The sequence below is a fragment of the Nicotiana sylvestris genome, chromosome 12, assembly GCF_000393655.2.
Source record: "Nicotiana sylvestris chromosome 12, ASM39365v2, whole genome shotgun sequence".
Lineage (NCBI taxonomy): Eukaryota > Viridiplantae > Streptophyta > Magnoliopsida > Solanales > Solanaceae > Nicotiana > Nicotiana sylvestris.
The window spans coordinates 134661983-134734071 of record NC_091068.1 but is presented as its reverse complement, the minus strand read 5'-3'; the positions used below and the strand labels follow the sequence as shown (position 1 = coordinate 134734071).

Sequence of the window (72089 nt, the reverse complement as noted above, 5' to 3'; positions counted from 1 at the left end):
ACATACATATATACGCGTATTTAACACCTTTTGAATACATACATATATATATGCGTATATAACGCCATTTGAATACATATATATATATATATATATCCCATATACATATATATATATATATATACACGCGTATATAACGCCGTTTGAATCATATTTCAGCCATTGTGGGCAACATCATCATCATATACCAGCTGATCAGGTGGTGGTGCGTATATAACGCCGTAACCTTTTCCCATATCCCATATACATATATATACATATATACACGTATATAACGCCGTCTGAGTCATGGGTCAATGCACATGAATGTAATGCATGAAAAGTATGTTAATAAAATCTTTCAGAATTGTCATAAGACCACTTTGCCTTTGAGTAATATCATAAAGTAACCTCTTTTCAACTTTCGTATTTTTCTGAGACCCATGAACATATGATAAAATATTATGACACATGGAAATTCAAGAATATAAATATCTATAATACTTCTATGACTAGAGTCATTTATGGAATTTGTGCATTTGCACGTTTCGTTTGTGTCGTATAGATCTTGCCAAAAGAAAGAAGGGATAGCCTTAACATACCTATTATTTGAATTATCCGAATGAAATGAAGCTTCTGCTTCTGAATCCTTGAGAGAAAATTGGCATTGGATTCCTTGAAATTTTGGACGGAATCGTTTCTGCTTCAAAACGTTTTTGTGTACTATGAGAATTGACTTATGATCTCTAAAATGTTTTCCTGCTTTTGTATACTTTGGGACGTTAGTTTCCTTTGTCCAAAATGAAGAAACTTAACTTTTTGATCTCTAATGTAGTTAGAATGAAATGCTGAAACGTTTCTTGCTTATTAATTCAATTAAGCTTAGGTAGCCACCTACTCCAACATGACCATGAGTCATTATTTGGAAAGTGGTTGGCTGCCACGTGTTTTTTTAGATAATTATTAATTTTTATCAATTTATTAGTTAACTGGGTAATGTTCCATTACCCGGTAATTAATCAATTACCCGCATAATTGAGAATTATTCCCACTTACTTAAAATATTACTCACTTTTCGCATACTTTATACACCTTACTATTATGGTCATGTGGTACCTTGTATGGTACTAGTCTATAAATACCGAGTATTTTAGTTTAAGCCGTATTTTATCCCAACATGCCAAACTTGGACGAAAATTTATTTTCTTTGACTTGCTTCCCCTTTCACCTTTACGAATTTACTTATTACTTGTTTGAAATAGTATATCCTTATAATCCCCAAATAATCTTTTCCTTGACTGATATCAATTTCCTTACGACAAATTCAACGTACAATACTACTGGGTGCAACATCGTCATAATATATTACGGCAGAGTATAACATTGTCTTAATATAATACAGTGGGACATAATATCGACGTAATATAACGGGACGTAACAGATGACCTTTTGGATCATCACTTGTTTTAAAACGAAACTTTCGTGTTCTAAGGCCTTGAAAACCTCATTTATAGTCAATTCGATTTACGTGCGCAGTCCGGGCACGTAACCGGAAAGCTTAAATATGAAATTTATTGGAAAAAAAGGATAAGTTTTGACTGTAAAAATAAATAAATTTGACTTCGGTCAACATTTTGGGTAAACGGACCCGGATCCGTGATTTGATGGTCCTAGAGGGTCCGTCAGAAAATATGGGACTTGGGCGTATGCTCGGAATCGAATTCGGAAGTCCCGCGCCTGAGAAATGAATTTTCAAAGAAAATTATTTTCTGAATTTTTTTTAAGGAAATTTGAAATGAAGTTTGATTAGAAAGAGATGGTATCGGGCCCGTATTATGGTTCCGGCGCCCAGTATAGGTCTTGTATATGGTTTAAGTCATTTCTGTAAAGTTTGGTTAAAAACGGGCGTCGTTTGACGTAATTCAGACCTAAATTGATAAATTTGATACTTGATGAAGTAGAGAAAAAAATTCTTGATTTTGAGGTTTGATTCATTATTATTGAGGTTATTTTGGCGATTTGATCGCACGGATAAGTACTTATGATGTTGTTGAGTTAGTACGTGTGTTTGGTTAGGAGCCCCGAAGGCTCGAGTGTGTTTCAGATGTGTTTTGGTAAGTTATGAACTTAGGAAAAAGTTGCAGATTCACAGAAGTTATAGGTCTCTGATGTCAAGTTTCGCGGTCTGCAGTGGAAACTTCGCGGCCGCGGTGGGGACTCCGCTACCGCGGTGGGGTTTGTGCGGTCCGCGGTGAGCAAAGCCAAGCCTCCGCTGTCGCGCTCGATTTCTTGCGGTCCGCGGTGGAGCTCCGCGGCCGTAGCCCTTTTATGCGGTCCGCGGTGGAGCTCCGCGACTGCAGTCCTTTTTATGCGGTCCGCGGAGAGGGTCTGAGAGGAGTATATTTAAACGGACATTTCAATTATTTTTCGCTTTTCAAAACCACAAAAACATAAGAGACGATTTTTCAAATAACCTTTCTTCTCCAAATCAATTGTAAGTCATTTCTAACTAGTTTTCTTCAATCATTAACATCTTTTAACATGATTTCAACTTCAAATAGATTATTTTCATGGGGGAAATTGGGTGTAGAACCCAGGTTTTTAAACAATTGGGGATTTGAACCTCGATTTCAGGTCCGATTTCAAAACAAATCATATATTTGGGTTCATGGGTAAATGGGTAATCGGGTTTTGGATCGAATTTCGGGTTTGGACCAAGCAAGCCTGGGGTCAATTTTTGACTTTTTAGGGAAATCTTTATAAAACCTATTTTCATGCATTAGAATTGATTCATTTTGCATTTATTGATATCGTTAAGTAAATTGTGGCTAGATACAAGCATGTTGGTGGTAGAAACAAGAGGTAAAGTGGTAGTTGAGGCTTGAACTGTGTTTGTTGCATCGAGGTAAGTGTTTGATCTAACCTTAGCTTTAGGGATTAGGAGTTGTGTCCTATTTGCTATCTGCTTCTTGTCGAGTACGACGTATAGACATGGTGACGAGTATCTATACGTTGGTGTCAAGCATGACCGTGGGTCTTATATGGTGATTTTCATGAATTCGTTGTATTATTCATGTCTTGGTGCAAATTTCTAATTATTGTATAAAGATTGTGGAAAGAATTGTGATCTATGAGCATTGAGGAGCGTTAGCTCAAATTGTATAGTGAAATTTTGAAAGTATAAGTGACAATTGATCCTTTAGAGCATTGGCTCGAGTTGTGAAATGAGTTGTGAATGTATAAGTGATAATCGAACCTCTAGAGCATTGGCTCGAGTTGTGAAGCGAATTGTGAAGTAAAATTGAGAAAAGAGAAGAGATCATTATGTTGTCACCCTTGCCGGGCACCTTGACGGAATTTAATTATTTAATTGTTGTTCCCTTGCCGTGATTTAATTGTTTAACTGATGTTCCCTTACCGGGATTAAATTTTTTAATTGTTGTTCCCTTGCCGTGATTTAATTGTTTAACTATCGTTCCCTTGCCGGGATTTCTGTTATTATTTTGTTTATTCCCTTGCCCCTCTGTTTATATTTGTTGTTTGGGTGAGGAAGAGTGTTAAAGCACGAAGGGTAATGTCGTGCATTGTTTGTTACTGTGAGGAAAGAGTGTAAAGCACGAAGGGTGATGTCGTGCCGCACGACGTACCATTCCGTGCCGATTCTATTGATTATATGGTGAGGAAAGAGAGTAAAAGCACGAAGGGTGATGCCGTGCACATTTTGATTATATGATTGTATTGGTAAGGACGAGAGTAAAAGCACGAAGGGTGATGCCGTGTATTTTATTATATAACTGCTTTGGTAAGGCTGAGAGTAAAAGCACGAAGGGTAATGCCATGCAATTGTTGATTTCTGCTTCCTTGTTGACATTCTAGTTATGTTGTTTTTTCCTTACTTGATGTCTTTCTATTCTGAACTATAATCTTCCCCACAATATGTTTCCCCCTCTCATACTTGACTGTATATGACTGTTTCTTTCTGTACTTCTTTTCTGCTGTATTTAGTTAAATTGCACATGTTTATGTGGTAGTCTGGTCCTAGCCTCGTCACTACTTCGCCGAGGTTAGGCTAGGCACTTACCAGCACATGGGATCGGTTGTGCTGATACTACACTCTACACTATGTGCAGATCCAGGAGCAGCTTTTGGACAGTAGCTGGAGTGCTTCCTTTAGTCCACCCGGAGACCCAAGGTAGACCTGCAGGCGTCCGCAGGCCCTAGCGTCTCCCTTTATCTCTTTTTCCTGTTTCATTTCCTTTTGTTCAGAAACAGTGTATTGTATTTCTTCGTACCTTGTATGTAGTAACTCTTAGACAGTGTATGACACTGTGACACCAGGTTTTGGGGTATTTGAAGTTTTAAAAGTTGTAATAGACGTAGCCTTAAGATATATAATTGTTGACTTCCGTTTATTTATTTAAAATTCCGCTTTTATCATATTATCGACTTGTGTTTGTTAAAATGAAGCAAAAAAAAAAAAGAAATGAAAGTGTAGCAATTAGTTAATGTTTGGCTTGCCTAGCTTCCATTAGTATGCTCCATCACGACTCCCGATGGTGGAAAATCCGGGTTGTGACACACAAGTTATTGGTGAACGTCTCTTTCACGTAAAGAGGTAGATTTAACACTAGGTTCACGATACACGAATTAGAAAAAAGCGGTCAGCACTTGAGAATTTATCGCAATGCGAAATTTAAGTATAGAATAACTGATAAACATAACGTATATGATACACGTGATTGAATTATTTTAAATTCTTATTATACTTAGGGATAACATTATCTTTTAGATGCAAAGGGGATATAGGATTTAAATCTTATGGTTCAATTTTAATGTGTTTAGCACTAAATCCCTTATATTTTTAAAGTTATAGGTTCATATCTATTATTTTTGTCATTTTAATAAATTTTTACACATAAATTTTTAATCTGCGTCGAAAGTTTTGAGTTCAGTTGAACCCGTAGTTATTACACTACATGTTTAGATGTACATATTATATATATATTGACGACCAATTTTGGCCCTCCTTTTTTCTAATTAATTTCTCTATGCTTCCTGATCCATAATAATGTCCTAAATATATTTGACCTATTTTTAATACTTATCCGAAATAATTGCTAACTTTTTTTTCTAATCTCAGAATTTTTTAAACAAAAATATAGTATTAGTCTTGATAAATTTTGCATAATTATATCACCATCATTTAGTTAAGTAATCACCATCATCTTGTTGTTTACTACTGATACATCTTAATTATTAACACAAGAATTATTTGCTAATTATAATTCATTTTTCTATATTCTATCCATATAAACGCAATGCATATACAATAATTACTAATTCTTATAACTATAAACTAATGAAAATATAGTTTACTATAAATTACTAGGATCATGGAAGCGTAACTAAATTAATTTGAAGTGAAAATAATTTTCAAATGCAAATTGAGCCATTTTGGTAAAGTCCAAAATTTATTCTCAATAAATCCAACCTTAAACCGGAAAATCAGATCAAATAGCCCACAAAAACAATAGCCCAAGTAGGAGGCCCATACCTGCCAGTATATATATATATATAAAGCAAGAAAGTTACCATATATAATTAACATTATGGTTAAGCCAAGTGGCAAGCTAATAAATGTCAATAGTATATGGTAAACAACAACAACAACAACAACAACGACCCAGTATAATCCCACAAGTGGGGTCTGGGGAGGGTAGTATGTACGCAGACCTTACCCCTACTCCGAAGGGTAGAGAGGCTGTTTCCAGGAGACCCTCGGCTCAAAAGAAGCAATAGGAGATGATACATTAGTTATGTAAAAATGCGTAATAAAACAGCAACAATATATAAGAGATATGAAATATGAAATACAGGATACGACAACGAAAATACGAAATAGATGGCTGGTATAGTACAACTAGAAGGTAAAGCCCTGCATCAATAGACGCCTAATGACATTCCTAGTCTAACTCCTAACTGGATAGTCTCCCTCTATTGTGCTGTAGAAATATTCACACTCTCCCCTAACCTACAACCCTAATGCTCGACCTCCATAAATCCCTATCAAGGGCCATGTCCTCAGTAATCCTAAGTCGTGCCATGTCATGTCTGATCACCTCTCCCCAATAATCCTTAGGTCTCCCTCTACCTCTCCGCGTGCCCACTACAGCCAGTCGCTCACACCTCCTCACCGGTGCATCAGTGCTCCTCCTCTGAATGTGCCCGAACCATCTGAGTCTCACTTCCCGCATCTTGTCCTCCATGGGGGCCACACCCACCTTCTCTCGAATATCTTCATTCCTAATCTTATCCATCCTTGTATGCCCGCACATCCACCTCAACATCCTCATCTCTGCTACTTTCATCTTCTGGGTGTGTGAGTTCTTTACCGGCCAACATTCAGTTCCATACAACATGGCAGGCCTAACCACTGCTCTATAAAACTTTCCTTTTAGTAACGGTGGCACTTTCTTGTCACACAAGACTCCCGACGCTAACCTCCACTTCATCCACCCCACCCCTATACGGTATGTGACATCCTCGTCAATCTCCCCGATCCCCTGAATAACCGATCCAAGGTACTTGAAACTACCTTTCTTGGGAATGACTTGAGAGTCAAGCCTCACTTCAACTCCCGCTTCCGTCGGCTCAACTCCAAATTTGCACTCGAGGTATTCCGTCTTCGTCCTACTCAACTTGAAACCTTTAGACTCAAGAGCATGTCTCCAAATCTCTAGCCTCTCGTTGACGCCGCCTCTTGTCTCGTCAATTAGAATAATGTCATCAGCAAATAGCATGCACCATGGAACCTCCCCTTGAATATGATGAGTCAGTGCATCCATCACCAGGGCAAATAGGAATGGGCTGAGCGCAGACCCTTGGTGCAACCCCGTAATAACTGGAAAGTGTTCAGAGTCGCCTCCTACTGTCCTAACCCGAGTCTTAGCTCCATCATACATGTCTTTAATCACCCTAATATAGTTACTCGGGACCCCTTTATCCTCTAAGCAGCTCCATAAGACCTTCCTAGGAACCTTATCGTACGCTTTCTCCAGATCAATAAACACCATGTGGAGATCCTTCTTCTTATCTCTGTACTGTTCCACCATCCTCCTAATAAGGTGGATAGCTTCTGTGGTAGATCGTCCCGGCATGAACCCGAACTGGTTGTCTGAAATAGACACCGTCCTTCGCACTCTCATTTCTACCACTCTCTCCCAAACTTTCATGGTATGACTTAGTAATTTGATGCCCCTATAGTTGTTACAGCTCTGGACATCACCTTTGTTCTTATACAACGGGACCATTGTACTCCACCTCCACTCTTCAGGCATTCTATTAGTCTTGAATATAACACTAAACAATGCAGTAAGCCATTCCAAGCCTGCTTGACCCACACACCTCCACAGTTCAACCGGAATCTCGTCTGGCCCGGTAGCTCTGCCCCTTCTCATCTTACGCATTGCCTCCATGACTTCATTGATCTCAATGTCCCTACAATTACTTACTTCATGGTGACTGTCGGCATTCCTCGATTCCCCAAGTATAATATCCTGATCCCCTTCTTCACTTAGAAGTTTATGAAAGTAGGTTTGCCACCTCCTCTTAATCTGGTCATCTCCCATCAAAACTTTGCCGTCATCATCTTTTATGCACCTCACTTGGTCCAGATCCCGAGTTGTCCTCTCTCTCGCCTTAGCGAGTCGGAATAACTTCTTCTCCCCACCTTTGTTCCTTAGTTCCTCATACAGACGAGCAAAAGCTGTCGTCTTAGCCTCCGTCACTGCCATCTTCGCCTCCTTCCTAGCTACCTTATACCTTTGACTGTTCTCTCTCTTCTCCTCCTCGTCAGTGCTCCCTACTAACCTTAGGTAAGCCGCCTTCTTTGCTTCCACTTTACCTTGGACAACTGCATTCCACCACCAATCTCCTTTGTGTCCACCATAGTGTCCCGTAGATATCCCTAACACCTCTCTCGCCGCCTTTCTTATACAGTCCGCCGTCGTAGACCACATTGTGTCCGCGTCCCCACTACTTCTCCAAGCTCCCATTGCCGATAACCTTCCTTCCAACTCTTTAGCTTTATCCTTAGTTAAGGCGCCCCACCTAATCCTGGGGCGTCCTTGTACTGACCTCTTCTTCCTCCTTATCCTAATACAAATGTCCATCACCAAAAGCCTATGCTGCGTTGAGAGGGTCTCACCTGGGATAACCTTGCAGTCCTCGCACAACCTTCTGTCGCATCTCCTGAGGAGTAGATAGTCAATCTGAGTCTTCGCCACCGAACTTTGGTAAGTAACCAAATGTTCATCCCGCTTCGTAAAACTCGAGTTTGCAATGACTAGATCGAAAGCCTTGGCAAAGTCCAACAGCGCAATGCCCCCTCCGTTCCGCTCTCCGAAACCAAATCCGCCATGCACCTCAGTGTACCCACCTGCAGATAACCCAATATGACCATTGAAATCTCCTCCTATGAATACCCTCTCAGAAGGCGGTATACTACGAACAATCTCATCCAACCCCTCCCAAAATTTCCTTTTAATATCCTCATCCAAGCCTGCTTGTGGTGCGTACGCGCTAATGACATTTAAAGTACCCTCACCCACCACCAACTTAATAGTCATTAGCCTATCATTCACCCGCCTGACCTCTACCACGGACTCCCTAAGATGGCTATCTACCAGGATACCCACTCCATTCTTACCCCTCAGGACACCAGAGTACCACAACTTATACCCATCCACGTTTTTCGCCCTCGATCCGACCCACCTAGTTTCCTGGACACACGCTATATTAATCTTCCTCTTCTGCAGGATTTTCGCCAACTCTATGGATTTACTCGTTAGTGAACCTATGTTCCATGACCCGATTCTCAACCTATAGGCTCCCTTTCCCCTTCTACCTCCCCTGTAACCCGACCCACCCCCTGAACCCCACCCTACACTCTGCCCCACCCGAGGACATGCCCTTATTCTATCATCTCAGACTGTAGCCACTACACCTACAACAATCTAGAGAAGACTCGCTAGTGCACAACGTACACAAATCAAACTAGAAGGAAACACGTGGTAACTAGTATCCTAGTTTAAAGGTTTAACTATTGCGAAGTAAAGTAACAGTAATTTAGCTAACACCAAAAGGGAAACAGTAAAACAGGAGGTACCAACTCCCGATAACAAAACCTGTGACTGATTTGCTGTGCTCGATGTATTTGTACGCTCCCGCCCACTTCCTACCACCCTTGCTGACACTCGCCCAGGTTGCTCTCCTTTGCCAGTGCTCGTGCGCCCAACTTGTCTCCAATACTCCGAGAATTCCTGAAAAATACAGAAAATACCACGACCCAAAAACCAGAAGGAGCTATCACCGCTACCACTGGTAAGCAAAGAAGCAGAGCACAACGATTGCTCTTTGGACAGAAAGCAGGAAATGAGCTTTCCGTTTGCAATGCCTTTATAAATCTCAAAACAAATCAAGATTCTTACTTCCCCAAACCCAAGATCTGATCTTTCCACCCTTTTAACAAGAAAATGAGCTTCAAAAACTCGCAAGGAAGAAAAAACCCAAAATTTATGATGAAAAATTTGGTAGAAAAGAGTTTTTTTTTTTTTTGTGACAAGATTAAATGGAATCAATCTGTCCAAGCTACTGATTAAATGGAAACCAACCAAGATTAAATGGATCAATGTAGATTCAAACTTATCAAAATAGAGTGTAAAGCTACTGATCAATAAAGAATGAAAATAGATGAACCTTTACTGCTGCATATTCCTCGACGACGGAGAAAATTTCCAGAGCAGCAAAACTAAAAGTGAGTTGTTAACCCAAACCTCGAACTGGATAAACTCTAACGGGATACCTCACCGACAAAACGGTTATCTCACGGACTTTGTTGCTGTAGAGAGCAACAGGTTGAAGATGACCGTTACCCGAGTATGCAATCAACCGGAGATGACGAGATGACCGTTACCCGAGAAAATCCCCAAATTTAAGAGAGAAACAGCCTCGATAGTATATGATAACTTTATTCTATATTTGGCTATGTTAGTTAAATATAAATATAATATAATATAATATAATAGAATATAATATTTATACTTAATTTGAATTAAAAGTTAATTTTGAATTTATAGATAAAGTTTTAAAATTCGAATTTAAATTAAAAATAAAATTTTATCTTTTTTTTACCATATTACCATAGTTAATTCAGTTAATGATCATATGTAATCATGTTAGGAACTTTTGTTAATTATTTAAATACTACTTCGCCTCTAGCAAAAAAAAAACTACTCCATATAACTATAAAACTCTTTCACATTTAAAACCATATAAGTATAGCTAATTGAAACACTGTAGCTAGATTTGAATAAAACCATTTTTTTAAAAATAAATGTAATATAGCGGGTGCACGCCTATGTTTATCCAAATAACAAAAAAGAGTTTACAAAACCAAATAAAAGTTTACTTACATATATAATGAAGTAAACATACATGCTGGAGAAAGAAACATCACAAAATCAGTCAATGTTAAAAAAAGTTATTCTTTTTCTTTTCTTTTTGAAGAATATTTGTTTGAAGAGTCAATTTGCATAAATAGACATCAAACAAATAACAAAACTTTGGCAATACCATTGCTATAATTAATTTTAATTTAGCACATTCTACGAATTGAAGGGTATAAGCTGAAATCCCTTCATGTAGCTGTAGTCAAGCCAATATTGCAAGGGTATAATATTTTTTTTGTTGAAGAATATTAGTTTTGAATCATTAGATTATGTGAAAGGTTTTTTTTTCGAACTCAATAAGAGATATATTGGTTTCTAGTTGATAGTTCCTATAGCGACTTTTAAGTGTAACAAAGAGTATATATAAAAACAATTAGTATGACATGATTTTTTTAAATGTAAACAAATTATTTTGAAAAAACTCTTTACTTTTTTTTACTTCAAAGAAAATAAAAAGATAATATTTTTTTGAATATTAATAGAGAGTTTTAAAATTCTTATAATAGAAGTTATATCATGGATAAACTCAAAATCCGAAATCTTGTGGAATATTTACATAATATCCGGCCATATTTATTGTTTACTTTTTATAGCTAATATAAATAGATGATATACCGACAATACATGATTATACACATATTATATATGGATTATATATATATTATATATGGATTATATATAAATTACACATTATTCAATTTTTTAATTTAAGTGGTCGGGTGAGCACCTATTTAAGCTTATTAGATAAAGCCAAAAGAAAAATATGAAATAATTTCAACCAATGACTAAAACTATAATTAAAGTTCATATGTAGACAATTTTTATTAAAACTCATCCTTTTATAGTGAAATAAATTAATTTTTTGTAACAAAATAAATAATGACATAAAAGTAAGATAAAAGAAAATAAATATTGAAAAAAAATGTTAGAAAGATCTAAAATAAAAAATAAAAGATGACAACGAATTTCTTCTCGTGTTTCATCTTTGTTGAGTATAAAAAACTTGAAAGTTAATCTTATCTACTTCAAATATTTTTGTTCAACTCAAATCTTTAGATTATAAGATAAGGATACAACAACAGCAACAACAACAACCCAGTATAATTCCACTTAGTGGGGTGTGGGGAGGATAGTGTGTACGCGGACCTTATCCCTACCCTAGGGTAGAGAGGCTGTTTCCAAATAGACCCCCGTCATCCTTCCCTCCAAGAACTTCCCATCTTGCTCTTGGGGAGACTCGAACTCACAACCTCTTGGTTGGAAGTGGAGGTTGCTTACCATCAGAGCAACCCCTCTTGTCAAATTATTATAAGTTAAGGATATCTTAGAATATTATTTTTTTAATTTACATTGTGTGTCTTTTTAAAAAATCACTATTACTAACAAACTGATATAATATTCAAATTTGAATTGGAATGCAATTTGAATAGTTTGCATTGAGGTTAAGCCAAGAATGGTGCCGAAAAATAAACTACTTGACAATTTTAAGACAATATATCCAATGTTTTATAATAATAATCAAATAACTTAACATTTAATGATTCAAAGAACAAATTTTTGTGTATATAGGGTATTAAAAATTCAAATTCTGGGGCTAGAGATATCGATAAACTTAAAGTGGAGTCGTACTGAAATAAATCCGATCAAAGAATCATTTAAATTTTTAGATAGCCGATTAAACTGAATTTTAAATTAAGGATAATATCTTCACTTGCATCATTATAAACATAATCATTATTAAAAAATATATAAAGTTTTAGAAACTGAAATTTCAAAATAGAAATATTTTTTGAAAGATAATATCATACCAAATAAGAGTTCAAGTCGTAGTATAAGAGTCACATCGAATTCAAAGAATCGTTTATATCGTGTCAACCTTTGTGTTTTGCCATAAATATGAGTTATTATTTCGCTTTGTGGTTATTTTTATGTTCCAATGACACCAATAAGAATAGTGTAAAAATAAAATTCTCACTACGAGAATTGAGAAAATATTAGTCTTTTTTCATATAATGTTTCTTAATTAATATCTAACGACTATCTATAATCATTTAGAAGGTTTAAATGTAAGGTTATTTACATATAATTCAAATAACTCAGATATTTAATATGTTTAATGTCAAATATCAAAGTGGAGTCATACTGGGAAAAATATTCACTAGCTAAAGAATTTTTTATATTTTTAGATAGCCAACTAGAATGAGTTTTGAATTAAGTATAATATTTTCAATTACATTTTATAAAAATAATTATTATTGAAAAATAAAGTTTTAGAAATTAAAATTTTAAGAAAGAAATATTTTTCAAGAGATATCAACACATCAAATAAGAGTTCAAGTAGTAGTAAAAGAGTTAAGTCTTATCCAAAGAGCCATTCATTGTCTCAACATTTGATTGTTTTGCCATAAATATGAGTTATTATTTTGCTTCCCGACTATTTTAAGGATCCAATAACACCCGCAAGAATGATATCAAAAAAGAAAAATAGAAGAAATAGTTAATTTTTTTCATGTAGTTAATATCCAATGATTATATATATTTACTAAGAAAGTGTAAATTTTAAGATTATTTACCTACAATCCAAATAGCTTAAATATTTGACATGATTAATGTTGCTAATACTAGTCTGTTAATATATCAACAAAGCTCTAAATATAGTATTCTAATACGGTATGACATGGAATCATAATCAAGGCCATTCAAATTATAATAAGACAAGTCAAAGAAAGACCATAACTTATTTAAAATCAAATCTTAGTTGCGAATTGCACAGAACATAAAGAAGGGTTCCATTTCCAGTTAGTGGGGAGGTATTTGAACCTATGAGCGTGATCTCTAAGTTAAAGGGATAAACTTAAAACTCATTTTTTTTAGCATTCAGAAACAGAAAATAGACATATTAAATATTTAATAGAGAACATTTTCTTCTTCATTTAACACATAAGTAAGACTGCGATTAGTCCTAAAATCATGTTTATTACTGTTAAAATCCAACCCAAAAGCCTCATATACACTACTTTAGCACAGAAAAAATATACATGATATATTGATTATAAAAGGCAAGAAAAGGTTCTAAACTTAAAACATGATGTACTCTTCCAAGTAGTTAAACCAAATGTCAGCTAGAATATCTAAACAAGAAAGTTCTTCTAGAGGACATGATGCCAAAATTTATTAACATATTTAAGCACAACTAAAGAAAAGGAAACCTAAAACGTGATTCATGGCCACTTGGAGGGTAAATATTGCACGGGACGCCTTATTTGGTTCCCTCCATTTAATTTATACCCATTTTTTTAAAACTTTTAATTTGTACTCACTTTTTAAACAACTTCAGCCTCCTTTCTCCTCCTCTTTCTCCCAGTGATCTCCATATCACTGGTTTTCATGAATTGAACCTCAGTGGTTTTCATTACTTGAGCATTTTATATAAACATTTGTTCATAATGAACGTACTTTGTTACTGAAAAATACTGTTATTATTAAATACAGAAGCTGTTCTTTTTTTATTTTTCCTTTTGTTGATGGTTTAATGACTGAATGATGTGATGCTAACAAGCATTCATCTTTTTTGGAATACCAAATAAATGGATTGTCAGATACGAAACAAAATAGAGCAAATTCAAGCAGAACCATAGTGCATCTCCATCGTCGAGATGCTATGGTCAAGCAGAACCATAGTGCGTTCCTCGACGTTTCGATCCAGAATAAATCAATGAAGTCATCTCCATACTTAGAATATGGAATTTGAAAGGTCAATCTTCCTCCCCCAAAAATAGAAACTTCAGCAGTACATACTTAAGGGTTTTAAAAACTTCAGTTCTAGAGCTGAAATTCGCCAGTTACAAACAATAACTTCAGCTCTAGAGCTGAAGTTCGACGGTTACAAAACAAAAACTTCAGCTCTAGAGCTGAAGTTTGCCAGTTACAAAACAAAAACTTCAGCTCTAGAGCTGAAGTTCGTCAGTTAAAAAACAAAAACTTCAGCTCTAGAGCTGAACTTCAGGCCCGACTACTAGAATGCTGAAGTTTTGCGTGATTGTCCTTGCTACTTCAGCCCCGTATGCTGAAGTTATGCGATAAAACGGGTACGCTTACAATTTTTTTTTGCAAAGGGGGTACAAGTTAAAACATGACACAAAAAGCGGGTATAGATGCAAATGCCCCACCAGAAGTAATGACTTAGAAAGAGGAAAATGGCCGCTCGGTTTTGGAGTTGGAGAGAGAACATAAGACTTAGTTTTGATTCTTGGGGTTGGGCTTAAGGATTAGTTGGGCGTTTGGGCTGTCTTCTTGGGTCATAATTTGGCATCAAATTAGCTATTAGATGGGAATTTTGGTGGGCTACAACGTAGCGATAGAGCATGAACACATGGACTTTGTATTGATCGGATTTGTTGATCTTTTTCAACCTTCAAATTAATTCTTTTGAATTTTATTGTATTAAAACTTAAATTTATATAATATATGTAAGATAAATAATATTGTCACGACCCAAAAACCACAAGTCGTGATGAAACCTAACTCAACCAGCTAGGTAAGCCAACTAATATGAAAAACACCATATGACTGAAATAATAAGAAAATAGAGAATAGCTAGCTGAACCTTTACAAGTTTACCAAGACCTAGTAGTACGAATCACAAGCTTCTAAGATTTGGAAATTCAAAACTGATACAGATAAATACACATTCTATTTGAAGGTTACATAAATAGATTAATAATAATCTAGACTACCAAGGACAAGGGGTAGCTATATCCAAACGCACGAACATCTTTTGAACCAGCATCCGACGTCACCAGCAGCTCCGTTCCAAAATCTGCACGGGACGTGCAGAAGTGCAGTATCAGTACAACCGACCTCATCTACTAGTAAGTACTTTGTCTAATCTCGTCGAAGTAGTGACGAGGTTTTGAGTTAAAAGATGGTTATTATTATAACATGTGCATTAGACTAACAGTAAAAGCAGTTCGGAGCATAACAGATAAAAGTATCATAAACAACCCGGCGAGACAGTCAATAACTACTAACAGGAACCACGGAAGAATATTTACGGTATTTCTTGGTATGAGATGTATGCCCAAAATGTCAAAATGTCAAATCACATGGCACGGTAATACCCTTCGTGCCTTTATCTCCTCCTCACCATGTATCAATAAATTTATGTAATAATTCAATTAGCATGGCAACATCCTTCCTGTGTTAACTCATCTTTCCATATAAATGTATAACAGAACCAACCATATAATTGGAACACAATAATAGGAATTACAAAATAGAGAATATTCAAGAAACAACAGAGGACAATGATACACATGTGGGTCACAGTAAAGGGCTAAGCGGAAAGCCCGTGAGTAAGATCAACAATCGAAAAACAAGGAATATCACATTCAATTAACTAGCATATTGGAGGCCTAAGAACAAATATAATAATTAAGAAGGAAAACATGGTCTTTACAAATTGACAAGTAAGGGAATGAATGGCTAACATGGTGGAAGGCTTAAACTAAAGTGCAACACAATAGATACAACTTGAGTATAATTGTAAAAGCAGGATAGGCACGGTATTCGCAAATTAAGCAAGTAAAATACATAGACAATGCAACAACCATTGAGACAAAGGTCAAGTACAGGATAATAACAACAAGTCACACAAAATATGTAAGTTCAACAATAATAGCTCAAAGTAAGGATACAAATGTATACATGAGAAACAGATATCACATTATAATGCATGTTCTTCGTCCTCACCTACACGGAAACACCCTTCGTGCCATCACCTCACAATAACATACAAGCATAGCAATATAAATAAAATGACACGGCATCAACCTTCGTGCTTTTACTCTCAAATGATATGTCACGACATTACCCTTTGTGCTTTTACTCTCAATAATATGGCACGACATCACCCGTCGTGCTTTTACTCTCAAATGATATGGCATGTCATCACTCTTTTGTGCTTTACACTCTCAATAATATGGCACGACATCACTCTTCGTGCTTTACACTCTCCCACACATGATAATGTATAAACAATGGCACGATATCACCCTTTGTGCTTTATACTCTTCCTTACCAAGCATATATATATAACAGTCACAAACAAGGCAGAAAGCATAACTGACATCAAGGAGAGCATTTTAAAGGATATTCCCGACAATCCCCAATCACAACTTTTCAAGTCAATAATAGTTCAACAACCCTTAAGAACCGTATTATTCAAATATTTTCACGAATCTCATAAATGATCCACAACACAAGTATAAAGTCTAACATCTCAAAAATATCGGTTATAGTAATGTAGTAATGATTTCGCATAGAGATGACCGGATTAGATACATCAATGCATTGTTACAATTTTCATCAAGTTTGATCAAGTTATAACAAACCAAGTCTTGATATCTATCATTTAATATTATGTCCTTAGTGTCTAAGAGTCGAGTAAGGCATACAACAGAATCTCACAAAATTCTACAAACACAAATATAACATAATCCACCCGCCGAGCATGATTAACCCTGGCACATACATATATGTTCATCATCTTATATATGTATCAGCCCCGCATGTAGCAAACAATGAAATATAAGAGGAAAAATTCCCTCAACAAAGTTAGGCAAAACACTTACCTCAATTCGGCTAATCCAACACCTCAATTTAGTCTTTTTCTCTAGAAATTTGCCTCTGCTCGACTCAATCTAGCCAATGACGATTTGAATACTCCACACAATGCAAGAGAAATTAATTCCTATTAATAAAGCTATAATTTTTATTCAATTTCTAAAAAGTCAACAAAAATCAAACCCCGGGCCCGCCCATTCAAAACCTGGGTCCAAGGGTAGATCTTGACTATCCATAGCATCACGAGTCCAAATATGTATTTTGTTTTCAAATCCGAGTCTTATTCGACTCTTAAATCTCAAATTTTTATTTTTCAAAACTTTGACAAAATCCCCAAACTTTTTCATAGATTCCTCATAAATTTGAAGTTAATTCTTGTATAAAATAATGAAATATAGTTGGAAATTGATTAAAGATACTTACCCAATATTTTGGTATGAAAATCCCCTTTCAAAATGGCCCCACCTCGAAGCTAGGGTTCAAAAATATAAAAAATGAAGCAAAAACTCAGAATTCTTAGTACTTAAGACGTTGCATATGTCGGATTTGCGACAGGTGGTTTGCATCTGCGAGCCCCACAATTACTAGTTTACAAGTAAGGGCATGAATGGCTAACATGGTGGAAAGCTTAAACTAAAGTGCAACAGAATAGATACAACATAAGTATAATTGTAAAAGCAGGAAATAAGCACGGTATTCGCAAATTAAGCAAGTAAAAGACATGGACAGTGCAACAACAATTGAGACAAAGGTCAAGTACAGGACAATAACAACAAGTCATACAAAATATGTAAGTACAACAATAACAACTCAAACTATGGGCACAAACGTATGCATGGGAAACTGCTATCATATCATAATGCATGTCCCTCATCCTCACCTATATGGAAACACCCTTCGTGCCATGACCTCACAATAACATATAAGCATAGCAATTTAAATGAAATGACATGACATCAACCTTCGTGATTTTACTCTCAAATGATATGATACGGCATCACCCTTCGTGCTTTTATTCTCAATAATATGGCACGACATCACCCTTCGTGCTTTTACTATCAAATGATATGGCACGAAATCACCCTTCGTGCTTTACATTCTCAATAATAGGGCACGACATCACCCTTCGTGCTTTACACTCTCCCTCACATGATAATGTATAAACAATGGCACGGCATCACCCTTCGTGCTTTACACTCTTCCTTACCAAGTATGCATATATATATATATATATATAAAGCTATATTATTTCAAGGAGGGAAGCATAACTGACATCAAGGAGAGCATTTTAACGGATATTCCAGACAATCCCCAATCACAACTTTCCAAGTCAACAATGGTTCAACAATCCTCAAGAACCGTATTATTCAAATATTTCCATGAATCTCATAAATGATCCAAAACACAAGTATAGAGTCTAACATCTCAAGAATATCAGTTATAGTAATGTAGTAATGATTTCGCATAGAGATGACCGGATTAAACACATCAATGTATTCTTACAATTTCCATCAATTATTGATCAAGTTATAACAAACTAAGTCATGATATCTATCATTTAACATTATGTCATTAGTGTCTAAGAGTTGAGTAAGGCATACAATAGAAGGTCAAAAAATTCTACAAACACAAATATAACATAATCCACCCCCCGAGCATAATTAACCCTGGCACATACATATACGCTTGTCACCTCATATATGTATCACCCCCTCATGTAGCAAACAATGACAGATATGAGGAAAAATTACCTCAGCAAAGCTAGGTAAAACACTTACCTCAATTCGGCCAATCCAACACTCAATTTAGTCTTTTCTTCTAGAAATTCGCCCTCGCTCGACTCAATCTAGCCAATGACGACTTGAATACTCCACACAATGAAAGAGAAAACAATTCCAATTAATAAAGATATGATTTTCATTCAATTTCTAAAAAATCTACAAAAGTAAAACCCAGGTCCCGCGCGGTCAAAACTTGGATCCAAGGGTAGGTCTTGAATACCCATAGCCTCACGAGTCCTAATATGTGTTTTGTTTTCAAATCTGAGTCTTATTTGACTCTTGAATCTCAACTTTTCATTTTTCAAAACTTTTACAAAATTCCCAAATTTTTTCATAGATTCCTCATGAATTTGAAGTTAATTCTTGTATAAAATCATGAAATATAGTTGAAAATTGATTAAAGATACTTACCCAATATTTTGGTATGAAAATCTCCTCTCAAAATCGCCCCACCTCGAAGCTAGGGTTCAAAAGTATGTCAAACGAAGCAAAAACTCGGAATTCTCATCACTTAACAGGTTGTAGATGTCGTATTTGTGACAGGGAGTTCGCAATTGCGAGCCCCGCAATTGAAAAAAATACCTCGCAATTGTGAACCTGAAGGATGCCTGCTGAGGTCGCAAATGCGAAGACCAGACTTCGCAAATGTGAAAACTGCCCCGTTGCTCGGGCTTCGCAAATGCAAGGTTCCTTTGCAAATTCGACGGCCGCATTTGCGATCCAAACCTCGCAAATGCGAAGATACCAGAACCAGAAATTAAAAACTGTGCAAGAACATTCCGAAACCAATCCGAAACTCACCCGAGTCCTCGGGGCTCCAAACCAAATATGCTCACAAGTCTAAAAACACAACATGAACTCACTCGCATGATCAAATAATCAAAATAACTTCTAAAACCATGAATCGGGCGCTAAAACGCATGAAAATCAAACTAAACTTCAACAACTTCTAAAATCACAACCGAGTGTCCGAGCCATATCAAATCAATTCCGAATGGTGCCAAATTTTACATACAAGTTCCATATGACAAGACGAACCTACTCGAAGCTTCAAATCACGCATGTCAACCTTGAAATGATGAATCACTCCTTAAGTCAAAATCAATGAACTTTGAAACTTCAACTTCCACAACCGATGCCGAAACCTACCAAATCACCTCCGATTGACCTCAAATTTCGCACACAAGTCACATTTGATATTACGGACCTATTCCAACTTCTGAAATTGAAATCCGACCTCGATATCAAAAATTCCACGCCCGGTCAAACTTCCCAAAAATCCAACTTTCACCAATTCGAGCCAAATTCAACTACGGACCTACAAATCACAATCCGGACGCGCTCCTAAGTCCAAAATGACCTACCGAAGCTAAGGGAACTGACAAAACTCCATTCCGAGATCAAATGCTAACAAGTCAAACTTGGTAAACTCTTCCAACTTAGAACTTAAATCTTGAAGTTCATTCTTCCAAATTGATTCCGGATAACTTGAAAACTAATACCGACGATTTATGCAAGTCATAATACATCATGCGGATATACACAGCCCTTAAATTACAGAGCAAAGTGCAGATACTCAAAGCGACCAGTCGGGTCGTTACATCCTCCACTACTTAAACACACATTTGTCCTCGAACATGCCAGGAGTTGTTCCAAGCCATCCAATCACGGTGTAACCTTACTAAACATAAACCCGGGGGTGATCCCACGTCACCCTGATCCATATAATCCTGCCAACACAACACTATTAGAGATCCTTGTTTCCAACCTTGGTCCTTAAACCTTAGAACCCAATCTCTACCATCCAGAATTCATTACAAGACACAAATCTCACAGCCACACACTGTATAAGTCTGAACAAGTTGTATCAAGTCACAACCATGATACAAGATGAAATCACATGATATACCCCATCACCTCGACACTCACAGTAGGAACTGCTGGCCGCCATTACTGCCCAAAAACAAATCCGATGCCGGTAGCAAACCTCATACTGATTAGAACTTCGTTCAAAACCTTCATACCCTACCTATGATGAAAGAAACACGCATAACCGCTTAACCACTTATCTGACCAATAAACCAAGAAACTCACTTACCCGACCAGGTCCATTGCCCAAATCCTCAACAAAATGTAGTGTTATTCCTCTAAACCTTCCTCATCCCAATATAATAGTGCAAGTCTCAGATCTAGAAACCTCATCTCAGCCAATATAAGCAGCCTTACTGACAAGTATCGACAATAAACATATAGAGCCATACACCACCTGATTCTGAATACTAACAACTAATAATTCAGGCAAAACAGATAGCAGTAATAAAACCAAATAAGAAAACTACTAAGCGAGTTAAACAGGCAGGGAAATTTTTAGCATTTTACTATGAACTATCCTCAATAAGGTGAAAGCAAAATACACGAAATAGAAATAATGAGTCACTTTTCATCACTGTACCGTTGTGGCTGCAACCCAATCCCATCATATCAATCCATATAGGGTACCCTTCGAGCCATAATACCCGGGCTCACTAATCACATGTGCATGAACATCAACCACAATAGAGTGCACAAAAATATAACTATGGGAAAAATCATTAGGAACAAACAATACTGAGAAGGACAAACACAACTATGGTGCAATAATCAATTCAACATCAAAAAGGCCACCTCGCCCATAGTGCCATGAAGTCTAAACTAAATCACAATATGCGTGCGAAGAATCATGTAACCCTCACAACTCGTCATAGCATAAGAGGGAAACATATAACATAACCAAGGCGTGAATGACATCCATTCCACCTGATGATATACACATCGCAACAACTGTGCAAAAAATAAATAGGTCCGATCTGATACAAAATACACACTCTTATTAGGCTTAAAATAATCCCCAATCTAAATTTCGATCTTCCTCGAACATGGAATAAACCTTCCAAAATTCTATAGCAACCTTTCCATAACACCTACCTTTAACCATTCAATCTTCTTCATTCCTTCACAACTGGCAATCAAGGAATAGTCCGCCAGTAAGAAAATTCAGTCTCTGAGCCTCATGAATACAAAAATTTTCATCCCCGATATCAACACCGCTACTCAAATAGCTGACACATAATTCATACTCCATCATCTCACGGAGACACACCCATAAGTCAAAACACAATGTACCTTCCAATAGGCGAACTCTACTTCGATGGGTACCCATAGTGCCAACAAGACCTCAAACACCCGAAATTGTTCGAGACATCAAGAACTCGTATCCTTCCCTCGAAAACTAAACCGCAACCCTGCACATGCAACTTTTTATCCCCACATGGTGCACTGTCTCTAACATGCTAACTCGTAATAGTACGAAAATCTTATAGCCAACTTTGAACCATAAGCAAATTGAACACCTCATCAAATGAAATCTTTCATTTAACCAAATCTAGGAAAACACCACCACACGCAATATAGCCTCTATACCTGTAGAAAACATCAACTTCGACCGTGGTCATAACCATGATAAATTCTTCAGAAGTCATTAACACATAATCGAGGAATAAGAACCAATCACCTCTAACTCAATTGAGTTACACAGACTGCCAACCTGAAAGTAACTTAATCCAATTCGCCCGCCCCGACGGAACCTCCTGGGAATCTGAAGCCATTTCTTGCATCACTCCAACATTGACATGTAGACCTTTCTTGACAAGGAAATATCGCGAATCCGATTACCATTCACTACTCCATAGACAAATTCAAAAGTCCTTAAATCCACTCATCTTATTCTGATCTCCAATACGCAGCTAATACGTGTTGAGCAACCCGTGCTCCACCAGTGTATGCCCATTCAAAGAAATAACCATGAAAGCTCTCGGTCCGAAAACTGATATGGCCTATGATCCTATAATCCGATCGTCATTAGCAGTCTCCACAACTTAGCTCGAAGCCATAGAACACCCCGAAGATTCTGCCAAACGCTTACCCATCATTGCAATAGTCAAACAACTTTCCCAAATGCTATGAAATGATAACATATGCACTCTACCGAATGGAAAACGCATATGAGACACACGATCCAAACACATCATGCAGGAGATGGCCTACTGATTATACGCAAATCGACACCTTGGCATGAACTCACCTTAATCACAATAGCCTGGTCACCAACCAATCTTTCTAAATCTGTACCTTCCAACCAGACATATAAACCCGCCTCATACCACGAACGAACGACTAGAAGATTTAACACTGCATCTGTTTTTTAGGCTAGACAGCATATTGTGATGACAATCAAGAATCCACAGCCCATAGTAATCTATCTTTAGCATCACCGATCGTCGGCACATAGCGAATTCTAAGCGCATAACGTCACATATGAGCGATCGGGAAGAGTCAAAGTCATATATTTCATGTTGAAGAAAAGCCGCACGATAAGAAAAGAAGAAAGAGAATTTTTTTCTAAATGCCCTGTAGCCTTCCGAAGATAGGTATGGACGTCATCATACCGATTCGCAAGACTCTACTAGACACTTGCTCATGACTCGTAGAACCTACAAACCTATTGCTCTGATACCAACTTGTCATGACGCAAAAACCACAAGTCGTGATGGCACCTAACTCAACCCGCTAGGTAAGCTGACTAATATGAAAAACACCATACGACTGAGATAATAAGAAAACAGAGAATAGCTAACTGAACCTTTACAAGTTTAGCAAGACCTGGTACTACAAATCATGAGCTTCTAAGATTTGGAAGTTCAAAACTTATACAGATAAATACACATTCTGTTTGAAGGTTAGATAAACAGATTAACAATAATCTATACTACCAAGGACAAGTGGCAGCTATATCCAAACGCACGAACAACTTCCGAACCAGCACCCAACATCACCAGCAGCTCTGCTCCAAAATCTACACGGGACGTGCAGAAGCGTATCAATACAACCGACCCCATGTACTGGTAAGTATTTTGTCTAACTTCGTCGAAGTAGTGACGAGGTTTTGAGTTAAAAGATGCTTATTATTATAACCTGTACATTAGACTAACAGTAAAAGCAGTTTGAAGCATAACAGATAAAAGTATCATAAACAACCCCGCGAAACAGTCAATAATTACTAACAGGAACTACAAAAGAATATTCACGGTATTTCCTAGTATGGGATGTATGCCCAAAATGCCCAAAATGTCAAATCACATGGAACGGTAACACCCTTCGTGCCTTTATCTCCTCCTCACCATGTATCAATAAATTTATGTAATAATTCAATTAGCACGGTAACCCCCTTCATGCATTCAACTCATCTTTCCAGTTAAACATATAACAGAATGAACCATATAACATGAACACAATAATAGGAATTACAAAATAGGGAATACGCAAGAAACAACAGAGGACAAGGATACACATGTGGGTCATAGTAAAGGGCTAAGCGGAAAGCCTGTGAGTGATATCACCAATCCGAAAACAAGGAATATCACATTCAATTAACTAGCATATTGGAGGCCTAAGTACAAATATAATAATTAAGAAGGAAACATATGATCTTTACAAGTTGACAAGTAAGGGCATGAATGGCTAACATGGTGGAAGGCTTATACTAAAGTGCAACAGAATAGATACAACATGAATATAATTGTAAAAGAAGGAAATAGGCACTTTATTCGCAATTTAAGCAAGTAAAAGACATGGACAATGGAACAACAATTGAGACAAAGGTCAAGTACAGGACAATAACAACAAGTCACACAAAATATGTAAGTACAACAATAACAACTCAAAGTAAGGGCACAAAGGTATACACGGGAAACATGTATCACATCATAATGCATGTCCCTCGTCCTCACCTGCACGAAAACACCCTTTGTGCCATGAACTCATAATAACATAAAAGCATAGCAATATAAATGAAATGGTACGTCATCATCCTTCATGCTTTTACTCTCAAATGATATGGCATGGCATCACCCTTCATACTTTTACTTTTAATAATATGGCACGGCTTCACCATTCGTGCTTTTACTATCAAATGATATGGTACGGCATCACCCTTCGTGCTTTACACTCTCAATAATATGGCATGGCATCACCCTTCGTGCTTTACACTCTTCCTTACCAAGCATATATATATATATATATATATATATATATATATATATATATATATATATATATATATATATATATATATATATATATATATATATACAGTCACAAACAAAGTAGGAAGCATAACTAACATCAAGGACAGCATTTTAACGGATATTCCAGACAATCCCCAATCACAACTTTCCAAGTCAACAATGATTCAACAACCCTCAAGAACCGTTTTATTCAAATATTTCCATGAATCTCATAAATGATCCAAAACACAAGTATAGAGTCTAACATCTCAAGAATATCGGTTATAGTAATGTAGTAATGATTTCGCATAGAGATGACCGGATTAAACACATCAATGTATTCTTACAATTTCCATCAATTATTGATCAAGTTATAACAAACTAAGTCATGATATCTATCATTTAATATTATGTCCTTAGTGTCTAAGAGTTGAGTAAGGCATACAATAGAATGTCAAAAAATTCTACAAACACAAATATAACATAATCCACCCCCCGAGCATAATTAACCATGGCACATACATATACGCTTGTCACCTCATATATGTATCACCCCCGCATATAGCAAACAATGACAGATATGAGGAAAAATTACCTCAGCAAAGCTAGGTAAAACACTTACCTCAATTCGGCCAATCCAACACACAATTTAGTTTTTTCCTCTACAAAGTCGCCTCCGCTCGACTTAATCTAGCCAATGATGACTTGAATATTCCACACAATGCAAGAGAAAACAATTCCAAGTAATAAAGCTATGATTTTCATTCAATTTCTAAAAAGTCAATAAAAGTCAAACCTCGGGCCCGCCCGGTCAAAACCCGGGTCCAAGGGTAGGTCTTGACTACCAGGGTTTTAAAAATTGAATAATAACTGAAGAGTCCCGTTTATATACTCCTCTCAGACCCTCACCGCGGACTGCATAAAAAGGACTGCGTCCGCGGAGCTCCACCATGGACCGCGAAATATTGAGCGCAGCTGCGAAGACTCAGCCTTGCTCATTGTGGTCGCGAAGACCCCACCGCGGACCGCGGAGCTTGGTTTCTGAGACCTGTAACTTTCTTTGAACATGCAACTGTCATGTTCTAAGTCTAAATGCACTCCGATGCCTATCCAAAACTCATCTGAGCCCTCGTGGATCCAAACTAATCATGCACACAAGTCTAAAAATACCATACGGTCTTGCTCGTGCGATCAAATAATCAAAATAATATCAACAAATACGGATTCAACCTCAATTTCATAAAATTACTCAAACACATTGAAATTTTCATTTTCTCTCAACTATAGGTTTGTTTCATACCAAACCACTTCCGATTCTTACCAAATTCCAAAGAAGCAACTTAATTATTATTTCAAATTTGTACCGGGCTCCGAAAGCAGGATACAGGCCCGATAACATCAAGAATTTTCATCAATTCAATTCTAAAACCTTTATATTTTCGAGAAAATAATTTTTCTTTAAAAAATTCACTTCTAGGGCTTGGGATCTCGGAATTCGACTCCGAGCATATGCTCATGTCCCAAATTTTACTACGGATCCTAAAAGACCGTCGGATCATGGGTCCGGGTCCGTTTACCAAGAATGTTGACCAAAGTCAACTTTATTCAATTTTAAAAGCCAATTTCCTTATTTCACTTAGTTTTTCACATAAAAGCTTTTCAGAAACGCGCCCAGACTGCGCATACAAATCGAGGTGAGACAAAAAGGAGGTTTTAAGGACTTGGGACATAGAATTTATTTCCAAAACAAGTGATGACCTTTTGGGTCATCACATTCTCCACCTCTAAAATAACTGTTCGTCCTCGAACGGACATAAGAAGGAAGTACCTGAGTCGGAGAAAAGATGGGGATATCGGCTCTGCATATTGGACTCTGACTCCCAAGTTGTTGCCTCAACAGGCTGACCCCTCCACTGAACACGAACAGAAGAGAAACTCTTTGATCTCAACCGATGAACCTGCCAGTCTAGAATAGCTATCGGCTCCTCCTCATAGGACAAGTCCTTGTCCAACTGGATAGTGCTAAAGTCTAACACGTGGGATGGATCGCCGTGATACTTTTGAAGCAAGGACACATGAAACACTGGATGCATGGCTGATAAGCTCGGCGACAACGCAAGTTTGTAAGCTACCTCTCCGACCCGATCAAGAATCTCAAACGAGCCAATGAACTTAGGTCTAAGCTTGCCCCTCTTCCTAAATCTCATCACGCCCTTCATAGGCGACACCCGAAGCAACACCTGCTCACCGGCCATGAATGCCACATCACGAACCTTACGGTCGAAATAACTCTTTTGCCTAGACTGAGCTGTACGAAGCCTATCCTGAATAATCCTGAACTTGTCCAAGGCATCCTGCACTAGATCCGTACCCAACAACCGAGCATCTCCTAGCTCAAACCATCCAACCGGTGACCGACACCCCCTACCATATAAAGTCTCATAAGGAGCCATCTGGATACTCGACCGGTAGTTGTTGTTGTCAAACTCCGCTAAAGGAAAGAACTGATCCCACCAGCCTCCAAAGTCAATGACACAAGCTCGAAGCATATCCTCCAAATATGGAATAGTACGCTCGGACTGCCCATCCGTCTGAGGATGAAATGCTGAACTGCTCTCTAGAAATGTTAGGTAAACTGCGTACCTTGGTCCGAAATGATAGACACGAGCACACCATGAAGACGAACAATCTCCCGGACATAGATCTCAGCTAATCTATCGGAAGAATAGGGGACTGTCACAGGAATTAAGTGTGCTGACTTGGTCAGCCTATCAACAATAACCCACATTGGATCGAACTTCCTCTAAGTCTCTGGCAGTCTAACAACGAAGTCCATAGTGATACGTTCCCACTTCCACTCAGGAATCTCAATCTTCTGGAACAAATCACCGGGTCTCTGATGCTCGTACTTTACTTGTTGACAATTCAAACACCGAGCCACGTATGCAACAATATCCTTCTTCATCCTCCTCCACCAATAATGCTGCCACAAATTCTGATACATCTTAGTGGCGCTCGGATGAATAGAGTACCGGGAACTATGGGCCTCCCCTAAAATCAACTCTTGAAGCCCATCCACATTAGGCACACAAGCTCGACCCTGCAGCCTCAAAACTCCATCCTCTCCTAATGTAACCTGCTTGGCACCACCTTGCTACACCGTATCCCTAAGGACACACAAATGAGGATCATCATACTGCGGATCTTGGATACGCTCCAATAAAGAAGAACGAGCGACTGTGCAAGCTAACACACGGCTGGGCTCAGAAACATCCAACCTCATGAATTGATTGGCCAAAACTTGAACATCCAAAGGAAGCGGTCTCTCACCGACCGGAATATATGCAAGACTGCCCATACTAGCTGACTTTCTACTCAAAGCATCAACCACCACATTGGCCTTTCCCGGATGATATAAGATGGTGATATCGTAGTCTTTCAATAGCTCCAACCACCTACTCTGCCTCAAATTTAGCTCCTTCTGCTTGAACAAATACTGCAGACTCTTATGATCCGTGAACACCTCACATGACACGCCATACAGATAATGCCTCCAAATCTTCAATGCATGAACAATGTCTACTAACTCCAAATCATTAACTGGATAATTCTTCTCATGAATCTTCAACTGACGCGAATCATAAGTAATGACCTTGCCATCCTGCATCAACACCGCACCAAGTCCAATACGAGAAGCATCACAATAAATTGTATATGGCCCTGAACCTGTGGGCAAAACCAACACCGTCGCTATAGTCAAAATTGTTTTGAGCTTCTGAAAGCTCACCTCACACTCATCCTACCACCTGAACTAGGCACCCTTATGGGTCAACCTAGTCATCGGGGCTGCAATAGATGAAAACCTCTCCACAAACCGACGCTAATAGCTTGCCAAACCCAAGAAACTCTGGATCTCTATAACTGACATGGGTCTAGGCCAGTTCTTGACTATCTCTATCTTCTTCGGATCTACCTGAATACCTTCTGCTAATACAACATGACCCAAGAATGCAATTGAACTCAACCAGAACTCACACTTCAAAAACTTAGCATACAACTGACTATCTCTCAAAGTTTGAAGAACCATTCTCAGATGCTGCTCATGATCCTCCCAGCTGCGGGAATAGATCAAAATATCATCAATGAAGACTATCATGAACGAATCCAAGTAAGGTTTGAACACTCGGTTCATCAAATACATAAAAGCTGTTGGGGTATTTGTCAAGCCAAATGACATCACCAAGAACTCATAATTCCCGTACCGAGTGCGAAAAGCTATCTTAGGGACATCGGATGCCCTAATCCTCAAATGATGATAGCTAGATCTCAAGTGTCAATCTTCGAAAATACCTTGGAACCCTGAAGCTGATCAAACAAATCCTCAATCCTTGGCAATGGATACTTATTGTTGATTGTAACCTTGTTCAACTGCCGGTAATCTATACACATCCTCATCGATCCATCTTTCTTCTTAACAAACAACATCTTCGCACCCCAAGGCAAGACACTAGGTCTAATAAAGACCTTATCAAGTATGTCTTGCAACTACTCCTTCAATTCTTTCAACTTACGTAGGGCCATAGGATACGACAGAATAAAAATGGGTTGAGTGCCCGGAGCCAAATCAATGCAGAAGTCAATATCCCGGTCGGGTGGCATACCCAACAGGTTTGAAGGAAATATATCAGGAAACACACGAACAACAGGCACATAATCCATAGAAGGAACCTCAGCACTAGAATCACAAACATATGCCAAATAGGCCAAACACCCCTCCTCGACTATTCGCCAAGCCTTCATATATGAGATTACACTACAGGTATAATGACCAGGAGTCCCTCTCCACTCTAAGCAAGGCAACCCCGGCAAGACTAAGATCACAGTCTTGGAATGACAGTCCAAGATAGTGTGGTAAGGTAATAACTAATCCATCCCCAATATGACATCAAAATCAACCATGTCCAAAAGTAATAAGTCTACTCGGGTCTTAAGACCCCCAATCACCACTATACAAGAACGATGAACACGATCTACCATAATAGAATCACTCAGCGGTTTAGACACATATACAGGAGTACTCAAAGAATCACTAGGCATGATCAAATACGATGCAAAATAAGAGGACACATAGGAGTATGTAGACCTTGGATCAAATAGTACTGAAGCATCCTTACTACAAACTAGAACAGTACCTGTGATAACTGCATCGGAAGCCTCAGCCTCAAGCCTGGCTGGAAGAGCATAACATCGGGGTTGGGCCCTACCATTCTGTACTACATCTCTAGGATGGCCTCCTACTGGCTGGCCTCCACCTCTAGCGGTCTGACCTCCACCTCTAATACCTCTACCTCCACCTCTAGCACCCCTACCTCTACCTCTAGCTGGCTGAGTGGGCGGTGGAACACTAGGTGCCTAAACCATGGCACGGGAACCCTAGTGCTGAGAACTGCTCGGTGCTGTAGGGCAAAATTTAGCAATATGCCTCGTGTCGCCACAAGTAAAACAAGCCCTCGGCTGCTGGGGCTGACGACCCTGAAAACTCTAAAGCGAAGGTGCACTAATAAGAGCTGGCGATGCACTATAGGACTGCTGATCAGAATAATGCATGTAATAACCATGGCCACCTAGGGCACCGTGAGAAGCCTGAAGTGCTGAATGAAACAGCCTAGGAGGATGGACCCTACTAAAAGAATCCCTGCCCCCTGACGAGGCACCACTGAACTTACCAGAATAATGAGGTCTCTTGTCAGACCCCTGAACCACCTCCCTGTGATAGAACCATCTCAACCCTCCTGGCCACATTGGCCGCATCTTGAAAAGAAATCTCGCTCCCCGTCTCCTTAGCCATCTGCAATCGAAGCGGCTGAACGAGTCCCTCAATGAACCTTCTCACTCTCTCTCTCTCTATCAGTGTGAAGTATAAGAAGAGCATGATAGGCCAAGTCAATAAATCTGATCACATACTGAGTAACAATTATAGAACCGTACTAGAGACGCTTAGTTGTCGCAATTGCAAAATATTTATGGGAAATGCGAAAAGCAGTCATGCGAATTACAAGTGGACCTTCGCAATTGTGAAGGAAGACCAATAAGGCAGTCTTCGCAAATGCAAAGTCAACCAGGGCAATCAACCTTCGCAAATGCAAAAGTCAACAGTATGGTCATAGTTCGCAATTTCAAACTTGTGTTCGCAAATGCGAACATCGTGCTTCAGTTCTAGGCAATTTTGTAATCTCACATTTTTTGGCCCCAAACCATTTAATACCCAACTTATCTCATTTGTAAAATATTTTTTGGCTTATTTTCAGTCTTAGGGATAGAGGGAACAAGTTTGGAAGGTAGGGTTTATGCACTTACACTTGGATTTTGAAGATTGTGGTTAAGAATTTCTTACTCCTTTTTACTCATTTCTTTATTTCCTTGATTTGTATTGATTATCTAAGTGTGTAGTATTTTATCTAACATTTGAATTTTGTTTATGGAAATAATCATATTTAAAGTGTGGATTTAAAAACTTTTTTGTGCTTATGTATTGAATGATTTTTATCCTTTTATGAAGTGAGTTATTGTTACTTTAATTATTCTTGTTCTTTAATGTTTCCAAAGGGATTAGCTAACTCTAGGACTCGCCCATTAAATCCGAATTAATTTTGGGAAAGATTATTTGGGGTTGGGAAAGATTAATTAACAAGAACTTGAGGCTTTAACCCTCATTTTATTGATTCTACCTAGGGATAGGATTGAACTACTTGTAGCCATAATCGGGTGTGCTTAATCTCTTAATTGTTTTAGGGATAATTCAATTAGAAAGTCTTGTTAGTATTTGGAAGAAGCTAATATAGAGTTATTACCAATGACTAATTAACATAAACACGCTCATATTTGTAAAATCATGAAATACATTGGATCGTTACTTGAGTGTAATTCCTGATGTATCCATACTTGTAGCCATTGATCATTTTACTCGCTTTCTAGGTTAGTTTACATTTCCACGTTTAGGTATAAATATGTTCTCAAATCAATTCTAAGTATTTGGCATTGCACAACAAGTGATAATTCTCTTACATTCCTAATCGCCTACATATTGTTCTCTGTGGGATTCGACCCTGACTCATAGTTGGGTATATTATATTGCATGTGACCGTGTCCATTTACTTTTTAGTAGTGGATTTGGACGTCATCAAAATTGGCACCGTTACCGAGGAATACGGTTTTGAAATTACTAATTAGTGTGTGCTTTACTTTACGTCTTATTCTATTCCATCACACTTTACTTGTTTTGCTTGGTGTTGATAGGACAACATGGCCGAATATAAGGAAGAAATGGAAGAAAATCCTTTTGCGGACATAGATGAGTACATCGAGGATACAAATGCTATTGTACCTCCGATAGTTGGCGCTGCAACTTTCAAGGTGGAACATAGTTTAATCCTAATGCTAAAAGCGGAGTGGGTTTTCAGGAATTCCACTGATGATGATCCGACACAACATCTTAGAAACTTCTTGGGTGTGTGCACGATGCATAAGCAGAACAATGTCTCTGATGATGCCCTAAGGTTGAGGGTGTTCAAGTACTCACCTGCTGGGGATGCAAGGAAATAGCTTCAAAATATGCCACCAAATTCCATTCATTCTTGGTCTGAAATTGACCGAGTATTCTTAGCTAAATGGTTCCCGCAAAGTAAGAAATCTGAGCTCCAGGATAAATTTTTCTTTTTCAAACAAGTACCAGGAGAACATCTACATGAGGCATGGGATCGATTCAAGTTATATTTGGTGAGGTCTCCCAATCATGATTTTTCGGATTCTATCTTGTTGGAGAAATTCTACATGGGTTTAGATGCTATGAACTAATCTATAGCCAATAATGCAGCTGATGGATTTTTTATGGATAAGACATTCGCAAGGATCACACAATTCCTTGACAAAATGGCAAAACATAATCAAGCTTGGCACTCAGAGGACACCACATGTGGAATTGCATATGGTTATCCCTCATTGACCAACATGATTAAGGAGAATCAAGAAAGAGATCAAGTAATTGCAGGGCTTGTTATCAATGTCAATGTGTTGACAAAAATGTTCATTGAAAGCCAAACGAAGAAGGTAAATATGGTGGAAGATGTTTAACCATCATAAAGTGAAGATTATGAGGTAGGCAACTATGTCAACAACTCTCAAGGAGGCTATCAAAGGCAACAATACCAAGGTCGGGGAAAACAAAATCAATGGAGGCCTAAACCGCAAGGGCAAGGCAACCAACAGTGGCGAAATGGCCAAGGTAGCTAAAATCAAGGAAATTGGAATAACAACAACAACTTCTCAAATCGGAGTTCAAACCCTTATGTTCTATCGAAGGGTCAATATTCAAACCAGGGTTCTTCAAGTGATTCCAATTTGGAAAGCATGCTTGAATAGGTATTGCAAAATCAAGAGAGGTCTGACACTTCAATACGGAATATGACCGAGCTTGTTGGTTCTCATACTGCATCCATTCAAAAATTGGAGATGCAAATTAGAGATCTTTCTAGGGAACAAAATCTGAAGCAAAAAGGGACACGTCCAAGTGACACAATTGTGAACCCAAAGGGTAGTGGGAATGGTCCAACTTCTCATTGCATGGCAATTACTACTCGGAGTGGGAAGGTACATCAAGGAGAGAACGAACAAGTGGTTGAAGTGGAAGAGTCCGAACAAGAGGTTGACGCACAAGTTGAAGAGTCAATTGTTGTTGAAGCTAAAAGGGTTCCAAAAGAGTTGAAAGTGCAAGAAGTAAACCGGGAAGAGGTAAAGGAAAAGGTAAAAGAGATATCAAAAACTCTACCACCTATTCCTAGACCTCTTCCTCCTTTTCCCTTAAAGACTTGCTATGAAGGTTGATGATAGCAAACTCGAAAAGTTCTATGACATTCTCAAGCAGTTATCGGTGAATATTCCATTTCTGGAAGCATTTCAAAAGATGCCAGGTTTTGCTAAGTATTTGAAAGACTTGATTACCAAGAAGATAACCACCAAGAATGAAGTGGTGAATGTGACTCACTGGGTTAGTTCCATCATTACAACAACCACCGTTCAAAAGAAAGAAGACCCGGGAGTTTTCATCATTCCATGCACTATTAGGGTGCGTGATTTTGCAGGAGCTCTTTGTGATAATGGGGCTAGCATAAACTTAATGCCTCTTGCTATTTATAATCAAGCGGGGTTAGGTATGCCAAGGCCTATAAGTATGAGGTTGCAAATGGCCGATCGTTACATAAAGAGAACGGTGGGAAATGTCGATGATGTGCTTGTGCAGGTGGGAGAGTTCCATCTACCCACCGATTTCGTAATACTTGATTGTGCAGTTGACAAAGAGATCCTTATCATCTCGGGGAGACCATTCCTTGCCACAAGAAGAGCACTAATGGATTCAGAACAGAATGAGATCAAATTCCGTGTGAATGATGAAGAGGTTACATTCCAAGCAAGAAAGGGTATGAAACTACCACATGAGTATGAAATCATCTCGGTGATTGATGTTGTTGATGAAGTGGAAGATGCGGTTGAAATAAAGATGGAAGAACAATGCCTCGGTGACGCGTTGGTGGCTATTTTGGTAAACTTCGATGGTGAAGATATAGATGGGTACATGGAATCAGTCAATGCATTGGAAGGGCTTGGGTCCTACACTTATGCTCTGAAGAATCTCTCCCTCGACTTGGAGAATAGAGCCACTTCTCCCGCAAAGCCTTCTATTATTGAGCCACCGCAACTAGAGTTCAAACCACTTCCACCACACTCGAGGTATAAATTTCTTGGCTCAAATCGGTAATTGTGTCTTCTTTGTTGAATGATGTGCAGGTAGAACAATTGTTGAATGTCTTGAAGGAGCATAGGCAAGTATTGTGTGGACAATTGCGGACATCTGAGGGATTCTCGTGGAATTTGCGAACACAAGATCCAATTAGAGAATGAGAGTAAACCAAGTGTGGAGCATCAACGAAGGTTGAACCCTTCCATGTAGGAAGTGGTAAAGAAAGAGATCATTAAGTGGTTGGATGCCAGGGTAGTCTACCCCATTGCCGATAGTTCTTACGTAAGTCCAGTACAATGTGTGCCGAAAAAGGGAGGCATGACCGTAATTGAAAATGATAAAAATGAGCTCATCCCAACAAGAACGGTGACTGTATGGAGGGTGTATATGGATTACCGGAAGCTAAACAGTGCTACATTCAAGGACCACTTCCCTATGCCTTTTTTTGATCAAATGCTTGATCGGCTAGCGGGAAGGTCATTCTACTGCTTATTGGATGGATACTCCGGCTACAACCAAATCAATATTGTATTGGAAGATCAGGAAAAGACAACATTCACTCGTCCATATGGGACGTTTGCATTTAGCCGGATGCCATTTGGGCTATGCAACACTCCAGCTACTTTCAAAGGTGTATGATGTCAATATTCTCCGTTATGGTGGATGATTTCTTAGAGGTATTCATGGACGATTTCTCAGTAGTAGATGATTCTTTTGAGCATTGTCTAGACAACCTTCGACAAGTGCTTAAGAGATGTGAAGAAACAAACCTTGTGCTAAACTAGCAGAAATGCCACTTCATGGTGAACGAGGGCATTGTTTTGGGCCACAAAATTTCCAAACAAGGCATAGAGGTTGACCGGGCAAAGATCAACATCATTTTCAAGCTTCCTCCACCTACTTCAGTTAAAGGTGTCTGAAGTTTTTTGGGGCATGCCGTCTTCTATAGGCGTTTCATCAAGGATTTTTCTAAAATTGCAAATCCCATGTGCAAACTCTTTGAGAAAGATGCAAAATTTGTATTTGACGAGAAGTGCCTCAAAGATTTTGAGGAATTGAAACAAAAGCTCACCATGGAACCTATTATTGCCACACCCGATTGGTCTATTCCCTTCGAACTCATGTGTGATGCCAATGGTGTAGCTATTGGGGCAGTGCTTGGCCAACATCATAACAAGGTTCTTCACCTTGTCTATTATGCAAGCAAGACACTCAATGGCGCGCAAATGAATTATAGGGTGACTGAGCAAGAACTTCTTGCCATTTTCTATGACTTTGAGAAATTCTGGGCTTATTTGTTGGGATCCAAGGTGATAGTGTACACAGACCATACTGCTCTTCGCTATCTTATGGCAAAGAAGGATGCAAAGGCTAGGTTGATTCGGTGGGTCCTGTTGTTGCAAGAGTTTGACTTCAAAGTCAAAGATCGAAAAGGGACGGAAAATCAAGTGGTGGACCACCTATCAAGGCTTGAAGAGGCAGGGAGACAAAAGAAAGATCTTGAAATCAACGATGCTTTCCCAGATGAACACATTTTGGCATTATCTAACACTTTTGCTCCTTGGTATGCCGACATCTCTAACTTCTTGGTTAATGAACTTGTTCCCGAAGTGTCACGCCCCAAAAACCGAGGAGCACGACCGGCGCTCAACTGAGTAAACCCGACTGAGCAAGCCTGTTAGGTTTTATTCTACCCAAACTAATTCATGAATAAATAGGAGATGGACTCCATTAATCATACTTTGTAAGTATTTCATTAACAACTTCCATTTTATTTCCATTAGCAGCTTAATTCATAATTCTCAAAATATTGCAAGTTTTATAAATCTTTGCCAAATATCAAGATTTCTAACTCAATTCACCATTATCAAATACCACCCACAACCTGTCTACAGAGCCTCTAAATACAACTGAAGAGTAATATGGAAATGCCGGTAACAAGGCTCCGGCTATACCTTAAAATACAAAGTACATGATAAAAAATTGATATAGGACCCCGAAATGAAGTGGGGCTCACCATATCACCTGAAAGGAAGATGCATCACTAGCTTTGACCACCACTGCCTGCTATGGAACCACCTATATGCATTTAAAGACGTAGCGCCCCCGACAAAAGGGACGTTAGTGCCATCAAATAGCACTAGTATGTATAACTAAGCACCATCTCATTAGAAAGAACAACCATACAAGAACAAAGAAATCATAAGGATTCAACAAAAGCTTTAAACAATCACCACATCATCAAATAAAAGGAATCATATAGCTTTCACATAATTTCCATAGCTTTAGTTTGGGGCATTTAATACCGTTCATCATTATTCACAATACCACTACTTTATTGAGCGGAGTCCGATCACGACCCGATCGGCTAGGTTGCCTCATTTGAGACATGTACCTCAATCACAATCTCATTCTCACTTTCTGGAATTTAATATCAGCACAATACCACCATGTGTGCGGCATGGCGTCCGATCACGACCTGATCGGGTAGGCCGCCTTACCAAGGCGTTCTTCACATATCCCCAATTTACCAAGAATAGAACATTGAACACATTGAGACACACCTTTCACATATATTCTTGCAACACCAAATCCTTTGAAATAACAAATACTACATAAATCAAATTCCGGACTTACAACATATGCGGGGACACCATGGGAGCTCAATTTCTAAGAAGAGGGGTTTTCAGCCATACATACCTTGTTTATGCTTTTCTTAAGTTTCTACAATCCACCAACACCTCTAGCAATAACAATCTATAAGGAGAAAGCGAAATCAATTAATAATTTAGAAGGATTTCCCATGGTATAACTCTCTTAGGAATTTCATCAAATAGCTAATCATGTGAAATAGATTACAAGGTTCTACAATGGAAATTCCTTCTTCCCTCATCCAATTTCATCAAGAACTACCTAAAATAGTTCATTAATCCCACATACTATAGCTTAGTGTCACATGAAGTGCCTATTTCTAACTCCACAATATATTTTTGAACTCATAATCTCATATATAAAATATTAGAAGTAGGACTTACCCAGAAGATAGTGAGATAGAGATTAGCATGCTTGATTCTTGAGGGTTTGTGCAAGATTGATGATTAGGAGGCTAGGTTCCCCCTTTCTCTCTCTAAAATGCTATCACATCTCTCTAGATTTAGTGAAAAATAGTCCCAAATGAAGCCCCAAAGCTTATTTATTGAAGTAGGTTCGGATATGAAAATTTCCAAAAATGACCCCCGAAGTCAAATAAGTGGTGCAATTATGATATAGCAAAATCGAAATGTGGGCAGCATTCTTGTAGCATAATCATTATGTGATAGCATACTCGATAGCATAACCAACATGCGACAACATAATATTTTGCCCGACACTGCGTCATTATGCGACACATATGCGGTCCGCATAGTCATTTTGCGATCGCAAAATTGGTCGCAAATCCAGCCTTTGGTAATTTGATCATAACTTTGTGTAGGAATGTTCAAATGATGAATGGTTTGAAGCGTTAGAAACGAGACTCAAAGACCTTTCATTGGATAGGTTGTTCACCACGTAAAACCTATATATATATATATATATATATATATATATATATATATATATATATATATATATATATATATATTTATATTTAGATATGCTCATCCAAAGTGTGGACTTGTGCGAACTCATTTAGAATTTTAGCATAGTATGAAATTTTCCAATTTGACTTAGACTTAGGCCTCCCATTAGACCCCACATGACATATTATAAGACTTATACACTTATTTACCAAATCCAATTGATTCCCATCATATTAATAGCACATAAAATATTATAATTAGCCTATATGGTACCACGAAATCCTAATTTACTTAGCGAAACTTTTCGGGGCCTTACATTCTCCCCCCTTAGGATCATTCATCCTCGAATGAGGAGTAGAGTCCTACCCAAACACTTAACATAATATATCTCTTTTCTAACCTACCTCAAGTCCCTAAATTTTGACTAACTCCCAACTTTTCAGAAATTTTTCCAGCATCTCTTTTGTAACTAGGCCTATCCACCTGCCATAGAACCACCAAAACACCCTAACAACTCATCCACAACTCGACAAAGCATCACAATGTATATTTTCATAACACTAATCTTACCATTACAAGCGCTACATTAACATAATTATACCTAAATATAGACTGCACATTTTTAAATCATAACACCTATAAAGTACTTTTCAAATCGAAACTAATTGTTACACAATCAAGCGAAAATGTTTTCTTTCCACGACACTTTCGGCCTTCAAGGTGTCCTCCTCGACTTACAGACTTTGCCAAAACACATTCACGGAAACACCCCAACATCCAAAATTATCTAACAAGGATGACAACTAGATACCTCACATAAGCTAACTATCCATTAACTTCACCTTCAATAATTTTTATTAGAATGATACATAAAGGATATCCAACTACCTTCTTAGGCATAAACATGTGAAAACACAATATATGGGGAACAACTATGGGGAACTTCATAGTCCTAGTTCGGCCTAATGTGAAATAAACTTATGCAACCTTTATTATCAACTCACATAACGTCTTCAAGGGAAAATATTGAGAATAAACTGCTCACCCTCCACAATTCTAAATCTCTATACGAACACCCACACTAAACCTTTGATGACCTTCAACAATTACTCTAAGATGTGCTATCATAAAGTGACCATAAAATTACCTATCGAATATATGTGATCACATGGGGATGCTTCCTTTTTGACATATTTGAACCTTCAATACCCACTAGATTTAATACAATGAGGAGCAACAGAATTTAAGATCAGGTTGGAATTATCCAGGAATCCATTAGTGTGCTAAGCAGAGTATTTCGTGAGGTTATATGCTAATAGACACGAAAAGTAGTACTAACAATACTGATATGGTTAATTATTTTGAACATTAATTATTAGACAAATGAGGCATATGGGTAACTAGTACATTGGCAATAGGAATCATTAAGGAGGAATATTCAAGTACGTGACCCAGTCGTCTCCTGGAGTGTAGGGAAAATCAGTTTATTAGGAAGGAGAATACTCTGGCACCTTGAATGCGATATGGGTTTCAAAGAACATGAAATTGAATTACACTCCTATCGTTAATTGACACAAGGAATCTATGCCATAAGCCTATGAGGATGAAAAGAAGTTGAACACTTATGAGATTATCATGTTTCAAACAGCTTAACCCTTCCTGATAATTGATACTATATGAGAGAACTAAAGATACAACAACTTGTATTCCAAATCAATATTCTTATGATATGTGCAAAAATCTGAAGGCATCTAATCTCAACCTTTCACGAGTGAAACCACATAGCTAGGACATCTTAATATTGGGACGAAATCATGTATTGGTTAGAGGGGTTCTAATGGGTAACATGATGATCCGAGGAGAAAGACAAATAACACTCCTATCCACCTAGGAAGGTGGAATACCAAGGGTAGCAAAAATCCCCGCACATGACAATGACATCGTCAATAATCCTAGAAGCCGAGTGAGCTGAAGGCCACATAACCCATACAATCCGACCCATTTAAGACTTTTGAAAAAGGTATGCACTTTAGTTTGAAATTATGGAAATATAAGCTTGAACATAAGGGAAATCATTACTTTTGGAACCCATGAGACAAGCCCATGTAGCCCTAGAAAATCGTTAACAATGGTGAGAAAGTACTTAAAACCATTACGAGTTGGTGTAGAATAAGGCCTTAATGTGTCCACATGAATAAGTTTGAAACAATGAGACATCTTAATGTATTTAACGGGGAAAATTAACCTGGGTTATCTACTCACAAGGACAAGCAGAGCATGTAAATGGTTGTTAGAATAACATCTACAAGGAATACGAGCAATATTTATTTATTCTAACAAAAGGAATATGTGCCCATCCTTGATACTATAAGACTTCCTCTTTGATGCCATAAAACATAAGTGAAATTTACAATGAGAGTTATTTGATTAAATAGATAGTAGGTCGGCAAAACTAATGAGCACCATTTGGAACCAACACGCTTAAACTGAGTTGAAGACATTAGAAGTCTATAGTAAAGGACAATTTACCCACTTCCAGTGTCTCTATTTTTTTGAAAAGGGGGCTTGTAGAGTACATAAAAGTGAGATGAATTGAATCGAATCATATAGTTGGATAGCTAGCCGAGAAAATGAGATAAGATCGTATTGAAAAATATGGAGAAACGACACATGATGCAAGGTAAATGAAAAGAAAGTGAGAGAGCCTATGGAAGTATTCTTTACATTGTAACCACTAAGAAGGGTGGTAATATAAGGGATTACGAGAAGCTGAATTTTTGAAAGAATATCTCTGTATGTAGTCACGTGATGTATAGCTCCAGAATACAAAAATCCAATTATGTTTAGAAACTATACTCCACAATGAAGCACTACAACACACTTCTACACAACCAGTTATTACCAGCCACAGTGGGAGATGCTATAAGACTGGATTGAGAGAAAGTCTTTGACATATGAATGTGTTACTAGATGTATTGCTCCTTGGTCAAACCAAAACCAAAAAGTGAGAGTCAGACTGATAAGCAGATCGTTGGACTAGAATATGTGTAGATAATCCATTATCGAAATGAGATCATTCAATCTCAACAATTATGGCATGTTATCAACCCTTGATGAACTTGAAATCAGGTGGGAACCCAATAAGATAGTATAAAATAATCATGTAAGGTTTACAGGTTTTCATAATGAGTTCTCCATGGATTTTGACTTGACAAATACCCAGATGCTAATGAAAGACAGAAAAACCTGAGAAACAAGCGTTGTGCTATGATCAAAGGTGCACTTGGTCTTGATGGAGAGCCTAGTAAGGGTCCTTATGAGAAAGAAAGTGTTACAATGACACATAGAAGGATATGTTCTCTCATGGTAATCGAACAAGTGTTGGGAAACTAGAACAATGAATTCACTAACTAAGGAGCACAATTAACACATGTTGTGGAGGTGTAAAGAGAAAATAAACATTTGTTATGAGCTGGACATGCTTCTGCTATATTAACTCCCAACTGCAATACACGACCACGCCACAGGCAACCACAATACTAGGAACAAAGCGAGCTACTTACTGCGGGATGTCCTAAGTTGACACGAAAGTTATACTAAGATGGCGACACACGATCTTCCTATGACGGAGATGTGAGGATCTCAATTTTCAGAGAGACTTTATGCACATGGTGGACATTTTGATTGACATGCACTCATGTGATAGGTGTTAAGGTATGCTCTTATGTTACTAGATAGTGAGAAACTTTCATGATGATACTCGCAAGAGAGTAGAGTGACTGTTCAAACCATATAAGCCATATACACAAGTGAGTAAAAGAGTGACTCGAGAAGGATCGCAACACTGGGATACTTTACATGGAACTTGACACCACATAGGTAAACTTTACGACGGTGCATGCATAGGCACAAATGAGCAGACTTGTCCATAAAACGATTTTGTAGCAAATTCATCGGATGTAGTCCCCTGTTGAGAATTTAAGAAAGAAAGTGGAATCCTAGAGTTATAACTCCATTCAAAGACGTATTTATAGAACTTAATTCCACAAGAGGATGTAAATAAGAGAATTTGTGATAGAGCGGATTCACGAACAATATGTCTCCTTCAAGGAGTAGGTACACACAAGTTTTTGTAACTCACATCTTATTAAAACCACATTTATTAGGACACTTCAATATGGATGTAGACATGCAATGAGTAAAGTTTTTGTGTTGTTCATAATGACGTACTACGGAGTGACTTACTTTGTGACTTTAGTGTAAGGCCCCGTGAAAATTTTTGCTCAAAACCCGAGATCTCGTAGTGCCAAGTTAGGAATATGTGTTAAAAATTCGTGAAATTCTTCGCGGCGAGCAAGCTGACCGCGGTTCGAACCCTTTGGATTGATCTGTGCATTAAAAAATTAAGGAAAATGTTTTTCAGAAGGGTGCATTTCTGCGACCGCATAACAGCAATGCGGGCCGCATATCTGCCGCATAGTGAGATAGTATGTTGGCTAATATTAAGGACAACTATGCGGCCAATTATGTGATCGCATAATCAATATGCGGGCCGTATAGTCAATGCATAATCTCCTTGAAATTTTGTGAGTGGCAGTTCTGCGGTGCATTATGCGACCGCAGAATAGGTATGCGGATTGCATTCTTGTCGCATGCCCGGACAGTTTGTTTATGTTTTGGGAGCCATTTCGCGGTCCCTTTTGAATGCCACATGTCAATTATGTGATCGCATATGCGATCACAGATCTGTTCCGCGGCTCCAAATTTCTAATTTTCTGACCCGACCCATGTCGATATATTATATGCTACCCTTAATTTTAGGCCTATTTCCTGATGCATTTAGAGAGAGAGAGAGGGTCCTAGAGGCAGAAGGGGTTCTTCATCAACATTTCTCCTAAGATCTTGCTTAAACCTTAAAGATTTGTCAAGAAAGGCACCTAGGTCTTCTTCCTAAAAGGTAAGGTTCTATAACCCAAGCTCTTAATTACTAGATATAACTAGGATAGACCACTAGAAGGGTAATCCATGAGGATTGGAGTGGATATCTTGCATGCATGAGTTCTTAAAGTATTTGGTGAGGTTTTGAGATAAGGACGGGATGAGGGATGGTAGGATCTTTCATAAATAGTTTTAAAAGCATAACTCCAACTTAGTGTTTGAAAATATGCTCAAATGAGCTAGAACTATGATCACCCCTCTAATTTGTGGTTCGATTTGTCATGTTCCTAAGAAATTGACGTTGCTAATTGTCTCGGAGTATAGTAGGACTTAAGGAAAGCTCAATCGAGGTATGTATGCTAAAATTTCTCTCTCGGAAGTGAATTCCATATTGTTTTTGTATGTTTAAGTGTGGTTTGCCTACAAAAATTATATAGCCTCGAGTCAAATTTTAAATGAAGGTTAGTATACTAATTGGGTGAGAAGAATTCAATCTATTTGATGTTCCTAGTTGCTCTTATATGTACTAAATGCCTTGATTAAATGTGCCTATTTGTTGATAAATAATAAGGATGTTTGGGAATGAATCGAATGAGAAAATGTGAAATGAATTGAGAAATAAGCCTCGACCCAACTGTTAGGGACTAACTTCAAAAATAGAATGGCCTAAAGGTCTTGTACCAGAACCATGCCCATAAGTGATTGTTGCTTATAATAGTTGTAGTTATACTACAACTGTGTGCAGTATTAAATTGAATCAAAAATGTTTTTTTGGGAGTATCATTAGCAAGACCGAGGAAGGGTGCGTCATAAGGCCCACACCTGAAACTACACGTGCCAGTGTAGGAGTGGAGTGTGATTTGGGATGAAAGTGAAATATTGGTAAAATTGTGACTATTCCCCCAAAGTGGGATGAAACTAATACCTGTGAATTGAAAAAAAAAGCCAACCCACACGGCATATGTGGGAAGGCGGCCTAGCTGATCGGGTGGAGATCAAACTCCATGTTGCACACATAGTAGTACTACTCTTGTGACAACTTTCTTTCGCATCATAATGTTAAACCACATTGTCCGTGGGGAGATTTCCTAGCCGATCGGGCATGATTGGAATCCGTTCTAACAAAGACGGTGGTAATATCGGTGCTAGTGATCTCCCAACCAAAAATATATATACTATTTTCTTACTTGAAAATCGTTATGTTTTAATTGGTTATTTGGATATTGTTGATTTTGACTTGCTATTTCTACGTGATGTCTCTGCTTATATGGACATTCTATTTTGAAAGGGGACTTTTAGCCTTACATACTAGTGCTATTCGACGGCGCTAACGTCCTTTTTGCCGGGGGTGCTGTATCATTTAATGATACAGGTGGTTCCACAGCGGGTGGCATCGGCCAGTGGTAGCGGTACTCTCTTCCCAGCAGTCTTGGTGAGCCCCACTCCATCCTGGGGTCATGTCATGTATCTTTTGTTCATTTTCTCATCACGTTTTTTAGGTATAGTCGGAGCCTTATTGCTGGCATTTCCCTATTACTCTTCTATTATATTTAGAGGCTCCGTAGACTATTTGTAGGTGGTGGTTGATGTTGGGCTTCAGGACTAGGAATGTTAGTATTAGACAAGCATGCTTTTCATTAAACTTGTAAACTTGTAATATTTTGAAAACTATGAATGAAGTCATTACGGAAAATGAAATGGAAGTTTCTAATGGAAGATTTCTTAGTGTTTTGATACAATGGGATAACATTCCCTCTTTATTCATGAACTAGGTTGGGTAGAATGAAATCTAACAGTCTTGCCCAGTCGGGTTTACTTGGTTGAGCGCCGGTCGCGTCCCACGGTTTTTGGGTCATGACAAACTTGGTATCAGAGCCTAAGATTTTAAAGTATCCTAGGATGTCTCGGAGTTGTGTCTAGTAGAGTCCTTCTTATCGGTGTGTTGTCGACCACATGTATAAGTTGGAGGCTATTTGGACATTTAGGAAATTCCACCCTTCTTTGATATTCCGGATCGTGCTATAGAGATCGGGATAGAGATCTAATTTCCTTGTTATGTCCCATTTTCCAGATGAGTAATCCATGAGTCCGAAGAAGCGAGGAAGGAATAACCCCGCCATTAAATTTGGGGGAGATTGCGCATGATTTCGTAGGGAGGATGCATCAAGCTGTGCAAGGATTGGAAGAACTTATTGCTAAGGGAAGTGTCCTTGTCCCTGCCAATGTCGCCGCACCACTAGAGCGTGTAGTGAGAACATCTAAGAAATGAAAGTGGGTTGTTGGTGCTAATAAGCTAAATTGTTTAGTTTGCAAGAAGCGTCACTTGGGGAGATGTTGGATGACCGTCGAGATATGTTATGGTTGTGGAAAGAGGGGGCACAAGAAGAATAAATGCCCTATGTTGGGTACACCTATCGCGGTCTACCCGGTATGTGGGAAGGAACATTTAACGAAGTGTTGTGAGTGTGCCCAGCAACGTGTTTAGGGTGGTAGATTAGGGCAATTCCAAGGTCCCGCACAGCAAACCAATACTGGAATTGGTACTCCCGCATTAGAAGCTTAGAGGAAGGATAAGATGGAAGTTTATAATGTACGCAAAAATGGTGAGTATCAGGTCGGTGGGGCGAGTCAGTTTAGTGGACCTTATCCACATTGTGTGAAATGTGGGAAATATCAGAGTATGTCGCTATGGTACTAATGTATGCTACATATGTGGTATGCCGGGTCATCTTCAAAGAGATTGTCACTCATCTCGCCAGATCATGGGCAGGGGTATGGCGCAGCCCACCAGTTCTACAACTACTTCATATGTAGCGCCTTCGGGACGTAGAGCAGTTGAGGGTGGTGTTCAGAGCTCGGGAGGGCCCAACGGGTTCTATGCTAGGAGGGGGCATCAAGGGTCGGAAGCTTTCTTAGGTATGGTTACAGGTATGCAGACTTTTCAATCTCATGATGAGTATCCCTTATTGACTCTGGCTTTGCTTTGTCATATATCAATCCTTGTATTGCTATGGAATTTGGGGTAGAGTCAGGGCGACCTTATGGTCCATTCTGTGTATCTACCCTTTGAGCGAGATGTATTATTCATGAAGCCTCTTTAGTACAATTATCTTACTTGCAACCTCGTAAGGAATTGAGTTCTATGATGATTTCCTAAACTGAGTCAGAATCTGAGGGTAACTATTTCCACTCACTTTCCTAGACCCTCACCAAGGAACTATATCTGATAAATTTCTTATATATCATTTTACTCAAATGGATAACATCTACTCACTTGTGCTTATGCATGAACGATCGTAAAATTTGCCTATGTTGTGACCCTTCTTGAGTCGCTCATTTCTCCCTAGTGTAGATGGCTTCGATGGTTCAAATAATCACTTCGCTTCTTCGTCAATATTATCATAAAGTATTTTCACTAACTAGTAACATGAGAGCCTATCTCAGCTCCTATCATATGTGTGCATATCAGTGGAAGTAGATCGTTTGTCTGTATAAGTTTCTAGAAATTTGAGGTTTTCACAAATTCGCCACAAGAAGATATTTTCCTTGCCCATTGTAGTATGACTTTCGTGCTTACTTAAATCGTTCCACAATAAGTAGCTCACTTTATTCTTAGTGTTGAAGTTGCCCGTGAAGTGGCCCAGTATCGCAGTCGGAGAACTATGATAACAGAATCGTGTCAATCTCATAGAAAAGAGTTTATTCCCTCTCCAGCCAACATATGACCCCCTCCATATTTTTAATAAGTCCTAGCAATGTGGATTCAATCGTGAAAGGCTCATATTAGATGTTTTGGATTTGGCACATATCATATTAATTTGAAAGGCAAGTTGTCGTATCTTTAATACTCTCGTATAGGATCAACTATCAGGAAGGGTTGAATGGGTTGAATTATAGTAATCTCACAAGTGTTCAACTGCTATTTCATTCTCATGTGCTTGTGGCGCAAATTCCTTGTGTCAATTAATATTAGGAATGTAATTCGACTTCATATTTTGAAACCCCTATCTCATTCAAGGTGCCAGAGTATTCTCATTCTTGATAAATTGATCTTCCCTACACTCCAGGAGTCGACTGGTGGCACGTACCTAAATAGTCCTCCGTGAATGATTCTATTGCCGATATGCTATCTAAACTCCATGCCTCATTGTTTCAAACCAATGATTTCATCGAAATGATTAATCGTGTCATCATAATCCGTAGTAAGTTTTGTGTTTCCTAAATAAAATACAACCTCATGAAATACCCCGCTCAACATATCTACATTGATGGATTCTTGAAATACTTCCAGTCCAATCTTGAACCTTATTGTTCCTATTCGTGGTAAACCTATTAAGGGTATGGGTTCAAGCATGTCAAAAGGTAGCGTCATTCCATGGTTAATCGTATTAGATAGGGACTCTATGGTCGTATTTATTCTAGCCCCTCACAGAATAATGGTTAAAAGTCGCCAAGTGTTCAACTCGGGTGTCCGACATAAATATTTAGAGTTAAAGGAAGTAAGCAGGTTGTTCTCAAGGTTCCCTCTAGGAAGATGCTATGGGAATTGTCCCTAAGGGTAAAGTAGGTGTAGTGCACTTTAGAAGTTATGGAACCTTGGAAAAGATGGGTCAAATTATGAGTATGATGCCCCCTCTATCGTATCGTTGCCCTCCATGGTTCCGATGTTCCATATAGCTATGTCTAAGAAGGTAATTACAAATCTTTGGTACATCATTCCAGTGAGAATTGTTGAAGGTGGAATTAATGGATAGTCGACTTATAGGGAGTAGCTAATCGCAATCCGGGATTAAACCAGGTTGAGAGTCATGGAAGGGAAAATATTTATTCGCTTAATTGTATATTATATGGTCATGATTCGAGAGGTGCTTTCTGTGTGTTATGCCTTAAATATGTGTAGCTTATGTGCAGGTATTGTCTTTGATAATGAGATGTTAGATGTGTGGAAAATTTGTGTTATTGGTATATTGTACTAGTTGCTTAGTTACGGATGTATTTTTAAAATGGGTTTCTGAGGTTCTCTGATAGGTAGATGGGCCCAGTTACAAAGGAAGCTCTGGCAAAATTTTCAGAAATTTAGGGAGTTAGTCAAATTTGGAATTTCTGGGGTGTGAATGAAGAGTCGAATCCAATATAAAGGGGCACTGCTAAGGTGGAGAGTCAATTGTTGTTGGTAGAATGAAGAATAGTGTTGAGGCAAGGATTGTAGTGTTGGTACACCAACTGAGTTGGTGGTAGCGGGTTATAAATCTGGTGTGGAAGAGAAAGAGGACGATAATGTATTAGGCTTTTCTCAGTAGATGGCTTCTACCCTTTGGCTTCTAGATTCACTTCTATTGTTGCCATTGATGATGTCTAGTGCTTATTCAGGTTCGAGGGTTTACTATGAACAAGTTAGTTCTCAATTCTCGGTAGGATACTATAAGTAGTTGAACGTATTGATTAGGGAATAGCAGGAGAATCACTTGATAAGTATACCGCTATCCATAATTGAGGGGCATGTGAAATTTGGGAGCTTGAGGTATGTAAGGAAGGAAGTAAGTCATGTTGGGTGTTTGGGGCGAGCCATGATCCTTATTCGAGGACGAATGATCTTAAGGGGGGACCGTGAAAATTTTTGCTCAAACCCCGAGATCTCGTAGTGCCAAGTTAGGAATATGTGTTATAAATTCGTAAAATTCTTCGCGACAAGCTTGATTGATCTGTGCATTAAAAAGTTAAGGAAAATATTTTTCGAAGGGTGTATTTCTGCGACCCATTATGTGACCACATAACAATAATGTGGGCTGCATATCTGCCGTAGAGTGAGACAGTATGTTGGCTAATTTTAAGTTCAACTATGCGGCCAATTATGCGATCACATAATCAATATGCGGGCCGCATAGTCATCACATAATCTCCTTGGAATTTTGTGAGTGGAAGTTTTGCGGTGCATTATGTGATCGCAGAATAGGTATGCGAACCGCATTCTTGTCGCATACCTTGGCAGTTTGTTTATGTTTTGGGAGCCATTTTGCGGTCCCTTTTGCGGGCCGCATGTCAATTATGCGATCGCAGATCTGTTCCGGGGATCCGAATTTCTAATTTTCTGACCCGACCCCATGTTGATATATTATATGCTACCCTTCATTTTAGGCCTATTTCCTGATGCATTTAAAGAGAGAGAGAGGGTCCTAGAGGGAAAAGGGGTTATTCAGCAACATTTCTCCTAAGATCTTGCTTAAACCTTGAAGATGTGTCAAGAAAGGCACCTAGGTCTTCTTCCTAAAAGATAAGGTTCTATAACCCAAGCTCTTAATTACTAGATATAACTAGGATAGATCATTAGAAGGGTAATCCATGAGGATGGGAGTGGATATCTTGCATGCATGAGTTCTTAAAGTATTTGGTGAGGTTTTGAGCTAAGGATGGGATGAGGGATGGTAGGATCTTTCATAAATAGTTTTAAAAGCATAACTCCCACTTAGTGTTTTAAAATATGCTCAAATTAGCTAAAACTATGATCACCCCTCTAATTTGTGGTTCGATTTGTCATGTTCATAAGAGATTGATGTTGCTAAGAGTCTCGGAGTATAGTAGGACTTAAGGAAAGCTCAATCGAGGTATGTAGGCTAAACTTTCTCTCTCGGAAGTGAATTCCATATTGTTTTTGTAAGTTTAAGTGTGGTTTGCCTACCAAAATTGTATAGCCTCGAGTCACATTTTAAATGAAGGTTAGTATACTAATTGAGTGAGAAGAATTCGATCTATTTGATGTTCTTAGTTGCTCTTATATGTACTAAATGCCTTGATTGAATGTGCCTATTTGTTGATAAACTATAAGGATGTTTGGAAATGAATCGAATGAGAAAATGTGAAACGAATTATGAAATAAGCCTCGACCCAACTGTTAGGGACTAACTTCAAAAATAGACTGGCCTAACGGTCTTGTACCCGAACCATGCCCATAAGTGATTGTTGCTTATAACTCCAATGTGTATCTAAATTGTTGGTTGGCATGTCCCTCTTTGGGAAGAACCCCTTATGTTTGATGATTCTATTTCTATTGAATTCGAAAATATATGATTCCCGGAATATTTGGTACATTGATATTGGTTGGTGATCCTTGAAAATAAAGGGATGAAAATGTGGAAAACAAAATGTGGCCTTCATGCCATGAAAAGGATAAACCTTGTGAAAGGCCCAAAGGGGCAAAGAGATATTGGTATCGAGAGAGATTAAGAGCATTAATCAAAACTATAAAGTGTGAAAGGTATTGAGGTAAGCAGTGTTGTATTTTTGCTATATTAGTATACATGTATTTATACTAGAATTGTGTGCAATATTAAATTGAATTAAAAATGTTTTTTTGGGAGTATCATTAGCAAGACCGAGGAAGGGTGGGTCATAAGCTCCACACCTGAAACTACACGTGCCAGGGTAGGAGTGGAGTGTGATTTGGGATGAAATTGAAATATTGGTGAAATTGTGACTATTCCCCCAAAGTGGGATGAAACTATACCTGTGAATTGGAAAAGAAAATGCCAACCCACACGACATATGTGGGAAGGCGGCCTAGCTGATCGGGTGGAGATCAAACTCCATGTTGAGCACATGGTGGTACTACTCTTGTGACAATTTTCTTTCGAATCATAATGTCAAACCACTTTGTCCATGGGGAGATAGCCTAGTCGATCGGGCGTGATTGGACTCTGTTCTAACAAAGACGGTGGTAATATCGGTGCTAGTGATCTCCCAACCAAATATATATATATACTATTTTCTTACATGAAAATCGTTATGTTTCAATTGGTTATTTGGATATTGTTGATTTTGACTTGATATTTCTACGTGATGTCTCTGCTTATATGGACATTTTATTTTGAAAGGGGACTTTTAGCCTTACATACTAGTGCTAAAGTCCTTTTTGCTGGGGTGCTATATCGTTTAATGATACAGGTGTGTCCACAGCGGGCAGCATCGGCCAGTGGTAGCGTTACTCTCTTCCCAGCAGTCTTGGTGAGCGCCACTCCATCCCGGGGTCATGTCATGTATCTTTTGTTCATTTTCTCATCACGTTTTTGAGGTATTGCCGGAGCCTTATTGCCGACATTTCCCTATTACTCTTCTATTGTATTTAGAGGCTCCGTAGACTGTTTGTGGGTGTTGGTTGATGTTGGGCTTCAGGACAAGGAATGTTAGTATTTGACAAGCATGCTTTTCATTAAACTTGTAAACTTGTAATATTTTGAAAACTATGAGTGAAGTCATTACGGAAAATGAAATAGAAGTTTCTAATGGAAGATTGTTTAGTGTTTTGATAAAATGGGATAACATTCCCTCTTTATTCATGAACTAGGTTGGGTAGAATGAAATCTAAGATGCTTGCTCAGTCTGGTTTACTCGGTTGAGCGACGGTCGCATCCCACGGTTTTTCGGTCATGACATTTAGGTTGATAGGGCAATAACATAATCAATGCCCCTCGACTCCATATCCTTAACGCACGTTGGTAACATACTAATATACTACATTATCTGGTAGTGCAGTGACATTAATAGGAACAAGGGTACTCCCCTTAGCAACAAGTTCTACCAATCCCTCCATGGCTCGATACATACTCCTAACAAATGCTTGGGCAATCTCCCTCAGATTCAATGGTGGGGTCATTCCCTTCTTAATGCTTCAAACTCATGGATTATGGTATCGAGATTACTCATCTGGAGAATAAGACACAACGAGGAAATTAGCTCCCTATCTTGGGTTCTATCGCACGATCTGGAGTATCAAAGAAGGGTGAAATTCCTAAATGTCCAAATAGCCTCCAACTTATAGATGTGGTCGACAACACACCGATAAGAAGTACTTTACTAGACACGGCTCCTAGACATCCTAGGACAATTTAAAACCTTAGGCTCTGATACAAAGTTTGTAACGCCCCAAAAACCGAGCAGCGCGACCGGCGCTTAACCAAGTAAACTCGACTGAGTAACCCTGTTAGGTTTCATTATACCCAAACTAATTCATGAATAAATAGGAGATGGACTCCATTAATCATACTTTGTAAGTATTTCATTAACAACTTCCATTTTATTTCCATTAGCAGCTTAATTCATAAGTATCACAATATTAAAATTTTTATAAATCTTTGCCAAATATCAAGATTTCTAACTCAATTCCCCATTATCAAACACCACCCACAACCTGTCTACGGAGCCTCTAAATACAACTGAAGAGTAATATGGAAATGCCGGCAACAAGGCTTCGACTATACCTCAAAATACAAAGTACATGATAAAGGATTGATACAGGACCCCAAAATGAAATGGGGCTCACCATGTCAGCTGAAAAGAAGATGCGTCACTAGCTGCGACCACCACTGCCTGCTATGGAACCACCTACATCCATTTAAAGACATAGCACCCCCGGAAAAAGGGACGTTAATGCATCGAATAGCACTAGTATGTATAACTAAACACCATCTCATTAGAAAGAACAACCATACAAGAATAAAGAAATCATAATGATTCAACAAAAGCGTTAAACAATCACCACATCATCAAATAAAAGGAATCACATAGCTTTCACATAATTTTCATAGCTATAGTTTGGGGCATTTAATACCGTTCATCATCATTCACAATACCCCCGCTTTCTTGAGTGAAGTCTGACCGCGACTTGATCAGCTAGCTTGCCTTATTTGAGACATATACCTTAATCACAATCTTATTCTCACTTTCCGAAATTCAATATCAGCACAATACCACCATGTGTGCGGCATGGCGTCCGATCACGACCTGATCGGGTAGGCCGCCTTACCAAGGCGTTCTTCCTTTCTCATTAATCATATCATTTCAATCTTTATTTTACATATATCAATTCGTAGGCACTTAGGGCCACAATTATCACATCATAATTGAAATTAGGCCACATTTTATAACTCACATTCCACATCACTTTCACTTTCAACATCAAACTTGCAATTTAAGATAATGGGTACATACAAGAGCAATTCAAGTTGTAAGCATAGAGAAGAATTCTCATGATTCGGCATAATAATCACAATTTAAACTTGACTTGAAATCTAGGCAATTTAGCATATAGCTCTCATTCTTCACATATCCCCAATTTACCAAGAATAGCACATTGAACATATTGAGACACACCTTTCACATATATTCTTGCAACACCAAATCCTTTGAAATAACAAATACTACATAAATCAAATTCCGGACTTACAACATATGTGGGGACACCATGGGAGCTCAATTCCTAATAAGAGGGGTTTTTAGCCATACATACCTTGTTTAAGCTTTTCTTAAGTTCCTACAATCCACCAACACCTCTAGCAATAACAATATATAAGGAGAAAGAGAAATCAATTAATAATTTAGAAGGATTTCCAGTGGTATAACTCTCTTAGGAATTTCATCAAACACCTAATCATGTGAAATATACTACAAGGTCCTACAATGGAAATTCCTTCTTCCCTCATCCAGTTTCATCAAGAACTACCCAAAATAGTTCATTAATCCCACATACTATAACTTAGTGTCACATGCATGGCCTATTTCAAACCCCACAATATATGTGTGAACTCATAATCTCATATATGAAATATTAGAAGTAGGACTTACCCGGAAGATAGTGAGCTAGAGATTAGCATGCTTGATTCTTGAGGGTTTGTGCAAGATTGATGATTAGGAGGCTAGGTTCCCTCTTTATCTCTCTAAAATGCTCTCATATCTCTCTAGATTTAGTGTGAAATGGTCCCAAATGAAGACCCAAAGCTTATTTATCAAAGTGGGTTCGGATATGAAAATTTCCAAAAATGACCCCCGAAGTCAAATATGTGGTGCAATTATGCTATAACATAATTGAAATGTGGGCAGCATTCTTGCAGCATAATTATTATGTGATAGCATAATCGACAGCATAATCGATTATGCTACAGCATAATCAACATGTGACATCATAATATTTTGCCCCGCACTACTTCATTATGCGACGCATATGCGGTCCGCATAGTCATTTTGCAATCGCAAAATTGGTCGCAAATCCAGCCTTTGGTAATTTGATCATAACTTTGTGTGGGAATGTCCAAATGACGAACGATTTGAAGCGTTAGAAACTAGACTCAAATAAATTTCATTTTATAGGTTGTTCACCACGTAAAACCTTACATATATTTAGATATGCTCGTCCAAAGTGTGGACTTGTGCGAACTCATTTAGAATTTTAGCCTAGTATGAAATTTTCCAATTTGACTTAGACTTAGGCCTCCCATTAGACCCCACATGACATATTATAAGACTTATACACTTATTTACCAAATCCAATTGATGCCCATCATGTTAATAGCACATAAAATATTATAATTAGCTTATATGGCACCACAAAATCCTAATTTACTTAGCGAAACTTTTTGGGGCCTTACACAAAGGTCTGGAAGCTTATCAAAAGAAATTTTTTTTGCAGGAGTGTAGGCATTACTATTGGGAAGAACCCTTCTTGTTCCGTAATTGTGCCGATAACATCATCCGACGATGCGTTCCAGAAGATGAGGTGATGCAAATTCTCAAGGCATGCCATGATTCGCTGGTTGGGGGTCCTTATGGAGGAAATCATACTGCAGCAAAAGTGCTTGAATGTGGCTATTATTGGCCAACAATCTATGAAGATGCAAACCAAATGGTCAAGGCATGTGACCAACGTCAAAGACAAGGGTCAATATCAAAGAGACATGAGATGCCAATGAACTTTATACTCAAGGTTGAGATCTTTGATGTGTGAGGAATAGGCTTTATAGGCCCCTTCGTGAGCTCGTATGGCATGACCTACATCTTGGTGACTGTGGACTATGTCTCTAAATGTGTTGAAGCAATCTCCTTACAGAACAATGAAGCAAGGAGTGTGACTGCATTTTTGAAGAAAAACATATTCATGCGGTTTGGCACTCCAAGGGCCATCACGAGTGATGGTGGGTCTCATTTCTGTAACAAGGCTTTTGCTGGGCTACTTGAAAAATATGGTGTAAAGCACAAGGTGGCCACACCTTATACTCCTCAATCGAGTGGTCAAGTTGAAGCTTCGTACAGAGAAATCAGGAATATCCTAGCAAAAACTATTAATGCAAACAGGACCGACTGGTCAAGGAAGCTAGATGATGCATTATGGGCCTATCACACAGCATTCAAGACCCCCATTGTCACTTCACCATACAGGTTGGTTTTTGGCAAAGCTTGTCACTTTCCAGTAGAACTTTAGCACAAAGCTATGTGGGCTTTAAAGAAGCTAAATCTTGATTGGGTTGAGGCTGCTAACCTAAACATAACTCAATGAGATGGAAGAATTCCGTCTTCATTCCTATGAGAGTGCAACCATGTACAAAGAACGGATAAAGTTTGTCCACGACAAGAAGATCTTGAAATGGGAGTTTAATTCGGGTGACTTAGTCTTACTTTTCAACTCAAGACTCAAGCTATTCTCGGGCAAACTCAAGTCCAAATGGTCTGGACCATTCAAAGTTGTGTGTGTGTCTCCCTATAGCGCTATTGAACTTGAGTCAAAAGATGGGACTCGGACCTTCAAGGAAAATGGACAATTGTGAGCACGTGATTTTTGCCCTATGAGAACTACTCCCAGAAATTCAAAATAAAATAGTTTTGTGTTGTTTGTGATTCATTTGTAATTGCCTGTGCACATTTGTTTTTACTTTAATTAAAAATAAATATATTACATGTGCATTTAGGATTTTTATTTAACGATTAGGAATTAATTAAACCATGTTTGGTTTTAAAAAGAATGAAAATTACAAAATGTGCAGTTTTGCATTTTTAGCATTTTATGTCCAATTATGTGATTGTGTTTTAATTAGTGTTTGAATTTAGATTTTAATTGTTATTAAGGGTTAATTAGTATTTTTGAGTTAATTTTGGCCTTACAATTTATTGGACAAATTTTGGTAATTAGGAATTAAAAAGAAAATAGAAGAAAAAGAAGAAACAAGAGAGGAAAATCGGACTGGGCCAATTTTAAAAGAAAGTCCAGGCCCAGTCCAAATACCCTCTTACCCGGTCCAATCCAACCAGTCTTGGAGACGGGTGGAACGACGCCGTTCGGGCATGAAGAATCTGGGCCGTTGATCTCACTCGATCGAACGGTCCAATCCATCTCTAGATATATCCAAACGACGTCGTATATACCCAATAGATCCAGGCCATTCTTTTCATTTGATCCAATGCCTCAGAACAATCCCCATAACCCGGTCTGTTTTACCCAGGTCAACCCGGTCTCTTAATGAGACCAAACGACACCGTTTGATTTAAGTGAATTGATCTAGACCCTCGATCTCTCTTGATCGAACGGCCAAGATCAAACCACCCCCACTATATAAAGTCAATCTCATACCTAGCCCCCCCCAATCCAAACCCCTGTTCATTATCGTCTCTCAGAGACGAAATCCCTTCCTCAAACCCTAGCCGCCATGGAACTCCTTCGCCTGAAACCCGGCGGCAACAATGCCGCCGGTCACCAAATTAACACCCCTTAAGCATTTAACCACCCCCGATCCAAATCCAGGAACCACTTGCCTCGAATCAACTTGGAACTTCTCGAATCTTCAATTGAAGATTCGAGCAAACCATGAACCAAAACCAATCTACCCCAAATTCATACCCTGGCACCCCCTGACCTCCCTCGTGCCCAAACCACCTTTGGTTTGTTTCGAATCTGGCTAGAAACACTCGAACCCTAAATCGAAACATAAGAACCCTAGAAAACCAAAACTGGTTTCTGTCTGAAATTTAAGGGAATTTGGGTGTTTAACTGACCTTAGTCGAAGTGTTCTCAGTTGAGAACACTCGATTAAGGTCCGTTTGACCTCAAAAAGTTCAAGTCCGAGTCAATTCAAATCCGTCTGTTCTCTGTTCCATTTAAGGTATTTTTCCTTCTTTCCTTTTATTCTATTTTTGATGTTTTAAATGTCTGTTTATTTGTTTAGTATTGTTATATTAATTTTTCAATTTTTTGTCGATTGTTCTGTTCTTCTCCCTCAGACCTTTTATTTGGTCGAATTTGTTTCTACTCGTTGTTGTATATAATTATAGGCTGTGTAATCGATTCGAATACGTTTCGTCGATTAGTTAAGTTTTATTATAAATCCCTGTTCTTGTCAATGCCGCTTGAATTGCCTGATTATCTATTTCTGATTGATTGTTGTCAATTGTTGTAGGCAATCAGTTAATTAGTTATCGTCGATTAATTCAGTTTTATTAGTAGTTTCGTCAAATGGTTTGAGGGCGAATGCTGTATGTGCTGATCTTTAGGCAATTAGCTTCAGGGCATTGTCAATATGCTGACAATGATCCTGCATTCTTGTATAGGTTTAACTTAGAATCCCTGCATTTATGATAGATTTTGATTCAGTTTCAGTTTCAGTTTTAATGATTCTGTTGAGTTCTATGTTGTGATTTAAATTCAGTTCATTTGTTGCAATTGGAATTCAACCTTAGTCATTCAGTTGTCAGGAGGATTGGTTATAGCTGTTAATCAGAATTAGTTTTAGATGATTGTTAGCTTGAACAGATTTTAGAGTTAAAGGGTTTTAATGCAGATGAATAATTTGTATTGGGGCAGTAATATTAAGGGGTTTCAGGGGTGATATGGGAATGTAACAGTTAGGATAATATTTTAATGTTAGTGTCTTGTTAGTAGGGTATTAAATATCTTTAAATTAATGAGTTAATGGGGAACAAGAGGGAATTGGGGCTGAAAATAAGGAAAAGCATTCCTTAGTGGGTTTTAAGTGGAAATATGCAGATTTTTGTTTGCTGGGGGGTCGGGTAGTTAAGTTTTAAAGAGGGGGCAGGTCTGTAGTGGCTATAAAATAGAAGGCATTTGGACTGATTAAAGGGGAGAATTTTTTTTTGGAGAGTGCCAATTCAGAATTAGAAATATATAAAATAGGCTGACTTTTAATGTTGAGGAGGTCAGTTGAGTTTGAGAGTAAAAAAGTCTAGTCTGCTTTGATTGCTGAAAATCAGTTAAAAGAAAATAGTTTTTTTTGAAAGTGTTCTTCTTTGAGAGTTAAAGAATAGAGAATCAGAAAGTACGGTTTCATTGCATTTCTGAGTTGATTTCTGCTCTCCGTTTGTTTCTGGGATTTCTCTGGTTCAGTTTGGTATTGCTGGGGTTGTCAACTTTTTTTTTCTGAGTTTGTTGTCGGTTTCCCATTACTGTTCCATTGGTTATTGATGGGATTTTGCTGGTTTTAATCTGTTATTGGGCTACTGTTGCTTGATGCTGTTGCTGTGCTGCTATTGCATTTGCTGTTTCTCATCTTCCTCTTCTTTTATTTTGAATACCAGGTACACGACTGTAACACTGGCTATTATAAGCTGAAATATGTGGAAACATGAATACATATAAAAATGGAAGTCTGAAGTTTGATTCAGTTTTTTCTTTGTTTACTGATTATAGTTAGAACATTTTGTATACTATTGCTATGTAAATTTTTGCTGCTTTGTATAGTTGGACTGTTACATATTGATGCCTAAGTAGTGTAGACACAATGGTTTAGTATAGTTTAGATTTGATTTGTATATGATTGTATAAAGTGGGCTGAAGTTGGACGTGTATGTTTATGTTAATTAGCCTACATATTGGTGCTAATCACCAATCTTGATGTAATATGATTTATCCATGTGGTTTAAATGTCGAAAAAAATCAGAATAGTTCGAAGCATGAGACAAAAATGTGAGATTTACATCATTCGCGTGTAGTGATCAGTAGAAACTGGTTGTCATTTAGGATATAGGCATTAATTCAAAGACATCCTTTTGGCATTTGTTTTCTAATAATATTTCAATATCATAGCTTCAAAATATTGGGTGTTTATTTTTTGAATATTGATCTTGTAAGGCTAACTTGAATCAATTTGTTTAATCAGTCACTTCACATCTTTGGCAAAAATCAGGTTTCTAGTAGTGACTTGAACAACCCCAAATGTAGTAGTGGTAGTAGAATTAATAATAAAATTAGGATTTTCTTCTTTTTTTTTCCAGAAAAAATATATATAGAAAATCGTAGTCATTTTAGCATGGACCTTTAAATAAAACATGAGACGAGCCTCGCCAGATAAAACGTGTAAATTGCGAGGCTCTCAGTAATTGGCTAAAAATAAAATATTTTGAATTCGGGATGGGTCGTTTAGTGAATTTTACGACACTCCCCAAAGATAATAACGCGCTAGTCACTTTAGACGCGCTTTTAATAATTTACTTTCTTAAATCCGGGTGCACATTTATGTGACCAAAATCCAAATTTCGACGGAGTCAAAATGTGTCGATAACCACGGGTGCATTGATGTAACGTGGTTCGAGATGTATTTTACAACGTCGCAATTCCCGTTAAGAAAATAATAATAATAAAAGCGTTAAACAGTTAAAATTTGCACATAGGTTCAACATGTATTAAAATCAGATAAATAAGCCGAATATGACAGTTGAGCGACCGTGCTAGAACCACGGAACTCGGAATACCTAACACCTTTTTTCGGGTTAACAGAATTCCTTATCCGGATTTCTGGTTTGCGGACTGTAATACAGAGTCAATTTTTCCTCAATTCGCGATTCAACCGGTGACTTGGGACACCATAAGTCTCCTATGTAGCGACTCTGAATTAAATAATAAATCCCGTTTCGATTGTCCTTTAATTGGAAAAACTCTCTCATATACCCTTCGCGAAAGTATAGGTAAAAAGGAGGTGTGACAGCTCTGGCGACTCTGCTGGGGACATTAACCCAGAACCACTGGTTCAGGGTTAGAAATTTGAGCTTTGAATAATTGTTATATTGGCTTTATTTAATATCTGATTTTATTACATTTTTTCATCTAATGTGCTAAATGTTGCTTTTACCGCTTTGTTATTCTGTGAATTGTATATAAATTATTACGAAACCCATCTTCTCTCTGAGTCTTCTAAATCATGAAGAAGGGTGCACTTCGTGTGACTTCTTTTCTGTTTAGAGTCAATCCCATTTTTAGAACGAGGTTCGGATAAGTTGCTAAGCCGGTGAAGCTTCTATATTCCCGGTACGCTGCCTCCTCCTCGGCTCGAGCTGTCCGCTCGGGTAAGCCAGGTTTAGAACAATACACTCAGGTTTTAAACCTAGTATGACAAAACCATATGTCGGATCCCTAGTAGGAACGTTTGTTTGCATCATGTGCATTTGACTTTGGAGACTCAACACAGGGGTTGGGTCTGTATAGGACTGGTGTACCTGAAATAAAAAAGACCATCATGATGCATCTTACTTGCTACATGTGCATTTATATGCTTCGGACTCGCATGCTGGCCGGTTTTTCAATATTGGGAAAAATGAAAAAAAAATGAAAAAAAAAGAAGAGAAATAGCAGTGTAGAGGGTTAAGAGAGTTAATCACTAGTTTTGAAAATACCAAATGCCCGAATAGTGTCGAAATTCTGCCAATTTTTTTTAGAAAATGAAAAAAAAAAGTTTTTATTTTAAATAGTTTGTTTTATTCAAAAAGCAAAAAAAAAGTCTTTATTTTTAGTTTGTCTTGTTTTCAAAATAGTTTATTTAGAAAAAAAATAGTCTATTTTATTTGCCCGAACTACGTCGGTTTGATTCTCACCGGATGTGAGATACGTAGGCAACCCTCATCGGGTCCAACTTCCCCTTTTTGCAAAAATACCCAGAAAAGAGTCTTAAATAAATCAAGTGATGCTGTTTTTGTCAAAAATAGACAAATGTTCCCGAAAGAGACGCCGGAAGGCTGACTTTGCATAAACGGCCACTTTTGATCATCCTTTAGAGTTTTGATCGGTTGACCCTCACAGGCTTCATCCCCGAAGCGCTGAAAGGCCGTGTTCGGAAAATCGGATCTTTCTTTCTGAAAATATAGTCAAATCATTTTTTGATTCAAATAATTTTTTGCTTTTGTTTAAATCACCTTAATAAATGTGCAGGATGAGCACAAATGAAAACAAACCCTTCACCGTCTTTAGCAAGATCCCTCTCCAGCTCCATATGTGGTGGGACAATTTGGGAAAAATCAGCAAAGAAATAGTGTTCAGAGTCTTGGGGGGTCTCATCAGTCTACTAAATGTCAAGGCAAGGACGGATGTCATCGAGGCTTTGATACCATTTTGGGACCCGACCCGAAATGTATTTCGCTTTGCGGATTTTGAGCTTACACCCACACTGGAGGAAGTAACAAGTTATGCGGGTATGAATGGGAATCTGAGAAGTCAGTATCTATTTTCACCAAGGCCGGTATCGCTACACCGATTTCTGGACTTGTTAAATATCAGCCGGACTGTGCAAAATAATGATTTATCAAAAGGATATTGCGCTCTTCAGTTCTTATATCAGCGTTATGGTAATCCACGGGGTTTTGACGAGCCAAATTTGGGACTGAATCACGCTGGAAATAGAGGTAAATGGGAAGCAAGACGAACCTTGGCATTCATAACGGCATTCTTGGGAACCATGGTTTGCCCACGAGACGACAAGAAAATAGAGATAGGACTCGTATGGATGGTTGATGTCGCAATGAAAAGGGCTGATAGCACTATAGTTCCCCTGATCTTATCAGAAATATACCGAGCATTGACCGTGTGTAAGGAGGGTGGAAGTTTTTTCCAAGGTTGCAATCTATTACTTCAGTTGTGGATACAGGAACATCTCTGCCATCGAGTGGGGTATATGAACTTCGGGCTGACTGGTTTAAACTGCATTGAAAAGTTTGAGAAGCGGGTAACGGGTGTTGCGTTCCCCGAGGGTACTGGAGATTGGTTTATACGACTGAGATCACTAACGGCGGACCAAATTGAATGGGCTTTTGGGTGGTTGCCCGCTACTGAAGCAATATACATGTCGGCCAAAGAATGTTATGTTCTTCTGATGGGTGTCCGTAGTATCCAACCATACACTCCCCATCGGGTATTGCGTCAATTGGGAACGTTCCAGATTATCCCTCATGATGAACATTTGAGCAAGCATACCATCGAGCTAAGACCGAATGCCACAGTCCCTGAAGATACAATTCGCAAATTGTGGCATGAATGCAGATTCCTTGAGCCCAAAACTATGGTGCGAGATTTAGCCAAAGGCGAGGTGGACCCGAAGTATGATGCATGGTTTGGGAAAAGGTTCCGGATTCGTCAAAGGCCTGCTGTAAGAGCCCATGTCCATCAATTCACGAATGACTCGCAAGAACAATGGGGCTTGCTGGCAAGAGAAGAAGGCTATCAGGTTGAAATTGGCAAGCTGAAACAGCAAATTGAGGATCTGAAATATGAAAATAGCGTGCAAGTCGATGCTGACACAGGAAAAAAGAAAAGATTGACTCAAGCAAATAAAGCCTTGAAAGCCCAAATCCAACGAGTAAGAATGGATGCCGACAACCAACAAAGGAGCCGGTCCGACGAATGTCTGATAACTGGGTTGAGAAACCAAGTCATTGAAAGCCGAGAGGGTTTGACAAGATCAGAGGCCTGCATAGCAAGAATTCGGGCCAGATGTGCAAAAGGTACAATAGCGCGAGTAAAGCACTTACGACAAGTGAGAAGGGATTATGAAGCGAGCATTGAAATATTAAGAGAAACAAATTCCACTCTCAAAAATCGGGTCTTTAAACAAGCCCGAGATGCCAGAACGGACAGAAAGCGCTGCTATGATTTAATGGCCCGAATGGAAGAACAAATGGAGAGGTTCCAAGATCAACTCGCTGACAACTCTCAAGTACTGGGAGCCAAGAATCAACGAATAGAGCAACTGTTCATGGAAAGGGATAGAATCAGGGGTAGAATTGAGGAGATTGGGTATTACGTCACCATGAGGTGCCTAGCATGTGAGGAAATACCCCGTGATATCCTTTTTGCTTCAGTCATGGGTTACGTCCACCGAATCATGGAAGAATTGAAAAGCTTGCAAATGGGCCTTGTACCAAAGCCCGCGGAAAGGCCGAACGATGCCCCGTGGGCACCAAAATTCAAAGCATTAATGTACTCCTAGTTCAAATCTGTATTTTTCTATTTTCAAAAGTCTGTTGTTTGTCCGTGTGTTTCCTTTTGGCATCAAATTATGTTAGTACTTCGGAGTCTGTATTTTGTTTTCCTTTTCCAAATGGGTAGTTTGTAATTGAAGTTTTAGTAATGAAATAAATTTTCCAAATATTGGTGTCTTTATTTGTGGTAGAACTACGCACGGTCTGATTCATGCGGGGACATGATACGTAGGCAATCCACATAAGATTCGACCACCGCTAAAAGAAAAAGTGAATAAAAGAAAGGAAAATAAAGAAAGAAAAAGAGAGAAAGAGAAAGCAAATAAAGGAAAGTTTCAGAAACACCTAAAGGGCACAAGTAAAATAAGCCGGGATTATGCATACGGAGCAAAGACATGTTAGAAATGGTTAAACTGCCTAGGAACATTGCATTCCCCAACGTGCAATTGCAATATGTGTTAAAATCTAACGCTAAAAAGTTTGTTGTTTTCCAGAGATTTCAAACCAGTTAGTTTGTTAGAACGTTCTGGCAGATTACCATTACCAAACAAGATCCAAAGGGCCCATACCGAAAAGCATGACTAACTCAGAAAACAGTGTTGAAGAGGAAAGGACGGAAAGTCAGATGCTGAAAGAGGCAATGGAAAAAATGAGACTGGAGATGAACGAAATGCAGCTAGCCCTGGCTAGGGTACAAAAGGGGCCCGAACCACTCGTTACTCCTACTCTCCCACCAGGACACACGCCGGAATACCCTTCACCCGGCACTTCAACAAGCTTTCCAAGTCACCACTACTATCAGGGAAGAAATCCCTATGATCCCCAAGCTCCACCACCCAATCAGAACCTTCCCCCACCAAATGTTCCTATTTTCGTGGCACCCCCACCAGCCACATTACAAAGATCATCCAGTGGGTCATTGTTTCAGGCTCACGATAACCAATATTACCCCCTGAATCTACCCTCAAAGCACCCGAGCCATATACTTATAATCCTCACTTTAAAATCCCGGTGGAGACTGAAAAGACGGCTAAGGGCCCGGAGCAGGACGAAGTGCTTCAAAAATTTAAAAGCCTGGAGCAGTCCTTCAGGAATATACATGGGTTAGGCAATCAAGTCAGTGTAGCTTACAAAGATCTATGTCATTTCCCTGATGTTCAATTACCGGCAGGGTTCAAGATGCCAAAGTTTGATCTATACGAGGGGCACAGTGATCCAATGGCACATCTACGAGGGTTTTGCAGCAAGATGAGAGGAGCAGGTGGTAAAGATGAGCTGCTAATAGCTTACTTTGGTCAAAGTCTAAGTGGGTCTGCACTGGAATGGTACACAAGACAGGATCCGAGCAGGTGGTACACCTGGGATGATCTAGCACAAGCATTCACAGGTCACTTCCAGTACAACCTTGAGATCTTCCCTGACCGTCTCACATTGCTGAAACTTGAGAAGAAGCCAAGAGAGAGCTTTAGAGAATTTGGGTTCTGGTGGAGAGAACAAGCAGCAAGAGTTGATCCTCCGATGTGAGAGGGGGAAATGGTGGACTACTTTCTGCAAACTCTAGAGCCAACTTACTTTGGTCACTTAGTGACGTCAGTTGGCAAACCTTTCAACGAGGTGGTGAAAATGGGTGGTATGATTGAAGAGGGACTTAAGTCCAACAAAATCCTGAGCTATTCGGCAATCAAAGCAACAACTCAGGCCATTCAGAGCGGTACGGGAAGTGCGCTCGGGAAGAAGAAAAGATAAGAGGTCGCAACAATAGAGGCAGGTAATTAGTCCAGATCGAGAGGTCCTTTCCCCCGCTACCAAGCCAGACCCCATCACCCAAATTACCCACACACTCCAAATTACCCACCACAGCCCTACTGCCCACCAGAAGAACCACATTTCTCCGTCCATCAAGCCCAGACATATACCCAACCTCTGGCTCGCCCACAGTGGCGCGCGCCGGCTCCCCAAAATACCTATCCACCTCCACAGAATACATATCCACCTCCACAAAACATATATCCACCACCAAGGGCCTACAGGAATCCCGCAGGGCAAGGTTTTCAGGGGAATCAAGCTTTCAGAAATGAAAGGGTGCAGAGACATAGAACATTCACTGAGTTGGGAGAAACCAATACTGCTTTGTTCCACAAATTAAGGCCGTTAGGTTTGTTGAGTCCTGTTGAGCCCAGATTGCCGAATCCCCTTCCCCAAAATATGGACCACTCGGTAAGCTGTGACTATTGTTCGGGGGCTTTCGAACATGATACCAAGAAGTGCTGGAAGTTGAAACGTGCAGTGCAAGACCTTATTGACACCAACAAGATCGAGGTTCAGACACCGGAGGCACCCAACATCAATCAGAACTCGTTGCCAGCACACCACGAAACCCACATGATCGAGCTTGTGCACGAAGGATGGGAGCTAAAGAAACCCTCACAGACGGTGATGATGATCCGTGCCAGTCCAAAAGAAAAGTCGACAGGTAGAGAAGAGGTGGTACAGTTGGAAAAGGTAGACGTTAAGCCAGTAGTGGTGATGGGGAAGAGTTTGCCTGTTGTTGCAAAGAATCCAGAGCCGGTCAAAGTAACGGTGCGAGGGGTACCAAGCAAGCTAGCATGCATAGGGCCAGTTGTCATCAGGCCAGTAATGCAGATGCCGATAACCAGCAAGAAAGTCGTGCCATGTAGTTACAGTAAAGAGATAGTAATGTACAAAGGGAAGGAGGTTGTGGAAGAAGTATGTGAGGCCCAGGGATTAACTCGTTCGGGAAGGTGTTTTGCTCTCGTAGAGTTAAGAAGGTCCAACCCAACGGTGGTAAAGAAGCCAGTGACGGAGGAAGAGGCTGAGAAGTTTTTGAAGAAAATGAACGCACAAGACTACTCCATTGTGGAGCAGTTAAGAAAGACCCCAGCATAGATTTCATTACTATCACTGCTGATCCATTCCAGCGATCATTGCCAGACACTGATGAAAATCTTGAACGAGGCCCATGTTCCGGATAAAATCTCTGTAAATCACTTGGAGAGGATAGTGCACAAAATCTTTGAGGTAAACCGAGTGACGTTTTCTGATGATGAATTACCAACAGAGGGTACAGAACACAACAAAGCCCTACACTTGACCGTGAAATGCGAAAACTCGGTGGTCACCCGAGTATTGATTGATAATGGATCAAGCGCCAACATCTGTACTTTGACTACTCTGAACAAGCTGAAAGTTGATCATGACCGGATTCACAGGAACAACATCTGCGTCCGAGGTTTCGATGGAGATGGTACCGACACAGTGGGTGATATCATACTGGGATTGACCATTGGTCCAGTAGAATTCACCATGGAATGCCAAGTGGTAGACGTGGCAGTATCATACAATCTTCTATTGGGGCGACCCTGGATCCATGCCGCCAAAGTAGTGCCTTCTACATTGCACCAGATGGTGAAATTTGAATGGGACAAGCAGGAGATAGTGGTGCACGGGGATGATGGTACATGCATTGTGAGTGATGCCGTTGTGCCATTCATAGAAACTGATGACGACAAAGGTCCATGGGTGTACCAGGTTTTCGACGCGGTTTCAGTGGATAAAATTTCTGAAGGCGAGGACCTTCCACTTCCTAGGATCGTAGCTGCGACCTTCATGGTAGCCTCGGAAATGCTAAACAGCGGGTTTGTACCAGGAAAAGGTTTGGGGGATGATCTGCAAGGTATGGTGCAGCCAGTTTCTTTGCCCAAGAACCTGGACACTTTTGGGCTAGGATTCAAGCCTACGGCAGCAGATGTAAGGCGGACCCGAAAGTTGAAGAAGAAAGTTTGGGTTCTTCCCAAGCCAGTTCCACGTCTTTCCAGATCCTTTGTCAGAGCAGGTATCAAAAGGTTGTCAGTCCCCAAAATTCTCGGACCTCTGATTGGGTCAGATGGAGATTTGAATCAGGGTTTTGAAAGGTTGTTCGCCGACGTCAACGTGATAGAAGCTGGAGAAGGTTCCAGTAGGGCAAATATACAATTTGTGGGGCCTAGGGCCAATATCAACAATTGGACAGCTACTCCTCTTCCTACCTGGAGGGAGTCTTGATAGTAGGCTCTGGAATTTCTTTCTTGTTTTCTGGATTATTCCAGAGTTGTAATCCAGCTTTGTTTTATTTTTGTATTCGACAAAAGCGTGAAACTCTGTTATCCCGCATTTTAATAAAGTGAAAGTTTTCTCTCTTTATTTTGTTTTAATTATGTTTTCTTCTTTTCTCTTTCTGAACAGTTCTCTTTATACTAGTTCTAATGACATGGCATGCACAACGGATCTTCAACATAGTCTAAAAATTCAATTTGATTCTGAACTAATTGTACAAGAGGTCGATTATGATGATGAATCGAAATACGATGAGGATGAAGCCTTTGAAAAGATAAACAGAGAATTAAGCAATTTGAAGAGAAACCCAAGCCCAATTTGAACGACACTGAAGTTGTCAATTTAGGGGATGCAGACGATGTCAGGGAAACCAAAATAAGCATCCACATTGAGCCGAACATCAGGGAGGAACTAATCAAATCACTCACTGAATTCAAAATGTTTTTGCATGGTCGTACGATGATATGCCGGGCTTAAGCACTGATCTAGTGGTTCACAAATTGCCCACTGACCCGGCGTGCCCTCCCGTCAAGCAAAAATTGAGGAAGTTCAAGACAGATATGAGTGTGAAGATTAAAGAAGAAGTAACCAAGAAGCTGCAGGCAAAGGTTATTCTGGTCACTCGATATCCTGATTGGTTGGCTAATATGGTGCCAGTGCCGAAGAAAGATAGGAAAATCAGAGTGTGTGTCGATTATCACAATTTGAATAGGGCAAGCCCCAAGGATAACTTTCCATTACCCAACATCCATATCTTGATCGATAACTGTGCCGGACGTGAGATTGGGTCTTTTGTAGATTGTTATGCTGGGTATCATCAGATTCTGATGGATGAAGAAGATGCGGAAAAGACGACATTCATTACGCCGTGGGGGACTTATTGCTACCGGGTAATGACTTTTGTCTTGAAGAACGCTGGGGCAACGTACATGAGAGCAATGACTATGGTGTTTCATGACATGATACACAAAGAGATTGAGGTGTACGTAGATGATGTGATCATAAAATCTACGCGTCAGGAAGACCACGTGGCAGACCTAAGGAAGTTTTTCCAAAGACTTCGAAGGTACGACATTAAGCTCAACCCGGCCAAATGTGCATTTGGTGTTCCATCTAGAAAGTTATTGGGATTCATCGTCAGTCGGCGAGGCATTGAGTTGGACCCATCAAAAATCAAATCCATCTAGGAAATGCCACCGCCGAAGAACAAAACAGAAGTAATGAGTCTGTTGAGAAGGTTAAATTATATCAGCAGGTTCATCGCTCAACTCACGGCGACTTGTGAACCCATTTTTCGGCTACTGAAGAAAGATGCTGCGGTAGAATGGACGGCAGAATGTCAGGAAGCCTTCGACCAAATCAAGGGGTATCTATCAAACCCACCTGTGTTGGTCCCACCTGAACCAGGAAGACCGTTGATTCTCTATCTAACGGTACTGGAGAATTCATTTGGTTGCGTACTGGGGTAACATGATATCACAGGAAGGAAGGAGCAAGCCATCTATTATCTCAGTAAGAAGTTTACGGTCTATGAGGTTAAGTACACTCAACTTGAGAAGACGTGTTGCGCCCTAACTTGGGTGGCACAAAAGTTTAAACATTATCAGTCATCATATACTACTTATCTGTCATCGTGTTGCGCCCATAGGGAGGTTAGCGAAATGGAAAATATTACTCATGGAGTTCGACATCGTCTATGTGACGAGGACGGCCATGAAAGCCCAAGCATTGACCGATCACTTGGCTGAGAATCCTGTTGATGAAGAATACGAGCCATTGAGGACGTATTTTCCTGATGAAGAAGTGATGCATATAGATGAGTTGGAATTATCTGAGGAACCAGGTTGGAAGCTCTTCTTTGATTGAGCCATAAATGCGAAAGGAGTTGGAATAGGAGCGGTACTTATTTCTGAAACAGGACATCATTATCCTGTTACGACACAGCTACGTTTCTATTGTACCAATAACATGGCTGAATATGAGGCATGCATTTTGGGCTTACGGTTAGCTACAGACATGGATGTCCAGGACGTCTTGGTCTTGGTAGACTCGGACCTCCTAGTTCATCAAATCCAGGGTGAATGGGAAACACGGGATTTGAAGATTATACCATATCGACAATGTTTGCACGATCTGAGCAAGCGATTTCAATCAGTAGAGTTCAGACACATTCCAAGAGTTCACAATGAGGTTGTCGATGCCTTGGCCACTTTAGCATCAATGTTGCACCACCCAGACAAAATTCATGTTGACCCATTGCATATCCAGGTTCGTGATCAGCATGCTTATTGCAACATGATAGAGGAAGAAATGGATGGCGAGCCATGGTTTTATGATGTCAAGGAATACCTTAGGATGGGGATATACCCAGAGCAGGCCACCATAGATCAAAAGAGATCCATTCAGCGATTGGCAAATGGATTTTTCCTCAGTGGAGGAGTGTTATACAAAAGAACACCAGATTTGGGATTGCTGAGATGTATAGATGTTGGTCAAGCCACAACAGTGATGACAGAGGTACATGCGGGAGTTTGTGGGCCACATATGAGCGGATATGTATTGGAGAAGAAGATTCTTCGAGCAGGGTATTATTGGCTCACTATGGAGCGTGGTTGTATCAATTTCGTGCGAAAATGCCATCAGTGTCAGATACACGGAGATTTGATTCATTCTCCGCCAACAAAATTGCATACAATGTCAGCACCATGGCCATTTGTTGCATGGGGCATGGATGTCATTGGACCGATTGAGCCGGCAGCTTTCAACGGTCATAGGTTCATTCTGGTCACCATCGATTATTTCACCAAGTGGATTGAGGCTAAAACTTTCACGTCGGTAACCAAGAAGGCAGTGGTGGATTTCGTTCATTCCCATATAATATATAGATTTGGGATCCCCAAAGTGATCATCACGGATAATGGCGCTAATCTTAACAGCAGTTTGATGAAAGAAGTATATCAACAGTTCAAGATTACACACCGTAATTCCACCCCGTATCATCCCAAGGCGAATGGTGTGGTTGAGGCACCCAACAAGAACATAAAGAAGATATTGAGGAAGATGGTAGAAGGTTCCAGGCAATGGCACGAAAAGTTTCCATTTGCATTGTTGGGATATCGCACTACTGTCCGCACTTCAGTAGGTGCAACTCGTTATTTGTTGGTATACGGAACTGAAGCAGTGATACCAGCAGAAGTAGAAATTCCATCCCTACGGATTATCGCTGAGCCTGAGATTGATGATGATGAATGGGTCAAATCCCGATTGGACCAGTTGAGCTTGATTGATGAAAAGAGATTGGCAGCAGTATGTCATGGCCAGTTGTATCAAAAGAGGATGGCAAGAGCATATAATAAGAAGGTGCATCCCAGGAAATTTGAAGTAGGACATCAGGTGCTAAAATGAATCTTGCCACATCAGGCCGAAGCAAAGTGCAAGTTCGCCCTAAATTGGCAAGGGCCGTTTATTGTGACCAGAGTGTTATCCAACGGCGCCTTATGTCTAACAGATGTCGAGGGAAGATGCATCGACATAGCTATCAATTCTGACGCAGTTAAGAGATATTATGTATGATTTCTTTTGATTGTAATTGTTGTTTATTTGTACTTGGCATTTATCGGAAAATGAAATGACGAAGGCAATTCTTTCTTCTATCCAAACACTTTAACCTTTGCTTCCCCCTTTGAGCCTTATTTATTCTTTCATACCCCTCTTTTGGAATAAGTAATGAAAATGAAAGAAAAGAGAAGAGAAAATAATGATAATAAAGACAGAAGGAAAGTCACAAGAAAAACAAAGGAATTGGGAACTACGTTTGACCTGATTCCTCAAGAAGGATACGTAGGCGCCTCACGGCTCGGTCATAGTGTAACAAAAAACAAAAAAATCCCCAAGCAAGAAAAACTGGGGCAGAAGTTGTGTTTATAATTTTGGGAAGGAAGTTTGATTCCAAGAGTTGTAATGTTTTACTCATCAAAATTATTTTGAACCTTTTGATACCCTTTTTCTTTTAGCCATACACAAAAACCCATATTGATGTCCAAAAAAGACCTCCCAATCAGTATCCGAGAAGTGACAAGTCATGCAAACGAAAGTCGGGAATAACACTCTGATCCCCAGCAGAGAAGAGGATCATAAGCTGGAAATGAATTGATAGCCGAAAGAATCCCCAGTAGAGAGAGTCATATCGGTAACACTCCAATCCCCAGCTGGAAAAAATAAAATAAAATGAGAGAGTCTTATCGGTGAAAACCTCCACAGGCACCATAAGGCGACGTAAGTTGAGAGAAATAAAATAAGAGAGTCTTATCGATAAAACCTCCACAGGAACCATAAGCCGACGAGAGTTGAGAGAAATGAGAGAGTCTTATCAGTGAAAACCCCTCGAAGGGCGCTGTGAGGCGACAAGACAAGATTGGCGGAAAGGATCCGCATTTGGCAAAGAGTTGAGTGCATGTTTATCCCCAGCAAGATGAGGCCGTCCGAAAGATTGATTGATACAAATAGACGGGGTTGATTAATCCAGAATGCATGACATGATCGTTGGGATCAGTTATATCATTCAGATAAGTTCTTTTCTTTCCTTTTCCCCAGCATTTGTTCAAAAAGATTTCTTCTTTTTCTATCTTTTGAAATCATCACTTTTTCATTTCTTGGTCTAAAGACTTTTTCTCCCCAGCAGT

The 72089-nt window shown here is 39.1% G+C and overlaps 1 protein-coding gene across 1 annotated transcript; it reads left to right on the top strand.

Annotated features, from left to right (window-relative positions):
* Positions 1 to 32922: 32922 nt before the first annotated feature.
* LOC138883780 (uncharacterized) lies at positions 32923 to 55054 on the top strand. The gene is made up of 5 exons (XM_070164492.1): positions 32923 to 33099; positions 33412 to 33792; positions 33869 to 34776; positions 35736 to 36375; positions 54740 to 55054. Exons 1-5 carry the CDS (start codon positions 32923 to 32925, stop codon positions 55052 to 55054), a joined length of 2421 nt encoding a protein of 806 aa, XP_070020593.1.
* Positions 55055 to 72089: the final 17035 nt, after the last annotated feature.

Coding starts and splice junctions, on each gene's coding strand:
- LOC138883780 (XM_070164492.1), top strand. CDS start 32,923: ATGGCAAAACATAATCAAGCTTGGCACTCAGAGGACACCACATGTGGA. Junction 33,100..33,411: donor TTGAAAGCCAAACGAAGAAG/GTAAATATGGTG, acceptor ATGCTTGAATAG/GTATTGCAAAATCAAGAGAG. Junction 33,793..33,868: donor GGGAAGAGGTAAAGGAAAAG/GTAAAAGAGATA, acceptor CTTGCTATGAAG/GTTGATGATAGCAAACTCGA.